The sequence below is a fragment of the Dufourea novaeangliae genome, unplaced genomic scaffold, assembly GCF_001272555.1.
Source record: "Dufourea novaeangliae isolate 0120121106 unplaced genomic scaffold, ASM127255v1 scaffold69, whole genome shotgun sequence".
Classification (NCBI taxonomy): Eukaryota; Metazoa; Arthropoda; class Insecta; order Hymenoptera; family Halictidae; genus Dufourea; species Dufourea novaeangliae.
This window is the reverse complement of record NW_015373949.1, coordinates 92,703-153,650: the sequence shown is the minus strand read 5'-3', so window position 1 is coordinate 153,650 and position 60,948 is coordinate 92,703. Positions and strand designations below refer to the sequence as shown.

The following is a 60,948-nucleotide window of genomic DNA, read 5'->3' as shown; positions in this document are numbered from 1 at the left end:
TGTGTATGTGTGTGTGTATATAAAAAATCAAACGCGAGTTTAATACAAAAATATATCCAACAAACCGATAGAACGCTCTTGTAAATATTCAGTTAAGACACGGAGAAATATACAGTGAATGGAATAAACATTTAATCATGTCTTTTTGATTTCTTTATACATTCTTATCCGTTGTACGAATCGCACGGATAATTCATGCCGCGTTGGTTGTAAGTCGGACATGTTCGAAGCGGCACGAATTATCCGTTGCGTAAAGGCCCGTTTACACGTTCAAATAATTTGCGCAGACTTCTGCATTCTCATGGACGCAAGTAAATTGATGCGTCTCAATGGAAGCTTACATGTTCAAATAATTTGCGTAAACTGACTTGTGCATTCACATTTGCATAAACAAATCGTTGCATTTAAATGAAAGCTAACGTCTCTGGCAAGTAATTACCATTACTTATTATTTAATTTGTAATAATTAATCCTAATTATAGTTTATTCTTTATATGTATAAAAAATCACTGTGCAAAGTAGTCTGAACGCAAGTAATGCAAAAGTCAGTTTGCGCAAATTATTTGAACGTGTGAACGAGCCTCCACGTATAAAAGCGTACAAAAAAAAACGGTAACTCAGAGGTGCATTTCTCTTCAGAGAAGCTCGCGAAAACGCACGAATCACATTCGCGCGGTCTTATAAATATAAAATTTACACCAGTGTTTGTACGTGTCTGACAACACTGAGATGAAAACTTAACGTGACCTGTACACAAAGATGCTCGCTCGAAAAGCCCTCGTTTCTTTACTTTATGCAATATATGCCTGCAAAACATACGAGTCGTTTAAAAATTCGATCGATCGAAGAAGAAAGAACATTCAGAATTTATTGTTTCAAAGCATCCAAGGTAAGTAAGTGTAAACAACTCATATATTGCACAGGAAGAAGATTTTGAGCACAAGTTGTTGATTTTTGTAGTTACTCTTTAACGAACGGTGACCAATAAGATTACACGGTGGTTACGTGCTCGAAGGCATAATACTGTCATAACGACGTTGAAAAGTTCCAAGTCCATTCGAGGAAGAAAAATAAACATACACACGGTGGAACGTTTTGAAATTCTGCATTTTTCATTTCGTACACACAAGATCGCGAAGGGACGACGATCGTTTCACCGTAAGAATTTCGAAGATGGCGGTAATGCATCGAACGGATATCCAAATCAATATTGCGATTCGACCTTACAAAAAAAGGAAAGGACATTCTTGCAGCGTTCTGCTCCAAAAAATACAGATATAAACGTACAAGAAGGACGATTGCGCCCTGCGTGTGTAAGTTACAGAAAGAAATCTAATTGTAGAAATCACTTATGTGCAAACAGCAGAGTATAAAATATAACAAAGGTAGTATTTACAAAGTTGTAAGATTAAACGTTAGCTTAGCGAATTTTGTAGTGTCATATGTTTATGTCACATTGCTATACATCTGCACGGTTTCAATTTCATTAAATTTTTGTAAACGAGACGTCTCACGTTTTCGTTCGCGTTCCGATCAGACGGAATAATTTTTCCTGCGATTTACCACCGTTACGTGCTTTTTACTGTAATCATTACATATTTATACAGGGTAATGCACCGAAACCTGCCGTTTGATTGATTGAAAAACATTGATTTTAAAAGGATTCATTCAACAGGAAGTAGTTGATTTTTTCATGTATCTTTCATTTTTTTAATCACACTGTAAATTTTAATGGTATATAACCTTGAAATGAATCATCTGAGTATTACGTAATACTTAAATTGTTACAATCCTAAGAACATACAAATGTACATGTTCACTAGTGATGTTCACCCTGTAACATGTTCTGTAAGATTTCAGAACTGAAACCACACGAAGTATCGTGCTGTTTCACTATTTCTTTAATATATATACGATCGTTACCAAAGACAGATTTATGTACACTACCCTGTGAATATATCAGTGCATTTAGTTTGGAAACGGTAATCTTACTGCAACACATGATTAATATGTTTTCTTTAATTAACGTGATATCATGGATACCATATATCTTTCGTCGATTTGTAATTATCAATAACGATTAACCGTGGAAATTGTTTCCACGCACATATTTCATTTTTCTCTTCATGAAACATACAAAAAATTATTAGCACGATGTCTAAGCTCGAACTTTTCATATCGCCGTGGATCACAAAACACATTTACAATTTTCACAATTCTTTGCTTCGACAGATTACAAGTGCTGGCGTGAGGGTGACACTAAACACAGACACTTGAAAACTTGCTGTTTGTACTACAATGATCATGACGAATTGGAAAGTCTGCCATTCACTTAACTAAACCGCCCTCAAACACGATGGGTTACACAAGGGTCATTTCATGTTCCTTAGTAGTATGATAGTATGTAAAAAAGTTTGGATTTTTATCAACGTCGAGTGATCACGAGGACGGAACAGTCGATATCAGAATCTTTCTTTTTTCGGCGCGTAAAGTGAGCACAGCTTGCATTAAGCTTTTTCCGAATACCGTACACGTCATTGGAACATCGTTAAGAAAGAAAAGTCCTACGTATATTCTCTCGACCGATTGAAGTTTGTGTAAAGATCCGCCTCGACCACGCTCGACATCGATGTCAATGACATAAAAACGAGTTAACGACAATTTTTTACAATGAATATGATGTGTACATGTATAAGAAGTATGCGCAGATAATCCCCTCCTTTCGTAATTTCATGATCCCTGCCTGTACATCGTTCTTTCCTCAAAATAAATACACAATTTACAATAACAATTCTCGGAAGGTCATCAAAGCTTATAAAATAGTACGAATATAGTTTTCATCATCAAGGATAAGTTCAATCTACTATAAATATTGGTTGCTCTAGAGGATTATAACGTGCATTGTAAGGAACGGTTCGAGGCCGTTCGTCGTCGTGTTTTTAAAACGGGGGTGGGGGAGAGGGGGGTTACGTGAGGGGGAGGGGGTGGCGGCTGCCCGTATATTAGTACATCATTTATAACCTACGTTATTAATCCTAAAATCATATCTACCGACACCAGCTGAAACCGGGGTCGGTACGCATGAAGCAAGAAAGATAAACCTCTTTTTAATGTATTTGGGAAATAGCACACGATTTGCAAGTGAGATGTACAATACGAATGAACGATGAACGAATAAAAGGAAATTAGGGAACGATGATTGCTTTAATCGGTAATTACCGATCACTGAAACGATTCGGAATTCTTATTTACAGAATCAGCCTTATTTATACTTGTACATAGGGGAAATGGAACTAATATATACATATACATATACATATACATATATACATATATATATATATATATATATATATAGATCTATTATTCGCAGCTGTTGGAAAATGCTAATGACTATGCGAAACAATGAGCTTACACACGTACGGGAAGTGCGGCCTACGACGTGGCATTCTGTGACCGTCATTTTTATTTAGGCAGCTGAGGTAGTGGTTTCTGAAGACAACACAGCGTCACATAACACAGAAGATTCGTGGGCGATTAATGAGCTGGTTCAAGAAGGCTACCAGGTAGCTAAACTTGACCCGATGATCGTGTACCGGAATAATAATTAGCTGTAATTATTATGCATACAATGGGGAAATTGGTACAGAAAACATATAAGACGCAGAAGTTGCTTTGGAAGAAGGGATATTCAACCTGTTTTCAATAGGAACTGAAGAGATCGTCTGGCATGGTCAACATTAATCCATAAGATCTCTCCACTTGGGAATCGACTATATAGAAATAGATTCAAGTACCAGTAAAACCAGAAATGTGTTTCCGGCCTGTCCTAAATTTTCAGCTTTAATAATATTATGTAAATTGCTAGTTGGTTGGAGCAACTATAAGTGTAAACATTGTTATCCTTTTTGGATACACGCCTCTATAGGCACACAAGAAAGTCAACTCAATTTGTAATATGGCTCTGATGATGACAGTTTGTGAGATTTAATGTGGATCGTTGCATCTGAACTCCGGATCCGAATTTCACATGAAATCCGACCTGTTGTTCAGAATAGCAATCATAACTATTTGTTCTTTTCAAATAAAATGTATTGAGTGCACCTAAGTGGATGGTACTGTATGATAGAATGTAAGCTGGGTCAATAACTGACCTGTAACGTCTACAAGTTCTGAATAGATGGGAGGGACACAATGGTCATGGTGACCAACCTGTCGTGTTATCTACTACAGAAGCTGAAATCAACCTATTTGATTTAATACAGAAAGTCCTAGAAAGGAAACTATGCAACCTGGGGTACTACGCAATTCTTGGATGTATAACGGCAGGTAGTATCGAATACTATTTGCTACATTTGGTACGAACAACGTAAGAAGATCCGAGGAACTTAAAGTAAAGTGGTCGACATCAAAATCGGTTGAAGCTATGCAATAAAATCATTTTTACCATGCCGAAAGCCGTAACAGATTATCAGCCGAGTCTGTAGACCGGCTAATGGCTATTGATCAAAACTCGAACGCAAAGTTGGACTTGGTGATGTTGTTTACCTTTCCCTGGGGGAGTGTTTTGTATCTGAAGAAAGAATGCTAATGATAATGCGAAACAATGACCTTATTCATAGATGTTATACAAATTTCTACTGAATACGCGTTTATAATTGTTTTGTGCGCAGCATTTCATCCTATATATTTTACTATTTTTTCTATTCGGAATCATAGATTCATTCGCTTGATTATGCTTATTCATGCTTTTGTCAACTCGTAGCTCGAAACGTGATCGACCTATGGGCTATTATATTTACCAACAATTGCGCATCGGGTAATCGCGGAAATTATTATGCTACTCCGATCAATAGACACTAAAGCTTAACTATAATTAAATAAAGTAAATATAAAGTAACATAATATTGGGTGGATAACGAGGCCAGTAAAGTCTAAAAATTTGCCATAACAGAACGATTATAAACGTGAAATATAACATTTATGCGCATGATTAAATCGATAATATCGATCTCACATAGTGAAGAAATTCGATAAATTTTGTTTATATTACTATTTCTTGAGAAAGTAAAAAATTTGTAAAAATAACAAATTGATTTGTATAATATGCTTGAAAGTGCATGTGTATGTTACAAACAGTGCATACATAGATACATATAGGGAAATTAACAATCCACACGATTAAGATTGAATTTCTTATTTTCAAGAGAAAGAAATTGATAATATACTTAAGGCTCGAGACATTTACAGGTTCATTGTTACCGTATTCGTGTAACAGCGATAGAAATCAGATACGATCACGTACCTAATATTTCTTTTTATATTATGTTTCTTTTTTCAAAGTATCTCTCTTTCGTTCAAGATAAATTTTGTACTGCCAATTTGCTCTTACTAGGAAGACACAAATTGAATTTTAATGGCGTTAGATTTTTCTCTCGCGGTAGTCAACATCCTAAATCAATAGGATGTTTCAACAGAACTGGTGCTGTATCCATCCGATATACATATTATATGCTTATATACCGTGGTTTATTTGACATGGGAATAGTTTACGTTTCTCACCATGCAACGGCCTAGTAAAACGGTCCTGAAATTTCAACGAATAGCGTGGCTATTTTTAAATCGACTCCACACTATTTACAAGTTAGCTATCATAAACTTTAAAAATTGCGCAACATTGGACCTCCGAATATTTTATTTTAATAATTCACGCAGCCGTCATTTACAATACGATTCGCGTCTGTAACTCATGTAAATAGTTACCGAAATAGAGTGTCTCAGGTATGCGCTTCAATATCTCAAGCGCTAGCAAGGAAGCTCAAACGAAACAGAAAATGTGCTTTGATACTGTGTCCGATTTGCTTTCATTTAGCAGACATAAAGACTTAGAGTTAGAATCTCCTTTCCACGCGAGGTTTAGCTGACGTATGTCGATGAGAGCAACGCATTCAAATAGATCGTTGGCCTAGACCAGGAGCGGCCAACTCGTTGCCCGTCGGGCAGCATTTTTCCTGCCTGTGAGCGACGAAAGTTGGGAGGCGCTACGCAAGGCCTTAGAGCCGTATGGCCATAGAGTGGGGAAACTGCTCGCGATGTCGCTCGTGGCTTTTCCCGTGAGCGATCGTGAGCGCTCTTGCTCACCACAGTCCAATTGGCCACCCCTGGCCTAAACATTTCAGCTGTTCAAGAAAGTGGTGTGTGCCTTGGGCCACCCTACAATCTCACAGGCACTACATCTGCAAATGTAGTGAACAGATAAGGTTACCGTCTTGTAGTAAACCATGTGTTTACTACATTTGGAACAGCTGATTACGATAGAGCACTTTGTGGCTCGTACTGTATCTATGTATGTAAACTCAGTTCATGTCTACAAACATCTTGGATTTATCAAGTTCTGTAGCAACAAAACTATAGGAGATACAACAAAATGTACCAAGACTATTTTGTTGTATTTTTGCTCACTGATAAATTTGTAAAATTACAGTATCTTATGATTATTAGTATAACATAAACAGATGAAAATGTTTCAAACCATTAAGGCTTTATTGCTGAAAAATTGTATCAAATCGGACATGGAAGTATATTTTTTTGTTCTATTTCAGCTATCATCCCTTAAAAGATTGAAACGAACATCTGTGACACCCTGTATATGATCGTTCGTTCCTTCGCTAAACATCGGGTTAGATAGAGCGTCTATAATTCGGTTTATAAAGAGTCAACGTATCTACAGCATAGACTTTACGTGCTGATTATTCCATATACTCTTTATTAACGGCACTGTTCCCCTTCCTTCAGCACGAAGAAATTGAAATTTCATTGATCGACGAAACGATTTTACTCTATTCGTCTTAGATAAACACTGTTATCTCTTCCTTAACGAGTAGCAAACTGATGCAAGTCGACACTGTTATACTGTTGCCGATTGTCAATGTGTAACTAACAGTCATTTCTTCATTTACCACGTTATCACTGGTATTTTAAAGAGGAATGAGTTACATTACACTTCACTGGAATATTCAGTTTCAGTTTTACTTCTGGTTCACTGATTTGCTGACTCGTACTTCACACGAAGCGGTTCTTGTAATATGCTTGACATGGATCTTGACGCTTGTTTGTAAGTCTCATACTTTACATATTTTTAAATATTTTTCTACACACCAATATTGTGCTTAATGTTAATCTGCATCTTGTAGTGATCTTGCTGTAGCGTTTCAAGTATTTTTTTTTGCATTTTATGTTCGGCCTGTAATATAATGTAATGTTATTTTATGTCTGTACAAGTGTAACTTGTTATCTTTCTTTGTATAACAAACAATGTGCATATTTACCTGTAACTGTGTTAAGCTACCCTTTTTCGATTGTAAAGCTGGGTTCTTCAGTGTTTGCGTTAGGACATTTAATTGTGATCCTTGCAGTGCTATACTGTCATTCAGCTGAAGGTGCTCCATCATTATTTTCTCATGGATTGCCTATTTTATATAACAGTATCAATAAATTGCACTATTATCAGGTCGCATTCAATATACTCGATGATATACACTTACATTATCTGCTAGTTGATGCTCATTTAAGGAACCTAAAAATATATGAAGACAATTAAAAATATAGTTCATAGACATTGCTGTGTATAACATATGACATGAATTGGATCCTGTGACGAGAAGAAAGCTCATTTAAAGTTTTTTTTTCTTTCCCATTTCTCCTTCTCCTCGATGCGCATCTAACAGTTTCATAATTTAAATATTTCATGGTATACGTCACGTGGAGTATTGTCATAACTTTTGAAAAAAGGAATTGTGACTGAGAAGGAGACAGTAAAAGTAAACTACCGTCCCATCATCAGATTAAATTCAGCGTCGTATTTTGTACGTCTATACTTACCATCAAACTGAATTTCACCTTTGAAGATCATCTTTACTATAAGATCTGGAACAATCCCAAATAAAGGACTTGTTAAAAAATAGACGACGTCAAGGCAATCGTACAAGCATTCGCTTCGGGAGATTTTCATTAAACAAGTACTAGAGTTTGGGCTATGTTTTAATGAACGATATTAGACAAATGGTTGAAAGAAAACGATAATTTAAGATTCATAATTTTATTGAATTTCGTTCCTCGAAATCAACGTTAAATAAAAAAAACCGTGAAATCTCCTTTTCTGTGTTAAGTAGTTATTAAAAAACAAAAACTACTCGAACAAGATATTTTAAATATTTTATAAATGAACATAAAATTTACTACTTTACAATCTACAACAACACGGTTTATTTCCTTATTCTTGAATGGATACCGAGTTATAATATTGAGCATAATACCTTGGTCGAGAAAGTGCTTTTTATTGCAGGATATCATTCCATGTTCCTCGTTGTGTTTCCTTTTTATCGGGTACTGACTTGATTTGAAATCGGTGATGACAGTATCGTCCAAAATACTATTCAGAATCGGTTCATCGACTACAGTTTCAGGATTCAAGAGATCTATACTTTCGGGAATGTCCAAATTAGACGTTCCAATAATGCTGTTGACATCTTCAAGTATCGTTTCTGCTTCCTCGATTTTGATCGGCAACATGTTTCCCGAAGACCCAGGACTATCCTGTTCTTCGTTTAGATGAGCCTGCTGTTTATTGTTACTCGTTTTCGGTTCCTCTTTCGGTGGTCTATCATTTTTGTCCGTCATATCCAAATAATAGTGTAGTTTCTCCACGCCAATTTGTTTGACTTGGGTAGCTGCCGGAGGTAAATGTTGCAAGGCTTCAGCAGCCTGCATGTATTGTTTGTCTAGTACTGGTGACGTAAGACAAATTTCTGAAACGGACGATGGTAAGGCGTCGACCAAGTGTTGGATCGCGTCTTCAAGGTCCCCCACTGGGCTTCCCGAACTCGATTCCAGAGAATTTGTACCCTATAAAGATAAACAATATGTTTCTAAAAATATCATATAAACACAAATTGTTAAATTCTTTACTCTCAAACTACTAGCAGTTCAATGTTTCAAGGAATTATAATTATTTGTGAACACTAGCATTTAAATATAATTTTACTCCATTCGAGTGACTTTGTTTCCACACTAATGTTATAGTAAATTATTAAGTAATAAAGCATAATGAAAGACCATTCGAGCTTGTGAAGCTTTATTCTTGGTTAAGGACATCATTTTGAACTACCCTCCAAAAAAAATTAAGCATCTATGGACATGTATATGTTACTGAAATAGGTTCTTTACTTCATGTGCCGACCTCGAGTATGAAACCAGGTTTCATATTTCATGAAAATGCTACATTACTTTAAAATCATTTAATGAAACATATGTAATTCAAATTCTACAGACGTTACCTCTTTATTTTGCAGCATCGCCAATGTAAGTTCGGATTCCATCGCAGAGTATTTTTCCTTCATTTCTTGCACTAGTTGCATACCCTCTTCCTCCCTAAAAGAACGATTTTTACTTACATTATGTATCGCCTCTATGGTCAGAAACATACATAATACAGTGCTGGTCACTTGAATAAGAGTGCACGAAGTGTTGTTCAGAATTCTACATACTTTAAACATTTCTCAATTTTCAATTGAATACTTTTCTACCCAGAAATCTATTAACCCCCCACACACCGACAGCAATGTCTGGATCTATTCTATATCCAAATTTGCAAGAGGTTCACCTAATTTCTGAACGTATGCTTACACTTCTTTATATGCAATGCGATAAGGAGACGTATCTTGTTCCAAAGTAGATCTAGCGACAGAGATGCTAAATGCACTTAATTTTTTTTAAACATATTATTTTCCGTTTAAATAAAAATGAACAAAGTAATAGTTGCACTGTTACTCGGTCAGGTTACATTGTTACCTTATCGATTCACAATTGTAACTCGTTACTGGCGATGAAAAATTGATCAATCAGGTTCCTAGCTATGTATGTATTACCACAGACGATATATAAGAATAGACCTAACATGCAATGTAGTTTTCTGTCCCATGTTTCGGGAGCATCAGAAGCCCCCGTACCATATCAGTATTACATTCCTTGCTAGCGAAACCGAAGCAATAATGTATGTATGTATTGCTATATGCAATCACGCACATAACTGCATATAGTCATACATACATACATTATTGCTCCGGTTTCCCTAGCAAGGAATGGAATACTGATATGGTACGGGGGTTTTTGAAGCCCCCGAAGCATGGCACAGAAAATTACATTGCATGATAGGTCTATTCTTTTATTTCGTCTGTGGTTAAATATGTAATGAACGCAATGCCCTTAAATTAAATAAAACGTCAAACGCCATTTCCTTTCATATGACCCACAATTCATTAAAACAACAGATTTCGTCTTCATGTGAACAGCATTGAATTGGTTACGTGGATACAGAGTAACAACGCTTTAAACGTTGCAAAAACTTACGACACTAGTGTGTTTATGCAGAAAAAGGATACGACGGTTTGTGTGTCCTTGTCTATCTCTAAGTACCCGTGACTGCGTAAATAAATAAATTCTCCTGTTTTCGAGAGTAGCCTGTAACAAGAGTAGCCGCACTGCGCGTGGACGTACACTGCGAAGGAAAGTAATCGGAATGATTATAGCACTGTCTTTTGGGGGATCAGTGAAACGAGTTGAAAAAAAAACGTAAATCAAGACAAACTTACTTTGATGAAGGGCGATCATCGCCCACCAGAGATCGTCTTTGTGCATGAACTTGAAGGCGCTCAAACCTGAGACCTCCTCCGCTAAGTAACCAGTAACCATGGACACCCTGTGGTCACAGTAAAGGATTCTGCCGTCCACCAAGTGTCGAGTGTAGTATTCGTCTTTATTTACGTCTATCATCGGTATACCCGTGATTGGTTGTTTCATTAGCAGCCGTGCTATACCCACGAAGATAATGTCGTTGCTGGTCGAACCGAGTTCTGCAATAAAAATCGGTAAGTAATATGTATCCTTCAGAATTCGAGTATCATAGGCTTCCTTTATTGTTCGATTTTCATTTAATATTGATTTAAAGCAAGGGTTGTAAGTAACGATCCAAAGAAGCCAAAGGTAACTAACCCATCAATTTTAAATGGCGACCAAAAGTCTTTTAATTCGAAGTGATCGAGTATAATCAGCGAATATGATTTATTATCGAAAGTAGTACCCGTTAAGTATTCATTTGCAGTTGTGTTGAAAATGGGGAACTTTTATCAAGCTGTAGTGATTTTTATGACTTATGTCATAGTCCTGAATTATTATCAGTTCGTTTCTTTCATTGTTTTAGTATTGATAAATGTTGTAAATACATAACGATCGCACCATAAATCAGTCTGATTACAACAGAAATTTATATAAGAAAAAAATATAATCTAGTCAAAGTAGTAATGGAATGTATGAAAATGTTTCGATTTTGATTAAAGAAAAATTTTTGTATTATCGCATGACAATGTCGTATTGGCATGGAACAACGAGCACATGTTTTCAAACTCTATTTCTATGAAATTGAAAAAATCGACATTAACGCTTGTGACTGCGCCTACACCTTCCACAGTCGGCGGGGACGGTCTAAATTTAAATCCGCGGCTAGGGTAAATATTTGCAATACCTCGGTTTAGAACCAACGTTACCGGTCCCGAGGTGTCGTGATAAAAGAGGAACATTGGCCCGAGGAATCTGAATCGCAAGCGATTCGGTCTCGTATCGTCCAATAAAATTAACCGTTATATACTAAAAAATTGTTCTTTTCTTAAAGTATACTTCTTCTATTTAATATCCTCTGCGATATTTTATGAGGAATCATCTCAATTTTTAACGACCTTTTTAGTTATTTTTAGTAAGCGATGTCATCTATCATTCAACTGTGCATATTGACAAACAATAAAATATAGGCACCTGTTAGATATGTCCTTATAGCGGACGGTGCCCACTGGCCCAGAATCAAAATTTAGCAGTTCATTCGCTTCTTAAGCCGACGCAATAAAAAATTTCGGAACTTATCATTTCATTTAACCCTTTAATGAAAACCTGAAACACACCGTCCAGTGTGATGTATACGTCACATCTAGAACATCATATTTCTGGAGGTTTTGTTGTGAAAATACAGTGGAGGTACACGTATTGGGACCATTTTTGAGTTAACTAATCGCGAGAAATAATTTTCTTCCCCGCAAGCGATATTTCGGCGTTACAGGATTAAAAATAAATAAAAAAATTTTAAAAGTAGATTGGTTTAATATCAATATTTTCGACTTCAAAATAACAAGATTCTACAACATCACTCTCGTAATTTTGGAATAACTCTTCAAAGGTCTGGTCATGAACGGGTTAAGTAGAAGTATACATATGAAAATTTTTGATCAATTTTAAGAATTCTTTTCGATGAAGTCATCATTCACTAACAATACTGTAGGAATAGAATGCTTTAGAAGTATCTATCCGTTTATTGCAGAGATAACGAAACGATAAAAACAATACAAAATCGAGACAAAAACATACATTCGCCCGCCGTAATACACAAAGAATCGTAAATCGTAATTGTAATCATGTTTGTAAACTGTTTGTCGTGACCGTCGTATCGTGGTTTTCGTAAAACTCTCCCAACGCGCCGCAGACACGTCCTTTTATCCGCGCGTCGGCCGAATGTTCTCGACGTTCCCTTTTTGTTTTGTACGTTGGAGTCAACGGATTTTCACGCCCGCTGCTCGTTTTTGCGGACGCTGATGTTTTCTTACTTGTCCGCGGTATATAATAACATTCCGACGATCATAATACCGTCGACGCTCACGCACGCATACACACACTCATTCGTACACGTCTATCGGCATGGAAAAATTTACGAATCTCGATCAGCTGTTTTCATACTTGTTTTGAATTTAACGTACTCGTGAATTCTCCTATCCAAATAGCACAAAAACATCCTATGGACGTACGTTTCGGACGTTCTGTACATTCGGAGGATGTCCCGAAAAGGTCCATATGTCCCCGTTAGGTCCTCGTTAAGATCTTTAAATGTCCTAGGAAGGTCCTATTTACAAAGTGGAACGGCTTGAGGACGTCCTGTGTCAACATTCTCAGAACGTTTCCCGAATGTGTAAAAGTAACATTCCCTGTACGTTTTGGGAACGTTTAAAGAGATTCTAAAAACGCTATGGTAATGTCTTAAAAGACGTATAAGAAACGTTTCCCAAATGTTTAAAATTGCGGTTAGGTTCCTGTGCAAGGTGATGGAGTTAGGTTAGGTTGGTTTGTGTTTAACAAATAAAAGATTAACTTTCCTACAATTCCCGCACTTAGTAGAAATTAAATCTAGTTAGTTCCTGTTAATAAATAAAAGGTTAAATTTCCTATAAGGAATTATAATGAAAATATAGGTGTGGGGATTATGATCTCCAAGTACATTGTGTTTATTTCTATTTTCACAGAAAAACTCTGATTCTGTGTTAGTTAGAGACAGTTTAAGAAAAAACATGTTTTTTCACCTTTCTTGAGGTTTTCGCAAAAAAACCACTAGTGTCGTTACACTTCTCTATTGATTCTTTAAAGACAGACACCTTGTTCATGGGGTTCCATCACCTTGCACGGAATGACATTGGCAAAAATACTAAACGAAACCATCCAAAATTTAAGTCTTGAGAACATCCGTAGGATTTTTGGGATGGACGTTTCTAGAACATCCGAAATTTAAATGTTGAGAACATCCGTAGGACTTTTGGGATGGACGTTTCTAGAACATCCAAAATTTAAGTCTTGACTACATCCGTAGGCTTATGAACGTCCTAGGGATGGCCAAAATGGACGTAGGACATTCGAATATAAACTGGACATGAAACGGACGTCCTTAGGATGTACGGTGCTATCTGGGTATTAACGCCAGCTTCCTACAGTATTCTCAACATTTTCATATAAGTATGCAGTTTTAGGGAATTTCTTGCTATGTTTCACTGAGACTGATGATGCGAAAAGTGCTGAGGAGGCCAATAAATGCGTGGAAAAAATCTTCCGCGGGTAATAATAAATTGATGTTAATTTCTTCTTGAAAAACAAAAGAAATTTATTTTTCACCATTCGACCTGCTGAATTTTCATTCTGGACTGTTGTGTGTTGGGCATATTTGAGTTAATATCTGTGTAGGGTGTTTGTGATCAAGGACGTCGCATATCGTATTCGCTACTGTTTCTATAGTCGGCTCGTCAGTCCAAACTCTTGGGACTACAGTGAGGTATAAAATGCACTCTTACCTCGATGCTGCGACCGGCTGGAGTGCGATTTAGAATTTTTGACAGTCTCCGCGAGGGTTAGCGTCCCGGATATCTCGACCCATTTGTATTGGATGTGTTCCCTTCTGGACGCGGTACGGTGAAGCATTCGCAGATCGAAATACCGTCTCTGCTCCCGGAACGGTTTCCTTTCGCTTCTAGCAGAGGACGAAGAGGTGTCCTGGGACGATGTGGAACTGTCGTTCGTCGCGTCCGTGATCTGCGGTAGCAACAGGGATGACGACACCGCTCCTGGCATATCATCTGGCGTGAGCTTTTCAGTGAGCTCATTACGGTCCTTGGGATGGATGAAATCGTACAGAGAATGGCCCAGCATCTCTGTCTGTAACCGTCATTGTAGTTAGTATGAAATAAGTTATTTTTTCTGTTATACAGTGACTCGCAAAAGGCCTAGCGGGTAAGCATAAGAAAACGACCCCACCACTAATTTTAGTATTTATGTTTACCAAATAATGCTCTTTGCTTTAAAAACAATTGTGAGTAAATTCAAATTTCTATCCCCTCTCGTAAGGGTGATATGGGGCTAACGACTTTAAACTTTACAATTGTTTTTCTCAACAACTAGTTAAGATATTTGAATGCTTCGAAATGTAGACGGTAGGTAGTTACTTTATAGCTCTAGATGATGTATATTTTTCGAAATTATAAATCAATTATTAAGGGTGAAAATAAGGGAATTCATTTTTTGAGGGTGGTTTTTGCAAACAACCCATTGAGTGACACCTACACAAAAATTAGGAATAACGCGTCACTACTTAGCTATTATCTGTATAAGCTGCAAGAGGGTCGGATTGGTGGAACATATTTAAAAGAATAATAATAAAACGGGTATAATATCTCTTCGGAGATTATAGTAAACGGGCCGCATGAATATAATGATAAATTTATTCCGAATAGAATGATACAGGTAAAGACAATGAGGATACATAAATGGGAATTGTTTAAAAATCGTTACAACTAATTATTGTTTCGAAATTATGTGAACGAATCTGTGAGTCACTGCATAGTGAATTTTCTTGTTTCGACATTTATTGTAATAGTAAATAAATTTCTAGCTTACTAAAAGTTAAAAAATATTTCATTTTTACGTATTTTTTGGCATACGCGGCGTTGTAAGACAATTACTGACAAACGGCTCGACACTCAACATATTAAACATTGTCACCGCGGAAAGCTACGTATTTGGGCTGACTTTCCGTACACGTATAATTTAACTAGTGACCGACGTGGCGTGAACGGAAAGTCCTGTGTGGAATCACACAGTGAATATGTCAACTACAGATCGATCGTCTTATGCCGCGTATCCATCTGAGCATGCGGGCCGCATGAGCACCGAACGTGCGCGCGACGTGCTCGGGCGATGCTCGGGGACGCACAGGCCGAAAACCCCGTACCTATCTGAGCATGCGGCCCGAATGAACAAGGGATAAGTGGAGGATGCATGCCATAGACATATACAGGGTGTAACAAAAATGTTGTCCGACCCGGAAATGGGGCACTCGGGGGGTGAATTGGAACAAGTTTTTCCTTAGCAACAATGTAATTTGAGGCTTGGTTACCCAGATATTAACGAAAAACCCCTACCAATCAGAGCGCCAGTTTGCCAGCCGAGTTCTCGCGGTAACACTGCCTACCAGTCGCAGCGCGTAGCCACCGCTACCGCGGGAACTCGGCTGGTAAACTCGCGCTCTGATTGGTCAGGGATTTTCGTTAATATCTCGGTAACGAAGCCTCAGATTACATTGTTGCTAAGGAAAAACTTGTTTCAATTCACCCCCCGAGTGCCCCTTTCCGGGTCGGACAATATTTTTGTTACACCCTGTGTAGACGGAGCATAAGCTACCACTTTGGGCGAGGAGACCGTAGGATTGGAGGAGAAAAGACAGCGGTCGTTAGATATACGTCGGGTAGCTTCGGATGCATTCGGCTCGATTCGGCTCGTTATTATATTCGGCTGGTGGGCTGTGTGCCGTACTATTATTTAATGCTTTATAATATTTATTAATTTTGTTAAATACATATATCTATGCAAACTACATGACATACGGAATTTTTAACGTATAATAAGTATATTCTTTTCATCTCTCATAGCATACATGTATGTAACGTGATTGTATACCCGAATAGCACCGAAAAGGAACGAAGTTACCCGATTTATAACTAACCATCCCCTTACCGCGAATCTAACTCCCCCGCTCAGTTCATGCTCCGTCTATATATGTCTATGAGGCACGCCGAAGAAGCGACTGTGCGGCGCTGAAGTGGATGGCGAAGCGAACAAAAACACCATTCGGCCGAGCTGTTCGCCCAATCCAGTCGTTGTCGGTACATCAAAGTGTACACAGAATGTGTTAGGTCTGTGAAGCTCGGGACTGACCGCGGTCATGGTGAGCGTTCCGTTGCCAACCCTACGCCCGAGGGTCACCGGGGGTTTTCAGTGGGTGAAACCCCACATTGGCCGTCACCACCCCCAGCGGAGGCGGTGCACCTTTTCAAGGTTTTCCCCCCGTAAAAAAAAAAGAAAAAAAAAACAGAAGTCATGGTTAGAGATATGTACTTACAAGGGAAGGATCCCAATTGTACCACTTCGATTTTATCAAAATTTTGTAGGCTGATAGAATAAGGTAAACCAACCAGTGAATGACCGAATTGTTGCATTTATGGACGTTTGAGATTAATACTTAAATGTATTTAGTTATAACAACAAAACAAGTGTTGAAATTGCAATTACATATATTTTTCTTGAAATTTTTATAAAAATAATTACTTACACTTAAAGTAATTTTTAAATAATTATTTATAAAGTGCAAAACGTGTGAAAGTCCAGTACATTACTGCTACGTTTCCAAAATATATTTAATAAGAATTGTACTTATTAATGTTTACTTAATACACTGAATTAAAAATATGGGATATTAAAGGTGGAACTACACTTCATTTATAAACATTTAATACTTTTTAAATTTATAGTTTACATTTCTTGTTTAATGGTCATTCACTGGTAAGCAGTCAATTTCTGGTTGCTTTACTCTACATATTTTTAACGATAGTTGTGATATATTAGTCGTAGTTACTTCATAGTTTTGAAAGTATAATTAATTCAAGTTACATACCTAGTTATATGTGTACTATGAGTATACATATATGTCTGTTTGTGAAAATCCGCGATGGTAAAGTGACTTGTTGCGTGAAAATTAATTACTACAGACAAATTAATTAACTTTTTACAATAATATCACAAACAGACACCTATATTCATAGTACATATATGTATAACTAAGTATGTGACTTTAATTAATTATATCTTCAAAACTATGAAATAACTACGGCTAATATTTCACACAATATCATTAGAAATATGTATTGTATCATCCTACAAAAGATCGATTAAATCAAAGTGGTAATTAGGGACCTTCCCTTGTTAGCTAATGATAGTGTATAGTATTACATACATTACTACAGAAGAAAAATAAGAGTGAGAAGCGTTGATGGATCAAGAAAAATGATAGAAAATACACCAACAGTAGTAGCACAAGTATTTCTAAAAACTTATTTTTTTGAATATTTCTTCCTACCGATATATGGAAAACTAACAACGACATAAGATTTGTCTAAACTTTTTTTTCGATATCTTTCGTAGTTTACGAGGTAATAGCAAATAAGTAAAAGGGACGTTTCGAACAAACGGGTGGTTTCTCCCTTATATTGGGATTTTGTTCAGTTTTTTAAGTCAAATACTTCACAGTTCGACATACGAAAATTCTCTTCCCGCTTAAGGGATGAATACTTCAATATTATATCAGGGACTGTTATACATATGTATAAACCAGGAAGTGTTTATAAATACATCCTCATTATATTTGAAACAGTACCACGTATAACATTTGATCATCTACCGATAACAATAGACTAAAGAGAATCGAAGGGAAGCGGTAAAGGAGTAACACTTCGACGCTGACAACGACGAGCAAAAAAATGTCCATCCTATCGATCTAAGTACTTGGTTTCGTAGGAACGGTGGCGCTCCAGATTCGAGCATAACGATAATTCGACACTCGAGCGTAACGAACCTGTTCGTCGGCCGAGTTTCCCGTCTTGGGGGTGTAAGGATACTTGGGGGGGGGGGCAACGATAGAGCAGAAATAAAGAGACCAAGAGAATGGAGGCGAAGGGTGGACAGTTGTTTGCGTGGGATCTCCAAGTTTTTTAAGGAGATACTCACAATCAGACTGTATTGTTCTCAAGGAGAAACTCCCCGCGGTGAAAACGAGCCCCGTCGCCGATGTGGTGCACCGTAGTCACGATTAAATCGCGAAGAGGGATCGCGATGCAGAAGGAAATCGCTAGAGGAACGTGGACATTTCTCATCTGGATGGAACGTGTGGACTTTTTTTAGGATCGATTATACAATTCGACCTGTCGAAAGACTGTGGGCGAAGTTTAGACTAGTTACAGGGTAGAAGGGTAAGATATCTGATACAATAAGTAATTCCAAATAATCGAATAAACAGAGAAAATCTGCTTAATATAACTTCTCCAGATATAATTCCATAAAATTTACTACGCATGGAACTTTGGCGGCATCTACAGTGATTCTCGTTGACAATTCGAGGAGAATACCCTGAACAAACAATTTTATTCATTTGTTTTCTAGTTATTTACACTAAAATATTTATACTAATAACAACTTAAACAATATTTTATACCACTTTAAAGCTTTTGACATTCGAGTTAATTTGATATTTGAGTTAACCCCTGCACAGCTTCCGAATGAAAAAGATTTAACGGTGACTCAGAGTCTGTTCATTTCTATAAAATAAGTACTATATTTGAGGGGGTTTTCTGGTTTGGAAGCGTATACAGGTTGTCCCACCTAATATGAGCACCTTCAATATCTCTATTCCAAAGATCATATTTTTCGATATTTCAAGATCATCGGTGTTTTTTTTTTAGCGGGACTACATATTTTTATCAGTGTAGCGTAATAGTTAAAATCAAGACCAATCCAATCACTTATAATAGTGTGACCTTCATGTGACCTTGAGTACAAAACATCCACGAATGTATGAGAGTATATTTGTGCAAAAATGTGACGAAGTTAATTGACATCACTTTGAGCATTTATTAAAATAAATTTTCTGCAAATGAAAAGCAAGTGAGATACTAAATGTGCGCACGTTAGGTGGGTCATCCTAGATATTAGGGGTATTGTAATAATTTTTTCTAAAAGAAACAAACTGTTTGCCATTCAAACGTACATACGTCATTAAAAGTTTGATAAATGTACTTAGTAACATATATACATTTTAATGACACACAATATATTTCATACAAAAAAAACTTATTAAAAGACCCTTAAAATATACGATCCCAAACCAGAAAACCCCCTTAAAACCTTAAGTAAGATCAAACGTGCGGTACGAAAGCACGTTACCGATCCGTCAAGATATCGTCGCTCTAGTTCTCAATTTTTTTATCTCCTCTAGTTTCTAAACTGAGAAAACTGAGTATAAAGTTTACGAAATTTAATATTATAAAAACAAGAAAGTAATGAAATAATCAAGCACTATAATATCATCTACTGACTAGCTATTTATTACAATATTTAACCAAATTTTATCTTATCATCAACATAAATTTTTAATTATTATTCGTACATATTTGGAGATACAACCATTAAGAAAAAAACGCTTACAAGTTCCGAAGTTAAGACTTACAAGAATATTTGTTGTTTTCTCGATTAAATTTTCTTTATATTATGGTGAATTTGTATTCTTTGGACCAATAAGACGCACGTACATGGATTAACTAAATTTCTTTGAAAAAGAAGACTTACAAGAATATTTGTTGTTCTCTAGATTGAATTTTCTTTATATGTATTATGGTGAATTTGTATTCTTCGAACCAATAAGACGCACGTAGATTGATTAGAAAATTTTTTTTTAAAAATAGAGTTAGAACAGTTAAAAACTCGGGTGACGATATTACGCAAGAAGAGAAACAGGTACATAAAAGCGTACCTTCAAATGTCTTTTGACAAATCGAATACACGTGGCGCAGTCGAACCCGTGAAAAATACATTCACCGTTTCCGCCAGGTTCTATGAGTGCACCGTATGCGCGAGTACTTTCCTTTTTTCCCCGCCGATGGCCGACAGTCGAACGATGGAAGCCCAAACAAGATTTAAATGCCCGCGTATCGGCGAGGCAACACTAATGCAACGATCAAACTGTTCTGTTTTTGCTCCTTTCTCGATGAAACTGTTACTAACGTATTGGTGAGATTTTTTCTGATTAGTACGACACCAAATACGACATAATTTCGATCATATTTATTTATATACAGGGTGCTAGAAAATGTAGTGTGACGGCTACCACAGCGTTATTCTACACGTCTGAGATCGGTGAAGATCTGCAAAGGAAAGTGGCCGCCAAATTCACCTTGACCTTGAAATTCAAGGTCAAAGTTTTTTATTACTGCATTGTATTCTACTTGTCATGTGGATAAAAAGTCTGAGAGGAACCATGGATCGCAACTCAACCGTTCTCTTGGAAAACTGTGTTAAAGTTGCATTAGCATGCGGACTCGCTTTATGTATTTGCAGTTTACTTACATATTTCAGTCATATGCAAGGTAAATAGCATCAATTGTCGCACGTAGACACCCCAAATACACAATTATACGTTTGTACCATATCTTCCGTTCTGTCTTTCTTCCTATAAAACGTTCACAATTCGTCGTCCCATGTACGTATCGGTCAGCGCACTCCCGACGACGCCAGCTGTCTCGTATAGTACAGTCACAGACGAGGTATAAGAATAGACCTAACATCTTATCGGACTTGGTGTCCCACGAAAATTACGCTGGTTCGAGTGCACCTCTACATAAAAGTTTCCGATTTCAGGAACTACATCCGACATCGTGATAACCATGGACTTAAAGGTCAGTGCCTTGTTCTGCGGGGGTGTACCGAAAGACACAAGGAGAATCGACCGTCAGCTATCTTGTGAGGCTAAATTTTTAGTGCACTCCGCAGGCGAGTTTAATTATTAATAATACTAGCATAGTTTGGCGTTACTTGGCGTGTTTTGGAGTACATTTGATTTATTTATAAATCTAATTATAAAAATGCCATCTTGCATTGTGAAATAACTGTATAATCATAGAATACATCTTAGAAAATGTATTATACAACAATATATGTTAACACTAAACGTACCGATACTTTACACATACCTATTCTTACCATAAGGGGTCATTTGACTGGTCATTGAAATTGTTTTCTGGCGCCCCCGAAGCATGGGACAGAAAATTACATTGCATGTTAGGTCTATTCTTATATCTCGTCTGTGGTAAAGCAAATGCTGCGTACGGCTGGCAAAAATGGCCATTGCCGACGGTACAGAGGCCAGATGAGTACGCCAATTCAGCCAATACTGAAAATGCGTGAGGCCCAACTTTGTGACTGCTTCAATGGTCCTGGGTTATTTAACAGCAACCAATGAAACCTGCATACCTTCCGTCCACCAACTTACCAGCCGCTATCAGTAATGTAACATGCCAGCGGCTTCCTTTACACGAGTCAACGGATGAAGGGGGAGCCCAAAGAAGACTAAACGTTCACGTATCGGTGAAACAACAGTAATGCAACGATGAAACTTATTTATATTTGATTCTTTGTTTACCTTTTGACTGCGGACGGCGTATATATGTATATGCTATCACAGTTCCATCAGTATATTCGAAAGGTGTATACATACGCTCTCACAGGTCCATCAGTATATACAGGGTGTGACAAAAATGTTGTGCGACCCGGAAATGGGGCACTTGAGGGGTGAATTGGTACAAGTTTTTTCTTAGCAACAATGTAATCTGAGGCTTCGTTACAGAGATATTAACGAAAAACGCCGACTAATCAGAGCGCGAGTTTGCCAGCCGAGTTCCCGCGCTAGCAGTGGCTACGCACTGCGATTTGCAGTACCCCCCGAGTGCCCCATTTCCGGGTCGGACAACATTTTTGTTACACCCTGTATTTATATCAGTATATCATTATATATATGTATTTTATTTCATTTATTTTATATTGTATTCCTAAAAGAGAGTATTTTGCGCGTTTATGCAAGCGACGTTTACGGTGCAGCAAGTGCGACGCACTGCGCGCGCAACTGACTCCCGTCCAGTAACGGCCGCGCAAACATAGCTCAGCATATTCTGATGACTTCGAGCTGGAACGCGTCGCAGTCAAAGGGTTAATGAAAATTGTATTAACATATTGGTGAGATTCTTCTGATTAGAATGAGACCAAACACGACGAAATTTGGATCATATTTACTCATCTACTGTTCATATCTCATCTCCTTTCATTATCATTTCCGATAAATTACAAAAACAACGTCTACGCTAATGCGATCGATTTGTCGCTCTATCTCATTCTGTTTCGATGCTTCTCTTTGGCGACTTCTGTCACGCAACAGACTTGTGGTTGTGACTGACTCAGCCAATGACGCTAGTAAGTGTGACTATGGTCTGTTTTTCGAAAGATGATGCCTGGGAGGTAGGCCCGAGTTTTCGCGGTGTTGCCGCGATCGCGAGACACCTACGGTACTTCTGTCTCTCTCGCTCCTCGCGTCTTGACCAATGACGTGCGACCGTCGACGTCAGTCCTCGCCTACGGTCGTCTGTCTCTTTCACTCTTCGCGTCTTGGCCAACGACGTCCGACCGCCGACGTGAGTCCTTGCCTACGGTCGTCTGTCTCCATCGCACGTATTACAAACCTCTCGAGAAGGACCTACCAACAATCTCAAGGAGTGGGGACTGCGTTCGGCACGTGGCCGTCAATCATCCATTGTCTGGAAATGGCGGAGAATGTTGACGAGACGCAGAACGTTTTCACACGTCAAAAGTTAAAATAGATGAATAAGAAAAAGTTTATTTCTTTTGAAAGAATGTATTGTACCCAAAGATTGAGCAACATATTAAAAGGAGATTAAATTAACATGTAGGTTATTAAACGCTACACGTGGAAATCACAGGGTAAAGAAGGAAGTTGGTTTACCGAGCGTCTGAGCGAGAGGCTCGCGTGCCGAAGTGCCGGAGGATGGAAAGAGACACAAAGTGGCATTGAGACCGTGCAACGTCGCACGAAATACGCAGCTCGCGTTGGATCTCCGCCAGGACACGCGCCGAGGCAGGCCTGCCTCCCAGGCATCATCCTTCGAAAAACAGACCATAGTGATGGGCACCATCGACTAAATTAAACTTATGAAATGTATTAGTTCATAGATAGAATTTTAAAAATATAAGTGGTAAACAAGTTTGTTTAAACAATTACTAATATTCGATTTTTTGTAAGCTATTTAATATTGGCACTTAAAAAATTAACTGCTCTAAATTTTTTATGAAAATCAATTAGGTTATAAGCAATCATTTGCACAGTTCTTGGTAATGCATAAAAAATATATGAACAAATTGCAATTGGTTTGCATCACGATGAAAATAATCAAGATCCAGTCAATAGCGATCAATAGCTCGATAGTTCGAGCGAGTCGCTAGAAGCGACTAAATTTAGTCGACCGAAGTAGTCGCTTCAAGCGGCTAAATTAGTCGACTGCACGTAGTTGTTGGTTACTACCGACTTAGTCGATAGTTTTTAGTCGATGGTGCCCATCACTAACTGTGACTCGCGGTGGTGCGGCGATTTGATTGGAGGGCAGCCACAAAGGTTTAAGCTAGGGATACATAAACGTCGAGATGACGACCGTGTTGCACTGATGTCATTTTGTACGGACGTCCGTGTATATTATTTTTCTTATTTTCATTCTTATAATCCTCATGTTACGTATCTCATTACCTCTTTTTTTACTTCGCTAATTAATAAATCAAAATTAACGATATTTGATATTTTTCTTTCTACTAACCCAAACTTGGTGGACGTATGGTGGTGGATGTATACTGTACGGTCACACGCACAGCCGCCCACGTTCTGATAACGACATTGTACATGCTATTTAGGCATCGAGATATGATTTTATAAAATTTTTGATGAAAGTGTTACATTTAATAGCGAAAATATGAATTTGTCTGAACGAAAAATTTACGCGACATGAGATGTGTTCACACTTATTAGACATTGTACATAAATAAATATGATCAAAATTATATCGTGTTTGGTGTCGTTTCAATCAGAAAAATCTCACCAATACATTGGTAAAAGTTTCATTAAAAAAGAAGCAAACGTAAAAAAGTTTTATCGTTGCATTAGCGTTGTCTTACCGATACGCCGCGTCATTTACACCTTCGTCGGTGACACAATCTTTCTCTCTCTTTTGCTCGCTGTCCTTTTCTGTTCCGGCGATATACCAAAGCTGTGAACACATTGGCACCGCATTGGTCATCAGACTGTTTCGTCAGACGTCAGCCGATTTGATTGGTTACTGAGGACCACGCAAAGAGCTTCCCAATACGTTGAAACGTTCAGCCGACGTCAGACGAAGCGTCCGATATCCGTGCCCCACAGCCCAACGTCAACTGCGGAGGCTCGGATTGATATTCACGAGTGGTGGGAATAGTGTCCCCTGTTGTTCCTGCACGCTAGCTGCTCGCATGGGGGTCCTAAGTTTCGAGCAATTAAAGGGTCTTTACTGTATTTGATACTGGTGCTACCAATGATAAACATATATCTATTTCTGTCAGATCGATAAACATAACAAACTTATGAAAATATTCAAATTTATAAATTAACTAATTTCTTAACATTCATATCACAATAAAAGTTGCGGAAGATCTGAGAAATGTTTTAGTCGTCGTTGTAAAAGTGAACTTACCAGTCATTTTGGCTGCTTTGGTAGTTTTAGTGTTAATAATGAAGATCGTGTTTTGTCTGCTGGTGGATAATGTTATTTTTGACTTCGACTATCCATCGAATAAGAATGTTTGGCGCAGCGCGATTATCACAGATTCGTCGCTAACTTTTTCTTTTTTCAAACTGTATTTTTCATATTAGAAAATTGATTTACGTTTGAACTATCATTTTTAGAACGATACCTAACGTTCGTAGAAAATTTCACAAAAACCAGCACAGAAGAGAATTATTGCTCCACGATTAAAAAGAATTTTGCTCCACAATTGAAGAATCAACCCTGTCCCCAATGCAGCTATACATTTGAAATAACGAGAAAGAAGGAGAAACACAAATCCTTACACATTTTACAAACCAAAGAACAATTTTCGAAGAGACGAGATTAAGACCGTTAAAGAAACGAAAATGTGATTGGGTCGAAATAGACCTGAAGACCGTGGCAAGGTTAAAAAACGATATAAGAGACTTATCAATCTTTGTTGAAGACGTATTTCCATTCTGTTTCATTTACTTGCATAAGTTATGAATACGTACAATACATTGCCCAGGATTTTAATATTCACAGGTAAAAATACATTTTCTCGAAGTCATACTGTAATCCTTAATCCATTAAGTCCCAAGCAGTGAAATAAAGCGATTTTTACACATATAATTATTTATTACTTACAAAAGTGTATAAGAAAGGATATTAACGCTATCAAACATTTTTTTTGATCGGTACGATTTATATAACAAAATGTTGCGATTACGCAATTTTGGGCAACTTTTTATTGATAAACGTAAATAACATGCATATTATTTTGCCGAAATGTAAAAAATGTATTATAATACTAGGCACCATATTATGGAAGCCCACTATATGAAAAAGATACACTAAAAAGTTTCCATAATTTAAGAAAAAACTGGTTTACCATAGTGCTATAAATAACTTCAATTTCTTCAAACTTCGAAACGTCAAGCAATAGTGACGACAAAAAATATATAAAGCAACTCTTTTAAATCCTCTTTCATAACTGCAACATGAAAAAGAAAATTCAATAACGTAAATTCAATGAAAAATAATTGCGAATGAAATGTTACGTTAACGTAACGTTGGGACCAAATGGGTTAATACACGTACACGAAACAAAGTTTAATTCGATTCTTAATTTCGTGAACTGGTCCATGGAACATGAATCCATGTGGACTTATGTAAACGTCCGTGATTTATTTACAACAAAATTGATTTCTTGCGAATTTATTCCCGTTTCGAAGTTGGTAGAATATTTCCCAAGCCACGTCTCCGAGACTTTCGCGGCTGCATGACAGTCGTTATGCCATCGAGAAAATTATAAATACCATCTCGATCGAGTGTTTACCACGAGGAAGCAGAAATACGAGCGAAGGTAACGTCTCGAGGATCTGGTAAATCAATCGATCTGCAACCCGGATAAATCACTGTCGGTGATCGCGAGAGGGAAAAAGAGAAACATAAAAAACCATGCTGCGGAGCGAACGCGTATTGAAATGTAAACGACAGGCGCAGAGTGCAAAATAAAGAGAAAAAAAAGGTCGAATAAAAAGTTTTGTAACTTCGCTGCTGCTATCGAGGGTTTTTCGCTTCTTGTACAAAACGAGCTGAACTGTTATCAGATAAAAGTGAAAAATATCTGTGGCAGAAAGGGTAGCAGCTTTCAATTGCAAATTTTATCGGGACTGGTAAGGTATGTATACTAAATCGTTTTGAGGCAGGAGAGAGAGAAATGGTTTTTCTTTTTCTTGAGATATTGTAAATGTCTTGAGATAGTGTAAACTTGGATTATTCTCTATTGGGTTTTTCTATTTGGTATTATATTTGGGTTATCTCTGATTTATGAAATTTTGTTTTTTAAATTTTAAGTTTTACGTCACATCTATTGCTAGGTCATTGGCGACGAATTTGGTTGGTGTTTCTTTCGTATTAAGGCAGTTACATATTGTAGTAGAGGTTAATGTCTTCTAGGTGGTTTAGGGTGTTCGTTTTCTGTTTCTGTAATGTCATAGCCTCAGTTTATATCTTTTGATTTTGCACTTGGAATTTTCTGTACTCGTATAATAAGATGGTTGATCGTTATTTTCTTATTACAGTGGTTGCAGTACGTTGGTTCTGATAAGTCTGATCATAATCGCCTTTTCTTTTTCTCTTCCTGGGATTTGAGTACTGATACTTGGGTACTGATTGATAGAAGGCTTGTATTATGTCGTCAGGTTTTTGTTTCTTTGGTCGTGGTCCATAATCTTATTCCATTTTTCTCATAACTCATTACAGATGTTTTTGCATAAACGCAACATTAAACTTTAATTTTTTTTTTAAATAGCGTAAAGGCAACTTTTCAAGTGAGAATGAAGTCGCTCAAGAAATGAGAAGAGACAATATTGGGCATATCATTGTGGAGCTGCCAGAAAAATCAAGAAAAAGATGCATAAAATGCAAAAGTCAAACAATTTATACATGTGACAAATCCAATGTCTATTTATATTCAGCATGTTTTAGGGCTTATCATAATGAATAATTATTTAATTTTGTAGAATATTTTAAGCCGTTGATATTTTATTTGTTACTGGAATTCCACATTCTTAATTTACTAAAATTTCATTTAAATGTCTTAATTATTGTATTTTAATTGAAAATAAATAATATACATAGTCCTACAATTTCTATTCTAATGCTTGGCCGGTAATGAGTTTAAGTTGACTTGTGATTGTATTCGTGAGTCCATGGTACAAGATTTGTTTTTTATTTCAATTGGTGGAAGAAATATTGCTTCCCTGTGCGATGGTGTCGGCTTTTTCGTTACTAGGTATGCCTTGGAAGGAGGGAACCCAGGTAAGGATTACGTATTTGACATTATCGATAAGATCTGTGCAGGTCTCTTGGATAGATTTTACCATTTCGTGTTTGTTTTTCCCTCTAGGATTCTTTATGGCGTTAGTTACGTTCATGGCGTCCGTAGTAGACAATACAGGGTTGGAACTTGGTTGTATCAGTTGTATGCGGTATAAGTGAGGGCCTTGTCGAAGTGTAGGATGCAGAAAATTGACATAAATTTTTGTGTGACAAGAACGAAACGTGACATAACTTTTGTGAAATTCATGAAGTTTTATTTAATGATTAATGAAACTGACAGGCTAATGAATCAAGATCCTGAATTAAGTAAACGCGATTCAATTTTGGGTAACTTTTTATACGTATATCGCGAAATGTATCGAGGGTGCATGGCCAGTTGTCATGACGACGTGTTTATGTTGCGTTCATTTGATCGATAACTCCGAAACTTCGTAGGACTTACACTACAAGCTGCAACCGTGGCGAGACATTATGGTAATATTTGATCAATTCTTTCGACTCGAGACACCAGACAGGTAGACGAATGCCCTTCAGAGAATGGAAGTTTTAAGATTACCAGGTTGGCGTGGAGAATCTTGTGGTGTTCCTGGTTGTGTAGATGGAGTTTCATTATCTTTTAAGTGCCAAATCAATTTCATAGAAGTCGATGGGCCAACAAATCTAATACGAAGCCAAAAACACACTCTTTACAAAGCTTCTGAAATTATGACGCCATTTCTCGTCGTACGTTAGAATCCGACCAAGAAATTCATTGTTTCTGTTGTACAGAGTGTTCTAAAAATGAATTCCAGATTTTGTTTAAGTAACTTCCAAAGAAATAGAAGAATGTTGATTTTCTTCTATATATTATGTATTGAAACTTGGGAGTCAAACCAAACGAGACATTATCCTATACATGCTACTTTTATAAAATACTAACATTTTTAGATTGTGTATGAATTTTTGAAACCCTACAACAACCGATTCTCGATTAGGGTAGGTTTTGTTTCTTAGAAAAAGCTCCCAATACTAAAAAAATGTTATCTTTTCGATGGTCATGCCTAACGGAAGATTTCACAATTTAATTCAGCTAACTTTGTCACAATATAATTTAAAATCATACTGCAAATGTGTCGGAGACTATGTCCTTTAATATGATATTGCTTACTTACGTGGAATAGTGAAACAATAACACTAAGAATTCAATAATTAAAAAAGATAGAGAAACACGGTAATGTTACGATTTCTGACTAGCGCAAGAAACAAAGCAGATCATATTTAATTCACTAACCATGGTTGATTATCAATTATTCGAATATCGGTAATTTGATGTGATACAACTTAATTCATACTATGTGGACAATCAGATTATAAACAATTAAATTGTCTTATAAACAATTAATTGTCATTTCAATTATCCCGCCAAAATGGCGGCCATCACGTGCATCTCCTTACAAGCAGTGACACCACTGATTGGACGAATTTAGTATAGAAGTCAATATGGCGTTAAACTAACCTGTAAAGTACGCTAAAAATGCTTGGCTTTACATACGCATAACTTTTGAACAGCTGGATTTCTAAACTTAACATTTGCATTTTCAGATTCTACTTGTTGAATACTACCAGGAGGTATAAAAAAAGATAGATAATTTTTGGTCCGGAAAAGTAAAGTTTAACCAAAAGGAACGTTTTCGGCATATTTTCCTGTTCTATTTCGAAAGAAGGTAATAATGTTTAATCGACAATAATCCTCGTTACACATCGCGGGAAATTGAACGAATTATCCAAGTATCGACATCAAGCGTGGAAAACCGTTTACATGAAATTGGCTATGTCAGCTTTTTTTTTAAAATGGCACGAACTTTTTGGCAAACTCAACCGTGGAATATCTTGTTACGTTTTTGTTACGACAAAGAAACAGAATATGTTTGTAATGTTTTACCTGAGTGTGGCCGAGGTGTTCCTGGACGTGCGGGCTGACGTGGACAATTTTCCCTGTTGTCGTGACCACGATACAGAAGCCGTTTTTGATTATGTTCTGTTACGGTTAACAAAAACGTATTTTAACGTGTTCAACATGTAACGATAACGGGGACTGTAGTGGATCGATCAACGAGTACTCACGCCGAAAATGTAATTCTCCAGGTCCGCTATGCCGAGATTCGGTGGTAGAAAGCCGATTTTTCCGCGTCCGAAAACTGTAATCAAACGAAGAAACGCGTGACGTTTAATCAGCGACAGAAGACGATCAGACTGATTATTCTCATTAAAAATCCATAGGATCTTATTCTTGCGGTTCTGCCTTCCAGCATTAGAATGGGGAAATAGGAGAAATTTTTGGTGATACGTCTACAATGCTGTTGGTAAATGAATATTGGAGACATTTTTGGTGATACATCTATAATGTGTTGAAAAATGAATATTAGAACTTACTGTAATGCGACCTGAGGAAAGCAGCAGTCAGCCTCAAGATGGAAATCTTGTCGACCTTTTTCGGACTCTCGGCGACAGCAGGTACGAGCTGGCCCATGGCCATGATGTTTGCATTGTGATTGTCGCGGCGATTTTTCTCCGCTCTGTTCCGTGCCGCTCTTGAATCACTGTAAACAGAAACAAGGGGAAATTTTACGTTAGTTTTAGCAATCGACAGATAAGAGGCATACAAAACATAGTACAGTGGGGTCACCCGTATTCGAACTAATTAAGGGTGAATAAGTGTTTTGTAAGGAATTTTCGGACAATAGGTTATTCCAAAACCATATCCTAAATCCACCAAAGGTAAATAAGCAACAGGCCGTTCGCCTTGGACAGTTTGGACTCTATTTGAAACACATTGACATTAACATGCGTTACCCACTTTTGTAAATTCACAGGCATGGGCGTAACCAGGTTATTAGTCGCGGGGGGGGGGGGCAAAAATATTAACATATCAACTGCCACAGTAAAAAAAACTGTGCGTAGCCAGATACACTTTATTTTATTTTTAAAGTCATACATCGTTGAAAATGTATGCGTTTTGTTAATAGAGGCTGTTGGCCGCGTTCATTGGTCTTTCTCAGAAAACTATCTCAATCCCGCAATATTTATAGTAAAAGCGAACGTATAACGTTTAATTGTTACCAACCAGTGTACACAAACATCTTTATTTTCTTCGAATTCAAGTTCAACCCGTTTTACAGTTACCAAAACAAACAGACATTTGCTTCAAGTATTTATTTCATCGAACCCAATTTCTCATATAACATATATATATATACGGTTTTCAATAGGTATGTATTAAAAAATGTACGAACATTAGTGCATTGCGTAATCGAATTCGAATTTCAGTTCTGATTTTGTATCTTTGGTAGGAAAGTAAACCAAAGACACAAGATAAAAAAGAAAAAGTAAAATATTTTTATTATATAATGATCAGATCATAAATATGTAATATACATTTATATTTGCGAAAATAATACTGAAAAAGTAGGAATCAAGTATTATAGAAATTTTCCTCCTAGGAGGATGAACATATTATAAAAATAGTGCATTAATAATTTACAAACCTAACCATTGTACAGAATTCATAGTGCAACGATGAATTTTCAGTTTAATTAACGTGTTAAGTTGATTAGTTTAACAATTGAACTACCGAACAAGTAAAAATGACTTGTCAATACACTCTTACAACGATTATTAAAATGCTACAACAATATATTTTCTCAGATCTTTTGGAACTTTTATTACGATATGAACGTGAAGGAATAAATTAATTTATACATTTATAAATGTTCAAAAGTTTGTCATGTTTATTGACCGATCAAAATAGATATGCGATTACTGTCTGTAGTTCTAGTGTTAAATAGAATTCAAATAACACATGCTGATGGAATAAACTTTATTATTAATTGGATATATTAAAAATTATTTGACTACCTCGTCCATGAAAAGAAAAAATAAAACCGACAACGCTTCACACCAACATGAATTACACTTCCTTGTATTTCTATATCACGGATGATTTATTCTTCAAATATATAACTTTAAAAAAACTGTTTTATTCGAACAACCCACGTCACGAACGACAAGTAATCTCATATGTTATTTGTTTATTATCCATTAGCAATGTGCAGAAACCGGAAATAGTATCGGAATATTTAAACGAACACGGAATAAGCAAATCAAGTTGATAATTACACGCGAAAAAGAGAGTTACACATGACAACTCCACAAATTTTGCACTTGTTTCGTGAATTGTATATAATGATACAAACTGGTATTCGCGAATGTTCACAATAAATTGTAACTGTTGTCGCGTGAGTAATTTGCTTATCGAATGAATAACATTTAAACGTACTGCCATGCGAGTTTTAGCTTGTTTTTCTTTGACGTCTTATGTATACGTTTTTCTGTATACAAGTTTTATGCTTTATATCGATTTAAATTTTATTTCACTATCTGTGCTGAATTAGAATAAATTGGAATTTTTAGTCGTTAAAAATTACTTTGCATCCCGATATCAGCTGATTTTTATTGTTAAGTAGACTGCAGCGATAATTAGAGAACTCTATTAACAACAACGACAGTAAATATTCCTTCTAGTTGGTTCGCCAATATATTATTCACGTTAACCGTTAAATTTCTATTCGACGAAATATAAGGATATCTGAACATTGTTAGATTAAATTTTGAGCAAGCATCAGAATAAAATATATAAAAAGAGGTGTACAATGTTACACAGACGGTTAAAAAAATGTACTGTTAGAAAACTATCACGCGGGCAAAAAAGATGAAGGCCATTCAATTCGTTACATATTTTTACCATAAAAAAGACCAGCATGTGTCCCTACGGCTGGGTTAATCCGATCGTCTGGCCAATAATATTTGCTTCTACTTCAAAGAATTGATTGTCATATGTCAGACAATATGTCCTCCCTTGACTAAAGGTAACGTTCAGACACCCGTTAATTCATAACATGCGTTACCAATGATATCGGTTTTGTAGGCGTTTAACGTCAGAAGCACCAAACTCGTTAAAAATCAATTTAGTATACATTCAACGCTGGTAGTTCTAGTGTTAGAATCCCGTAACTAAAACCTAACGATAACTTGACCCTGCTGTGACCTTGACTAATTTAACATTATTTCAATGACCCAGTATATATTTCTTAAGTAACCAGTATTTTCTCTGCTTTCGAAAGAAAAGTTTAATTCATCAGTTAAAGAGTTTCTAAAGTAAAACTGAAATAAAAGAACAGTTCATTTGCCAAAGTGATTAATTCCGTGAAATGTATATTTGAAATTTATTTTAAATATAAACAGTTAAGCACCAATCGAGTAATGTGGCACAAGAATTTGAAAAAATTCAGAAAGTGGAGTTAGTCACTTTGGTATATCAACGGCTCAAAGGTTACACTGTTTCCGTTGCAGTTGTTGGTTCATTATCTTGTATGTTTCATAAATTTATATACAGGGTGGTTCACCTAACGTTACCACTTCAATTACTCGTAAATTAAAACAATTATTACAAATATTGTAAACAAAAGTTGTATACGTAGTATCAAGGAGGACGTATAATGCAATAATATGTTTTTCACTACATTACATTTTTACCAAAATATAATGGTCACGTTCAGTTTTTTAAATGGATTGCACAATATCTCATCCCGAATTTCGAGAAAGTATCAAATACTGCACAAAAAAGTATTATATCATATGCAGTCTCAGGTGAAGAGTTTCTGAGATATCAGTAAATTATTTTAACATGTTGGTGAGTTTCTTCTGATTAAAATGATACCAAACATGACATAATTTGGACTACATTCCTTTAGTAATGTTAATATATGTAATATACCACAAATGCATAATAAAATCCAACATCTAGTTCTAGATAGATCTAGTACTATACACTCTCGGCGCCGTAAAAAAATTTAAAAAATTAAATTTTTTATTTTTAAAAAATGTAGAAAAAATGAGGATATAGTCCTGCATGTCCTCTCTATGGACTAATAAAAAAAATGTTTAATTTATAATTTGAAAAACACTGCCTATAGAAACTGACTAGCACGTTTATCCCGGATTGGTCTCGGATGATCCCTGGAAGATCCCCGGACCCGGATTGGACACGACCCGGTTGTGTATAAATGGGCCTTTAAAGGCTACGCGTCTACGGAACGATCGAAGGCAGGAAATGATGAAGCAGACGTTACATCGCTATGTTGTTTCGTATCTCCATCCAGAGATAGCCGTTATTACTTATATGCGTGCGTACTCGAGGTTTATAATAGTGACGAGGAATCTACGCCTAAGCTATTAATAGAATGAGTGACGTAGTGCAGTGTTGATTTGCAAGTATATACAGGGACGTTGTATGACGGAACAACAGAAAACCACGGTGATCTTCACTGGAGTAACGAATACAAATTGACACAATTTGTTACTGAGATGTACAAAAAAAAAATATAAACCACGCAGTTGAAAAAATGAAAACAGGATACTGGGATATGTAAACTTGATTGTCTATTAGGCTTATTGGCCTAAGGTGTATAGCTATGGAGTTGTTTTTGACTGGTAGAGACATCGGGATTTTTTTTTAGCTTACAGATAAAATATTAACCCCACATTGATTTAAGGAAGACGAGAAAAGAAGAGAACACGTGTATAATAGTCATATATTTGTTGAATAAATATTAATTATATTAACAAAGAGTGTGTTGTAAATCGTCATTCTCGTCGAGATCCACAATATGTAGCCTCTCTTTATCAAACTTTCACTTTCACTGTTACTACAGTAAATTCTCCCGCATTCAAACTAATAGAGGGATATACATAAGTGTTCAGATAAAGCAATCTTCGGATAATAGAGCATATAAATAATTTAGCATATAAAGAATCAGTATCATGGACAATTTTACCGTATTATTTAGTCGGGGAATAAATGAGTTTCTTTCTTATACTTATATCTTGTTTATTAGTATTTGTAAGAATGTAATTATTGTCGAATACTGAACCTTCATCTGTTTCGTAAGCTGATAAGACGATTGTGAAGAGTTTCCGTCCGATATCTCGTAGATCGTTTATTTGCATTTCCTAACACTTGTTGGAATACTCCACGGTGGTAACGTTAAAATCACCCGTCTTAAATCTTCTAAAGCAATTTTGATGCACTGTTTCAAATAAAATATCTTCTCTGCACACGTTAAAAATAATTCTGGTTGATTCTCTTTGGCAGAACAAAACACAATATTGAAATATTATAAGCGTAACCCATTGAACTTCATTTGCAGATGAATCAAATGATTGTTTCAGTAATCAAAAAAGGTTCCATTCACTTGATTATATTATTTACAACTCCTAAAGGATGAACATATCTTCTATGTCCAATTATACAAATCAGACTTTGGTTCGTCAAATCCAGTCAATTGAAATTATAATACTGTCAGTGAGATTTCACGCCCATTAAATTCCTGTCTGTTCTATTTCCCTCATTCGAATTACGTTCTCTCGAATAGAAGAAACAGGGTCAAAACAAAATGGTGACGCAAAGAGAAATATTGTTTTGTCAATGCCTGTATTAGTAATGTCCTGTAGCGACTATTCTAGTGGAAAAATGGCAGAAAGATTCTTAAAACAATTATTTTATTCAATTTCAAAAGCGACAGAGACTTTCTATTATAAATTTTAAGAGCTAAAAGTGGAAGTACACTACGATATAATGAAAAATGGGCTTGTTTCTATTATGTGCGATGAGTTCTGCATTTCATTAAACCTTAATTGTTTCATTCGACCCCAGGTTCTACTAATTACCATTACGTAAATACATCTATGTATATACACTACAATTATTAGACTGCGGATTTTATGCAATTATTAGAAACGTGAATATAGAAAACACAAAACAGTACAAATTTTCGTAAAGGTTAGTATAAAATTCATTTTACTTCCGCCCTGATAAAACCCTCGATGAAGGAAACATATCTCTGGCATAATTTCAATTCAGTAAATTAACCTATAAACATCTAAATTTGCATGAACACCTGCAGTCTAATAATTACGACTGTAATACATACATTTCTGCATACATTTTCTCGACCGAATAAATTATTCCGATTCTCATCATTTCTATCAACTTTCGCTGAAAATCAGCGAAACAATTAACAAAAAACAATCTACTTTACTTACATTTTAGATCTTCTGCAGCGCAACCAAAATTACACATGCAGCGACCTATGATATTTTCAATTACAAGGAATGAAGAGAAAAAAACAAGTGACACATTAGTCTCTGATGGGTCTCGCGGGCTAGACAGTGCAGAGGCGAAGCCCCGACGGTTTTAAAAATCAGCGACGCGTCGAGGGTTATCCGGCCGTTACACAATACCAAAATGACTCTGGCCAATTATCCCGGTGGCGGCCTTGAGACGCTTTATCGGCCGCGATAACGCCAGCTGAAACTCCGCTTTAATGTTTTGATACAGTTACAGCCGGAGTCCATGGGGAAGTGACCTCGAGATGCTTGACAAAACAGGATAAGAGGTCGGTGATAATCCAATATACGACGGTGTACAACCCGTCTAACCGTATCGTTTTCCTCTTTTTTCTTCTAAATTATATTAAATTAATCGATCGATTCGTACACAAATCTCAGGCAGTGCATCGAGGAACAAAAATCAAAAATGGAAATATTTGTTGAACCTTTAACTCCCAGTACTGCACTGATGCAACACTTATTTTAATCTTTATAGTACCTTATAAGTTATCCGAATACCTTTTAAAAATACCTTCAAAAATATGTATACAATTTTGGAGGTATCTATTAAAACCAACATATTTCTCTTAAAAATAAATATGTTTTCACGTTTTCTTTTTACATTTATTATTCCCGTCCAAGGAATGTAAATTCTACTTATACACTTATTTTATAAAAATAAAGGGTCATCACGTGTGTTTAAATTATATTAAAAATGGAAAGCCGATATATCGACTGAAGGTATGTTCTGAAAAACCCACGAGCGGACATATCGGCTCTAAGGTACTAAAAGGATTAAAGTAACGTCAAATTCTGTCGCTGGTTAACTCTCGAATGGTAAGGAGGATTTTAAGGACGTAGTTGGCAAGTTGTGGTCGGATCCGACTCGAGCACCTTTTTTTCAGATGGGTAAAAGAGAAGTTATTTTCTTGAACTTATATTTTTGTTAATTTATGTAATAAGGAATAATAATGTATTTATATAACACATAATATAATGCAAGTATTAAACGTTTACAAAATACTAAAAAATATTTTAAAACGAGAATAATAAAAAACGTGGGGACAGCACAAGAGGAAGAAGAACTTAGGTCGCATATGAACCGAACCTTATCAGTGTAAGGTTAATATCCAACCTTTGTCAGCAAGAATTCGCAGTGTAACTGATGTGAAGTAGATCTCAACGTTTTCGGTTAAGAAATTGGAGCATTTTTCCCTCTCCCTCTCCCCCGCCCCCCTCTCTCTCTCAATTAAGCTAATAAATAAATAGGTCTGTTTAATATTGATATTTTTGACTTCAAAAGAACAAGATACATACATATATATGTATAAACAAAAAAAAACTAGTTCCGCTTCTTCCTGGATAGTTAACGACATTTTCGCTAGGATAATTTGTTATTCCAATGTTAAAGATCGCAGCACACTTATAATGTACTAATAATACGCTTACAACACCCTAATAATATGTACACTAATAATGAAGAATACAAACTATAAGATGCTATACCCTAAAGTAAGAACACTAACAGTAGAAAATACGGAATAGGCACTACGTTTATAAGCTGAAAATATTGCTCTCGAAGAATTGACTTACTGATGACACATGCTAAACTGACTGCTTGAAACCAAGGGATAAAATGCTAGACGCATAACGGTTGGTTTACACTATACGGCACAGACCGTTGCGTAGCGTATCCAGCACGGACCGTTTCAGGCACGACACCCTACGCTCGCATCTACACTGTTCCGTCACGACACGGACCGTCAGTGGCACGACGTTCCGCTTAGCAGCCTCTTCACAAAAAAATACCGCGAGGCGCTACGCATTCCGTGAAGTAGGTAAGCGTCCAGATAAACTAAAATCTGTTCACACGGGCCATTCCACGCCAAATTTATCACTTTCTGGCAGTATGTCTGTCGATTTTTATGAAACTGTAATATGTTGTAATTTGTGTTAAATAATGAGAAGTTTATGTCATCATTTTACTGGCTTCAAAGTTATTAACATGTTATAACATGTTGAAAATCGCGAAAAAGCGTGTTCTTAGCCAAACATGGTTGTGTAAACAAATTCGTGAACAGAAACATTATGATATAAATTCCACCTAATTTCACGTAGACTACAACATATTTCATTTTGAACAAAATCTTTTCAGGGTCATATTTTTCGAAATGTCGAAGTCATCGATGTTTTTTTAAATGGGATAGCATATTTTGATCATCATGGCGTAATAGTTCAGATCAAGACTAATGCAATTACCTATAGTAGTGTGACTTTCATGTTAGCCCGAAAACGAAAAATCCACAAATTGATGGGAGTAAGTCTAAATAATAAAACAAGTACAATAGAGGGATTAATGCAAAAATGAATCGAAACTGATGGACATCACTTTAAGAATTTGTTACAATAAATTTTCTGCAAATCAAAAATAAGTGAAATATTTAAGGTGTGTACGTTAGGTGGGACACCGTGTACATATGTGTCGAAAGCAGATGGCCTGTCGCTTATTGAGCGTTGGAGAATTTATGATAGGATTTCTAGAATGCGTACAGTCTTGCAAGAGGATACATAATAGCGGAAGACCACTTTGGGTCTTTCAGGAATCGGGGACGTCGAGAGTTGTTTATGTGAAACAGATTAGTGAAAGTTTAGAGATGGCAAACAAATGTTGACCGCGCTGCGTATCGGGGCAGCACTCGGATGTCTTCTTTGAAGCTCCACCCTCAGTACAATTATGAAATGATACTAATGAAATTTGGTTTGCTTATTCAGAAAGATTCAAAGAAGAACATATATTTTTTCAGATTTTTAAACACGTGAACAGAGAGAAATTAAAAATGTATTTATAATTTTCATATTGAAAAAGGGTGCGTACAATGAAATTAAAAATAAACCTAGAAAGTTCTACTTTTTGCGATGCGAATGAAATAACATTTTCTCTTTAAGTATAATAGTTTACGAAATATAAATTTGTTTATACAGTTATGTATGACTAAAAACCCGCAACTTGTTAATAACTTTGAAGCCAGCAAAATGATGATACAAACTCATCATTATTTCACATAAACTACAACATATTGCAGTTTCATTAAAATCGAAAAACATACTGCCGAAAGTAATCGATTTGGCGTGGAATGGCCGGCTTACAACTGTTTATTAATTCACAGCGACAGACCAGCGCCGACCGGCACCGTCACGTACCGGCAAAACATTTTTCGTGAGAATGCCAGCAGCGTCGCTACGCGCCGTACACGGAACGTTGCGGATCGGTGCCGTACAATGTAGATAGCCACATTTGAAACGCGTGTTTTAATGTTTGTTTGCCCGAAACGGTCCGTGTCGGTTACGCTACGCGACGGCTGTGCCGTATAGTGTGTGTTGACCTAATCCGGCGCCGGCGATAGGTGCCGTTGACGGAACGTTACCGGTCGGTGCTGGACTATGTAGACAGTCCCACTGAAAACCCATGTTTCAATATCTTGTCGTGCCCGAAACGGTCCGTGTCTGATACGTTACGCGACGGTCTGTGTCGTATAATGTAAACTAACCTTTAAGCGAAAACGAGAGTATATGGATTGGCTTACATCATCCTCGCCTTTTTTTCCCATGAGTATCTGGCGGCCAGACGACCAGGGAACAAAGATACTCGAGCAAGAAATAGGCCCATCACAAAGAAATCTATTATGAGCTTGTGCCACGCTTTAAAGACGCTCGGCGAGACTTTCTGCTTTTTGCCACTGGAACTGACTTAACTAGCTCAAAGTACATTATCGAGGAACAAAGGGGAGTTTCTAAGAATTGAACAAGTGACAGAGTTACTCTCTATTTTTAACTCAGATTTTTGTAAATTCTGCAACTCTTTTGGAAATAAAATAATAATTAACTTGAAGGTTAAGAAGTAAAACGCGGTTTTAATTGTAGATTTCCCATTTAGTGTTACGAAAAGAATAGATCTACATCGTCGATTGTCAAAGTGTTAAGATAATAGAAAATCTTTAAGCACAGAATAGTTTAATTATTATTCGGTGATGGATAAAATATTAAATGAAACATTAAAGGCTAATTCCACGTTTTGAATTTTTTCAAATTTTAGCGTTAAAGCACTTGATTGGTGCTTTTTATATTTTATATGTTTATGAAGTTAATTATGGCAAATGAACGGCCCAATTCTTAGTTAAAAATTGGATGTGTCCAAAATACTAATTCCAATTCGAATTTCGACACTCCTAGTTTTTTGTTTCATCCGATAAAAGGCAGAATAATTGGATAGTCATGTGACAATGACACCCCGATGCAAAGTGTAATAGGATTTGAGAATAATCTCTGTACAAACAGCGTACGCCAGGTACCCAAATTCGTTGGTCATCGGTTTGCATTGTCGAGGGTATCAACTATCAAATATTTTCAGTTCAACTCGAAACCTTTTGACTCGATCGCTTAAAAACAAGTTTTATCTCTACTACGATATTATTCTGAACGCGAGTAACTAAAGAAGATACGATCATTTTTACCCTTCAATATTCTGTACAAACTTGCAACTCGGCCGGCGGACTCGCGCTGTGATTGGTCGGGGTTTTTCATTAATATCTCGTTAACAAAGCCTCGGATAACATTTTGGCTAAGGAAAAACTTGTTTTAAATCACCTCTCGAGTCTCCCATTTTTGGGTTCTCCATCATGTTTGTTACACCCTGTATCTTCTCGAGTAAAATTTTAAAAGCCCTTGACAGATCAAATGCGTATATTTAAAAAAAAACAATAGAATGAATAATAAAAATATTGGCAATTTACCTCTACATCGATCGAATATCTTGTCATAAATCTTAATTATACTGAAACTCGTAAAAAGGGGCTGATATTGGACGGCCCAGGGTAAATGGTACACTTACTTATTTATTATATGGGATATTCTGCCATTACTCTAAGCCAGTAGGGAACGACTGCACGTATCAAACTAAATCGAGTTTGTGGGTTCATTGAATACGCGTGCCCTTGTATAAAGCTAGATAACGTGTCCGTCTATCGCAGACTATTTCTACTTGAAACAAACAATGATGACGATACACGATGTTATCACTTTTCCATACATAATTTGATACAGTTAGATATCATGATGGATTATTCTAATTACTGATATGACTTGAGTAATATCGGTATGATTACACCTACTCTCTACGTTTATGAAGATTATATTAAGTAGAAATAACCAATTGTGGACAGACCTCTCGTTAGCAAAAAAAAACTCCGTAACCCAACAATTTCTTAATTTCCTCGTTTACCCGGTAGATCTTACAAGTGTTATTTAACTATTCTGTTAGGCAATCTTCAATTCTTAAAGACGAAATAGTCCTTAAATATCCATAAACGTATGAAAAAAGCACGAAAATATTTCGATTTTCAAATTTGCTTTTTTTTTTTAAATTTAACTATCTGAAGAAAAACACTTCACTTGTTTCCCATTCACTTTTACACTCGCAATCACCCCATTACTTGTTGTCTTATCAATTATGTTTGAGGACAACATTCGTCGCATAAGCACTAATAAATACCTACTGTATGCATAATTTTGCACACTGGATTTAATAGGATTAAAAAGGGATAGCTATTGAAAAATTATTTTGAAATGAATACAGAATTTCACCGTAATATAGTGGGACTACTCTTTTGGTAGACCTAGGCAGGAGGTAATACCATAAGAAAAAATAAGTTGAAAAGAAAGAATAAAATTTTTTCGGATAATGCTTCGTTTTTAAGATAATCGAACTTGAAAATGTATTGGATACACGGGAAATAGAATAGGACTAGGCTAATAGGTCTGTTCATCACATTCAGTTTCTATTATTGCACTATTCTGTATAATGCACGCGTTTTCGATGGATGTTCAAATCCAATCTTCTCGAAAACGAAACCTCGAACGAACAAAAGGTATACTTTTTTTTTTACTTATTTTTTCTTATAGAAAGATCCACTGTCCAGTTATGCTATCCGATCTGATACACTATGTATATCATAAGTTTCACCGAAGCGTCCCATGTCTCTTCGTCTGTGTCCGCTGGATCCACCATCCATATAGGCGGCGGGGAGAACACAATCGTTTGTAATCGCACCAGCAGAACACACGTGACAGGATGCGGTAGAGTGCACACGTGTATACAGACACACCCAAAAAGAGAAAGAGAAAGAGAAGAAGGAGAAGAAGGAGAAGAAGAAGGAGAAGAAGGAGAAGAAGGAGAAGGAGAAGGAGAAGGAGAAGAAGAGAAAGGGAGAGAGATGGGGAGAGAGAGATGGGGAGAGAGAGAGAGAGGGTGGGGGGCGTACGCAGTCGACGGCGCGTGAGAGAGCTCGAGTTATACGTTGGCATAGGTCGGGACCAGGCGTGACGAATGAATCGATGCACGTGGACTGGGCGACCCCGGTTTTATAGGGGTGAACCCTTTTCATCCCACTCAGGTCCGGGTTTTGTCCTTTAATACGTTAACTGCCGTCTGCATCTCGTGTGTCTTGCCCACGCACCGCCAGTGTTTTAACCCTTTATGTCCCGATGCTATTTTGTAATACCACTTACATTCCACTGAAATGCTGCTGTGTACTAATATGCTTGTGTAAGTATTTACTAGTTCTTTCAAGTCCCCTAGGATGCTACAAACTGGTATTAGCACTCGGAGACACTAAATTTAGCAATTTGTAATAAGAAAAATAAGGAAAAACATATTTAAATAATTTACAAGTATCTGGAATACAAATTGCGGTAAAAATATAACGATATCGAAATGCAGGGCTTAAAGGGTTAAAAACCGCCGTCTGATCGCAAACATTGGTATTTCGTCTTGACAGTGTACAGATCATTGAGGACAAGTAGGATTATTAAGGCATACCACTTTCTAAAATTATTTTCCTTGTAAAATCAGAATATTCAAAACGAAAATAGAATTATTTAAGTGGGAAAACAAAGATCCGGTTTTTCCATCGTGCCGTAATAAAAGGAAACCACGGATTGATTAACGATACACCTAACCAGAGATCTGATAAGAGGCAGGCACGGTTGGGGAAATCTCTTTTGGGACGGTACTATGTGGAAGTTATAGTACACATACAGTATTACAAATACGGCCTCGGTGTTCAAGATATTTTGGTTCAAAGCATTGCATGTGTCAAGTAGTCTAGTTACAATAAAACATTTCACTAAGAAAGTGCTATGGATACGGCGGTAGAATACCTGCTTACTAAGCTGCGGACTCGAGTTCGAATCCAAGAGATGTATAACATATTGTTCTTTTTTTCCACTGTTATCTTTTTTTCTTTCTGTTTTCTTGTTTCAGTATTAGATATTATATACTAAATATTATATACTATCTTACACAAACTTCAAGATTGAAAATGCATTTATAACAGTGTTGTCATATTTATGTCAAATTATGTCAAATTTCACAGACAATCGCACAAATTACGAATGAAATGTACAGTCGTATAGTTACCCTAACTATTATCTCGATTCTGCTTGACAATCGGAGGCGTTGAAACTTTCGGCAAGAAGAATTCACATGCAAAAACGTTTTGGTAGTACGTGAATGTGGAAACTCTCTTATAAATGCATTTTCAATATTGAAATTGAAAAGACAGTACATAATATTTAGTATATAATATCTAATACTAAAATAAGAAAAACGAAAGAAAAGGACACAACAAAGAGAAAAAAAGGAAAGAAAAAATTCTGCAGCGTGGTAAGTAGGTATTCTATCGTCGTAGCCATGACACTTTCTTGGTGACACGTTTTATGTAACAAGACTACTTGACATATGCAAAACTTTAAATCAAAATATCTTGAAAACCAAGGCCCATTCCGAAAAACCCCATGAGGGTTTTTTAACACTATATGTGTACTATAACTTCCACATACTACCGTTCCAAAAGCGATTTCCACAATCGTACCTTCTCCTTGTGAAGCTTATGACTGATTTATGAAATTTTAGAGACATTATGATAATGTCCGAACAGTTGATTTTATGAGAATTGTTTTTAACTTTTATGACAATATTGAAAGGAAGAAATTAATTGGTTTACAAATAAGGGGTGAATCTTTCCACTGTCTGCTACAATTTAAGTGGCTATTAAATTGAACTACTGCTATTTAATTTTTAGTTAACTGTTTCAATAGTAGGAATTGAATGATTATGTGAAACCTACGCGATTGTAGCATTCCCGGATATGTACTGTTTCTGAGGAACGTGAGTACTTCACTGAGCTGATTAATTATTGGGGGAAGGATGATTGCCACTGAAGGATGATTGACACACCGGGTGAAGGATGATTGCCGCTTAATTTCAAACTAATCGATCATTCAAACATTTCACACACTATTTCTAGCCATTATTTCTGTCATGCTGTAGAACCAGCTAGAGAAATTGTACTCACTTTAGGAACAGTGGTAATCCTAACGTGTTTTAGCAGCTACTTCTGTCCAAACAACCTATGTAATTATGAAAATTTACGACTAAATCGTTTAATGTTATATTTTTTTTCTTGATCAAGCACTAATCTACTCTGAACCGTCTGAAACTACCTAGATTCAAAAGAATTGTTTATCTTTTTTTGTGAACTAGCTTTAATCTACTCTGAACCATTTGCAGCTACTAGATTGAATATCTTAGATAATATTCGTATGATTTTCTAGATTACATTTTCAACGATTATGTTTTCAATGAATATCTACATCTTTTATAGCTCTGTGGACACGATAATACGGAAACTTGCAATTTCTTTGAAGAGTACTTTCCACCCCAAGATTCTGTTCAGTACCTCAACAAACATACAGCGCGTATGATGATACCATCAGCTCTAACCGATCTTCGTTTCCGCAAATCATCCGTGTTTTCTCGATATTCGGCTTATCAAATATTCCTCTTACAATTTCCCACTATAGAATTGCAAACAAACCAAATATAACAAATTCTCATCTAAAAATAATCCTAAACACTAGACTAAAGCGTCAGTTACGATAATTTTATTTTCCTTCCATCGCTGTATCGATCTTCTCAAAGTCGAAGTCTGGTTCCCTGGCAGGTAATAAATTACTAAACCGGTTTTGTATTAAATCATATAATTAATAAATTACGAAGATAGGCAGTTTTCGATCGACAGGCGGAACACGGCCACGGCCACTATGTTAATCCTTTAACAGTCACATTCATCTATATCCTACATATAAAATTTTAACTGAAATCGTAAACAAACGCAGAATTAAGACTAATAATCAATGATTTATCGCTAATTATTTGGAATAGTACAAATATTACTTTGCATATGAAATATAATTTGTCATTCAAGCTGCTATATTTTGATTCTGGATCCACTGCGCGCCGCGTCGCTCTGCCCGAGTCTCATTCGGGATAAAATGTAGATGGGTTACATTGTAGTGATGGAACTGATACGATACATACATATATTGATAATACACAAATAACTCGATACCTAAATACTCCACGGGAAGTGTCGAAAGGCAACGAAGTCTGAGATATTCGGTATCAACATTCAATACTGATGCTTCTTGGACCGATATCAATTAAGGGGTCATGCTCAGTCAGGAGGCCAAAAAAAGAGTGTTTTTTGGGAATTTTTTTCTGGAAAACTATAAACCTTTTTTTAAAAAATGTGTTTATGTTTCAAAGATTGTACTTTCTAGATTATAAGGTAATTTTTTTATTTAAAAATATTGATTAGTAAATAAATGGTGAGCAATCTCCCGAATGTCTCTTCACAAAAAGTGGTCTGCCGTGATCACTGTAACTTCGTAACGGTTCATTTGAAATTAAACATTCAGTAAGATTTATGTAATGGAAGAACGAATCTTGTCCTTGAACGTGGGGTTTTTTGAAATATTGATTAGCAACAAAATAGCGGACGTTTTCCTGAAAAAGTGCGATTTTCACCTAAAAAATCACTCGTTTTTGGTCAATTAAAAAAAAAGTATGTAACGAACAAAAGAATCCTTCGTACAAGGACAAGTTTTTCTGCTTTGAAATAAGGCGCAAAAGGCTTCATGTAAATCGATACAGTAGTTTTCGAGAAATATTGATCACCGATTTGAAAAATGTAGTTTCGAGAAAAACGCGTTTAAAGTTTCAAGTCAAGCTTACACTTATATAAAATGTTCATTTGTTAACGCCTGTAACTCTGTCATTTTTAATTGGATTACCTTGAAACTTGCACAGAATATTCTCGAGATGTTGTACTTAAAGAAAATGTAGAAAGTGAAAATCGATTTTTCGAATATTTCTGACTGAGCATGACCCCTTAATATCAATTGTATAACAACCCTGTAGATATCGGTACTACGAGCAACAGCATCGAATTTTTCAGGTAGATACCTCATGAATACGTGCAGGAATTCCTAATTCGTGTATATGGTACTAGTATCGATACTTTCATGAAGTATATATCAAACATACGTTCATACGTTCGTAGAAATATCAAATAAATCCATACCGATATTTGCGAAGAAGTATCAAACAGTATCGATACTTTCGCATAAATAAGTATCGAAGGGATATCGATTATTTCTTATACCTACATAGGTCATTGAGATTACTCGATACCAGATCAAAATTTACGGTCAGGTATCGACAGCATCGAGCGGTACCCATACATTCGTAGAAATATCAAACAAGTATCGATACTTCCGTATAAGTATCAAGAGGGTATCAATACTTTCTGATACCTACATATGTCTTTGACATTATTCGATACCAAATCAAAATTTACGGTCGAGTATCAATAGCATCGAGGCGGTATCAGTCCCAACACTATAATATCGTCTGCAGTCGAAGGACGGAACCAGATTCTACAGGTAAACAAGCAAATCGAGGTATGCATAGACATGACTTTTGGGGGCCTCTGGGTGGCCAATATCCTCAAGGTCGAGAATATTCCGTTGTTATCTAAAAAACGCCGCGCGGTCACGTCACCGTCTGCACACGATACGACGCCCGTTTATAGCGATGATGTTTCGGGTGACGAGCGCGAAAACAATGTGCAGAGGAGAGAACGAAAGCTGTTCTCAAATCGCGGGTCCTTTTCTTTTCTTTCATCCGTCGACGATCCATCGGGGCTCGACGACAACGGATCCCGTATTTTAGACCCGATCGTGAATACGGTTTTATAACTCGAAAACCACCGGGGGGACTGTGTGGCTCTCCGAGCATAAAAGGTTGATTCATCCTCGATAAAATGACTGTGTATTTCTGTGAGTGCGGGGAAGCCAAGCAATCAAGGGAAAGCTTGTCGGTGGAGGGCATTCTTTTCGTTCGAAAAAGATGGAAAACTTATGACCTGTGATTATTATTTCCTCAGTCACGTGGAACGTAGCGAAATTTGTTATTAGGCTGGTGGGAAATAAATGGCCGATCGACATTCGTGTCTGTTGTGGCATAAACTGCTGCTCATTACGATTGAATTTGATACTGCAAATTCCGATCTTCGTTACTCTGAAAGAAATTAACGAATTGCATATAATATAGTAAACGACATAATCCTTCTAACTTCACAGAGAAACTCAAGTCACTTGGTCCAATTTTGAAAGAGTTGTTTTCTTTTAAAGGGTGTACGAATACTTTTTTTACCCACTGTATATAACATGCAAAATACATGTTGCTTTTCTAATGTTTACATTACGTAGATGCTGTTATACTGTCGCGCGATCTTGAAGATTCGCGCAGCGTTGTGCAATAATTCACCCGACAGTAGTTCACTCCGTAGTCGTGCTGTCGTACATACATATGTGTTTTTGAAAATGGCTTATGTGCCAATTGATGAGTACATGTTTACATAACTCATTGGAGCTGCAACTGACGAAAATGATACATTCCAACTTATAGAATAAGGTTTCGTTGAAAAATTAAATTTTTCTATTTAATTTCGTATTTTTCATTTAAACAAAATATATAAAAAATTCTAAATTTAAATAAGTAATTGTATATAATTAAACAAACAAAAAAGATTACTTTTTTACGATTTTACTCCACTTATGGAAAAAGGGCACATAAAACAATTTTTTTAAAATCGTAATAAAAAACAAATATTCAAACTGTGACCTTTGTTTTCAAAACGTTTGAATGACACTGTTGCTACACCTTAATGCAAAAAAATTTGTTTTAATTGCATTACTTTTCATTAACTTTTTCAATGTTTATGCCAAGTACACTCGTCATGAAAAGATGGTATTTTTTTGTTTAACCATAAGTATACTCACCCTTAAGCAACAAAAATTTACATTTGTTATTTAAAGTCAAGTTTAGGTAAAAAAAAAGTATTCGTAATTTTAACACATTTTAGAATATTTTAGGACTTAAAACGAAAACATACAAAGAAAAAAATCACTTCAAATAAAAAAGAAATATGCAGTACATAGTACGAGGGCTGTTTGATAAAGCAGTGACTTTTCTTTGACAATACATATAGTAGACATTCGTTTCCCGCGCCACCGTTATCTGCACGGAAGCCACGCCCCTTGCTCACACGTATTTCTCATAGCGTGCGCGTACCCTACTCTGTCGCCCAGCACGCCCAGGCCGAAACACATACGATGTCGCGTTTAACTCGCATATCACATCACGGAAAGCGCAGTGTATATAAAATACTGTTTTAATAATGTTCTTATTGGTGCAATGAATATTGGTGGCAATTTGATTGCTTCTTGTCTCGCGGATCACACGTAATGGGTAACAGATGCTAACCAAGCTAGACATTTACCACTAAAATATGTCACGAATTATTACCTTTTTAACATAATACCGTAATACTTTATTACGCAAAATGTTTGGAAGAATCGATTTATGTAATAAAAGTATTTTATTCCATAATATTTCAATATCATTAATAAAAATAACATAATTAACTTTGAAAACTTAGAAGATACTCTACCTACGAAAAGCTAGTTACTGCTAAGTAATAGCCCTCTTCATATTGAACAACTTCTGTCAATAAACTTTTCTGATATCTCTAAAAATAACGGAGATAATTAATGTAATCGTAAAGTGCGCATATTCAGCCCACCCTATATGTAGCTGCGTCACACGACTGATTGGCCGAGTGGTGGGGACAGTGCTCGGGTAACTGGTGTCCGATTCCTGCACGGTTCCTGGAATTCTGGTCCTCTACAGCCCCGACTAGCGCGGGAAACGAATGTCTACTGTAGATGGCATTCCAGTCGCAAGAGTAATTTTGTCATTTTATTAGAATTTATTTCAAATTTACAGCAAATTCATTTACATACTCTGCTTTTGTCGAGTATATTCGTCACAACGTAAAAATAATTAAGCACACAAGAGCACGTTTTCAAAATGAAAGAAAATACTTAAAGGGTTAAGTGATACTCTAGTGAAAACTTTCAAGTCGATTTTATTGAAATAGCGTTTTAACGTATGTGCCACTGTTCCAAACATCCTTCTGATATATACCATGGATTTTTTCAACGATATCCGTCGTTGCGAACTCAACTGGGCGTCCAGAGCGCGTTTCATCTTCAGTGGATCTTCAACCATCTTTAAACTCATTTATCCAGAAATAAATGTTTAAAAAAAATTTTTAATTTAAATTTTCTTGTTAATTTTTTAGAAAAAATTGGAAAGTTTATCGAACAAACTGAAAGAAACCAAACAACGTTGACGCTCATAGCAGACATGCGTAGAAGATATATGTATACTACCAAACGCATTGAAACCTAAGTTAGCACACTTTGATCTTAATTTTTATTTCGTTTGATCATTGACATATATTTTTTTTCTGTGCCATCATAATCTCCCTAAAAAGTTTATAATCACTTAATTTTTTATAAAAATATCATTTTTGTAAAACTTCTCAGTATCAACTACAGTTCCATAAGGCTTGTGTTAAAAAAAAAAATGTTTGGGTAAATATTTATAAACGGGGTCAAGGTCAACATTCTGAACAACTTTTCCTTATATAATACATATACCCGACGATCCGGCTTAGATTTTTAGATACATATTCGCAAAAAACTTTTGTGAAACTTAGATTACTATAGTATACTTCATGAATTTAAAATATTCGATATTCATGAATTAAATTGTCAGGAAAGAGTATTCGGAGTTGGTTGTGGGTAAGTACCTTTGGCGGGGAGAGCAGCTGCCCCTCCCCCAAAACAATAGACGAATTTTGTGAATTTTGTGAAAACCTCCCATTTGAATAAACTAAACGAAATTAAGTGATCATAACAGTTCACAGGTACAGAAAGTAAGAAGTAAACATGAAATTATGTAAACATATATCTAGGAAACGTATTCGTTCTGGGTTTTTGATAGCATCGATTGTCGGAGTCGATTAGACTTACGTAAGAGAGTGGCCGCTGTTACTGCCGGCTCTATATTAATCTTTTTAAATTTTTATTAGAAATTCTTAATTATACAGAAATTCGTCTATTGTTTGGGGGAAGGACGGCAGCCCTTCCTCAAGTGGTTCAGAATATTGACCTTGACAACATATGTCAAGGTCACGGTCATCGGAGCTGGGTCCCGCATTGTGCATAATTACCTTTTTAAGAATGTTCTGTTAAATTTTCAATAAAATTTATCATTATAATAATTTGCAATAAGCCACCTTAAGAACTAGAACGACGAATTTCAAAGACTCAAGATTCACCAAATAATCCGGCAACACCCTATGTATATCCGTCTGTCCGGCTGATCTTCATGATCCCTATTTGACTTTCACTTTCTCTGATTCGTCCTGCCGTTTCACAGAGAGAAAGAGACAGTGGATCCATGACCCGCACCGTTCTCAACCCCCTGTCATCGTCCAGTAGTTTCGACCTGGAACGCCCTCCCGCTTTCGTCAAGGACTCGAGACTTCAGACCCGCCGCGCGCGACTGGGCTGTAGAAGGGGTGTTGGTAGCGCACTGCGTGGCTGCGAGTGGGAAAGGTACTTTCTCGTGGTGGTGTTCACCGGATCGATACTCCCGCCGGTCTCTACCCGTTCGGTGGATGACGAGAAGGGTATACCCTCCTGCGACTTTACCCCCAAGGTCGCGCCGATGAAACAAAGTTACGCGAATATTGCACACGCGCACGGTTCCACGCTCCCTCCCGCGAGCCCCCGCCCACGCCCCCTATCTTTTCTCTATCTGGGTCGCTCGTACTCTCTCCCCATTCGCGGACAGATCCGATGGTACGGAGGAGTCGAGAATAGTCGTTGCTAAGCAAGCTCCACCGTGAACCCCGGGGGCTGTGTTCGGGTATTTCAGAGAGGCTGGGTTTACACTGCGGAAACAGGGGCGTTTCGCAAATGTATGAATAGAGCTTTATGAATCAATTGACTAATTACCGGTTTATATGCGCGGTCGACGGAATACTGCGGGTTTTGTTAAAGTAAACCCCGCCGGGACAGGGGCGGTTTGCTCCGTGGTACAGTTTCTAACCTCCAATCGCCCACTCGGAGACGCACGTTAAAGTGGCTCACGGAAATTTTTGTTGAAAATTTAACGGAATATTCTGAAAAGCTTTCGATTGCTACCAACAAATCTCAAGGTTAATGATAAAATTATTGGAAAAGAAGCGTTATAAAAATTTCTTTTTAACGCTAGCCTTATGGAACTCTGTAGCTGATACTGAGAAGTTGATTTCTTATTTAGTTACAAAAAATTATATTTTCATAAAAAATTAGGTGGTTATTAACTTTTTTTAGAGAGATTATAACGATCAAATGAAATTAAAAATTAGGATGAAGGTATGCAAACTTAGGTTTCAATGCGTTTGGTAGTATGTATCTCCTACGGATGTGTGCTATGAGCTTCAACGTCTAAAATTCTTAAAAATTAAAAAGAAAAAAAACAAATTTTTTAAAAGGAGAAAAATTTTGTTTCTTCCACGTATTTGTAAATTTTGTTTCCATTGGTACTTTGAAGTAGTTTAAAATATTATTCATTCAAATTAAATTGGTAAAATTGATAAAAAGTATAAAACGCCATATGGAGCCCCAGGTAGATACAACACCAAACGCGTAAGCTACTTTAAATTTTAAATCAACGACATATGTATGATTCGTTGATCTTTGGCGATGCGTTCTCGAAATTTACGATCGCCTTTTTGATATTTTTATTGTAATGTATGTCGTATTTGATGCAATGAATTTTGTATTTTATCTTTAACCCAGTCAGATTATAGCTAAGGGGAGAAAGAAATGGCTACGGTTCCGAAATGGTCCATCTTTCAATTTTGATGAAACTTGGTAAAATTGCGACAAAAGTATTATTATTATGTATAGATTAATTTTCATATGTATAAAGTAAAACTTTTATATGTACTCATTTGGGAGTATTTGAAAAAATTTTACCAAATTCCGTTAAAATCGAAAGGTGGGCATTTTCAGAACTAGATTCAAAGAAATTCCTACTTTCATTCTTATCTTTATAAATTACTTTATGAAATGTCATTTTACATAAAAATTCGCAGTCTAGTGCTAATAAACTGTATACATATTCATCGGAAACTTCACAAGATGGACGCGAGAAGATGGAGCCGGGTCATTTCTGACTCGTATCGAAATTTCGTTTTAAGGGTTTATCAAAGGTTTTAGCCTGTGTCTTAGCACAAGATGAACACCCTAACTTGTAATATCGAATCAAAACTCATCGTGAAGATTTCACTCTGACATCAATAAACATCAATATTATTCGTTTCCTTTAAGTTGGAGTTAATCACAATTTTGTTGATTTTAATATTTCACTTTTCGAGTAAGTATATGTGCACTTACGATAAAAATAGGATCGCTTTTCTTCTGAAGAAGTATTACATAATAATAAAGTAATAACCATCTACAAAATCATCAAAGAAACCATAAGACGAGGAGTTAAAGTCTGGGTTTTGAGTGACCCACCTTCGTCATACGAAGGATGAAGATCATGTTATATTGACAGTATCGAAACCATCGTGGTGGCTTCGAATTGAACAAGCCAACTAGAAAATGCTCACAAAAACTGTATACATAGTCTGTGATTATTACTTATTGAACTTCGTGAAACGTAATCGAATTTATTGCATTGTAACGTTTATTTCTGTCGAAAATCAATTGACAATTTTTGCTCAGTGCACAGATTTCATTATGAAATTTGACAATTATTATTGGTAAAACTGGGATGTTTTATTAGTTTCAGTTATGTATAGTAAAATCGCAGACATAACTTCCATCAAATTTAATAAGGCGATTCCTAAGAGACGAAAGGAATTAATTTTTTTTATTCCTGTCTACAAATTACTTATAAATTGCTATTTTGCATAAAGATTCGCAGTCTATTCTCATCATATTTTTGCCATCTACGGTGAAAGTTATTTATGATACAATTCAATGCAACATTCAAATATGTACTACAAAATTTAAGAAAGTATCATACACTGGAAGATTGTCATTGATTTACGAATGTTCTTACTATTTCTATTTATAGACGATCATCGATAAATAAATCGTCTTATACAACGTTAAAGTTATCATTGTAATAAAAATATTAATAAACTACTTCGGATCTGATCTCAACAATGCTATGACAGGCTGTATAAGCAAGGTTACACGCACAATATTGGGAACACGTTACACACCAAAAAAGCAACATTTTGTGAGAGTGATTTCGTTGATACACAGACGTTCACAGTACACATTTAAATGTTTGAAGTGTTTGCATTGTTTTAAATAGGGAAGTGAAATAGTTCAGCAAAATACGCAGCGGCGACAATGGTACTCAATGACGGCGGTCGCCTCCAGCGTTCTGCCGCTTAGCGTAACGGAAGCGCTAGGCGCGCATGCTGAACCATTTCGCTTCCCTATTTAAAACAAAAGAGATTTTGTAACTTTCCTTGACACTTTCCTGATGAGAAAGATCTGCTCTACCGCGTCCTATGGTTAGATTTTCTCCTAGACCTTTAGTTTTTGAAATAGATTAAAGAATATCAGCTAAAAGTGGTGCATTTTTGGTGTGCTTTTCACTTTGAACATTATTTAAACATATTTAGATGTCTATAATCTAATAACAATTTACATCATTTTGTTCGCAAGAGTCCAGAGAATTAATTTGTGTAAAAAGAAACTGAATAACTATTACTGTAAAAGCACAACACAGCTCGAAAGTTGACAATTTGCAATTTTTTTCAATTTCATTTTTCAAAAACTGTACCTGATGGAAACAAACGGTTTGCAGATTGGTATTTAGCCCATAAAGATCTATTAGAAACGCTTATTGATAATTGCAAAAAAATTTAGGTATTAAACAGTGTAATCGATGTTCTACTGTAATCCACAAGTGAATATACCAGTGGCGATCATCGGTGATATGAGTCCATTGTCAAATTCGTTCGAGGTGTATTTAAATGGAAATAACTGAACAGCAGTTTCTTTTTTAAACTTCTTATACATTGTGCAATTCTAAATATAGCCCGGTGAGAACCATGACGTTTTTATCAGATTTTATGAAACTCGACAAGAATTTGTATAAATGGAATGTTAAAAACACGGCCTTTGGATGGAAAGTTGGGCAAAAAAATTCAATACATATTCATAATAAATAATATGAAACATTTATAGTGCGGCTGATCCTTGACATTCGAGCGACTGTATTCAACATATTCAAGGGAAGTTAAAATATTAGTTACTAGATTATGAATTCTAATAACTATGATTTCTAATAAAAAGGTCGACAGTGTATTTGCGTGTCTGTTTAATTTATTTTTTTAATAAATGATTGTATAAAAATATTAAATTTGAATTAAAATCTGTAGTGTATTAATCACCAATCAATGGAACTATTCTTAAATAATTACTGCAAGTATTTCTAACTTAATTCCGATCGTTAATTCGTTAATCGTCATCGCATCCATACTTGAAAATTTTCATATCTGATAAACGTTGTGCCATGCTACGAAGAATAACGCTGTACACGGATATTTCTTCATCGCTGAAATCATCTAAAAAGTTTCGTTTCATTTATGTTAAAGCAAAGTAATCTATACTGAAATATTCCACCTTTGAGGTTATCTCTGTACGTGGAAATTCGTTCTAACAGGTTAATGATTATTGATTTGGTTAATGGAAATACGTGCATATTTTGTGGTTCGTGTAATCGGAATCGTATTAGCAGACATTCAATTACGAACCTCCTACGTAATCGATTATTAACCGATTAATCGGTCACTTAGTAAATACAACGTACTAAAATTAATTAAGATTTTCTGTTAACGTTGAACGTGGCTCTTTACTTTATCATTTTATTGACTTCACTAAGAATAATTTATTCAGAACACCACAATCAGGTTTCAAGAAATATTTCTATTATGAATACATATACACATTATTTCATTTTTATAATTATCTTAGACTATTGGCATCCACGACGTTGATATTATAAAGTAGTCGTTCAAAAATTTAAAATAATCAGTTCTATATTTAGACATGTGCTTAGAATATTCATCAAAATAAAGAATATAATGTCAGTTAAAATGTATCGAAATAAATGTTTTCCATGTTACGTAGCATAACATATTTACATGATTTGAAACAGCGAAAACATGTCAATTTCGAGTCACTTTTTATTAAGGGTCACAGAATAGCGAAAATAATTAACCTGAAATATCAAACAAACATCTATATGTACATGTATATACAAGAATGATTTTTTGCTGTAATTGCATGTAACACGAGGTACACTTGTGAAATCGTGATTTCAATATAATCTATAACCGTCCAATATTCAATATTTATGTTCCCAAATTCAACATTTGCAAAACTATTCACCACTTTTATCTGATTAAACGTCAAAAATCAAATTTTTATAGTAAAATAATATTACTTCTTGAATGACTAGACACGCCTAGCAAACAATTATTTAATCTCATTAACTGTTTAAAGGTCAGGATGACGATATTAAATATACGTGTTTGTCACTATGTATTATTCGAATAAAATGTAAATTATGTAATTAAGAAAACAGGAACTTCCCACTGCCACCTATGTCAAAACAAAACATTAACGACCGACCACATAAGTACTATACAAGCGCAGAAGAAGCAAAACTACATAGACAGAAATACCGCATAAAACCAGACACAGCTCTAACAGCACAGGGCCACACATGGACCCCAAAGTCACAGTGTATTGATGTTCACTTTTTTCAAAAAAATGACATTTTAAATGTATCCCGTATCAAATTTTTCACACTTTTCTATGGTAAAAATTATTTTGTTCTAAATCGTTTAGTTTGTAATATAATAATGTTAAATGTATATTAAGTCCATGTGTTGTTCCGAGCATTGTAATGTCCATCACATGGGGGACTTAATGCAATGTTCGCCATTTCTACATATCGAGACATGATTTAAGTCCATTCAAATACTTAGCGATTGTTTCTCGTCGAATTCGTATCTAACAGTCCAGGAGTTATAAGGTTTTTGCACCTTTGATTTGCTCTTCTCTAAAATTTGGAAAGTGTGCCTTAATACACTACGACTTTGGGGTGAAGCCCAAAACTACTGGCCAGAAGTATGGGACCAGATCTGATAGTTAAGAAAAGGGAAACAAATATTATTCTACAAAGATATGATAGAAGTAATATGCTAAAACTGATTAGAAATGATTTATATGAATATATAGGGTGTCGCATTTGTATCAACCCACTCGAATATCTCTGAAACTATTGACGATATTAAATAATGTTAAAATTAAATAGGATCAGGGGCACATTTTGTGATGTGAAAGACTTTTTTCTATGTCGCCGCGTAGAGGTCATATGAAGGTCAACTTAGCTTTTTTTAAATGGAATTGTGATACGATCAATGTATGCCGATAGCATTAGTGTAAGGTCTTTGTATGTGTATATGAGCGAAATGTATATTACTGCGCACTCTGCTCTGCTTTCCTTCTTCCGGTTGAGACTGTGTATGGATTGTCGCACGTGGTTGAAACCTCTAAGAAGTAAATTGTAACCAGGTTACTTCATCATAACGTTACTTTTAACTCTTAACGTTATAAAGGTTACTAAATCATAAACAAGTTATTTCAAATTGTATATTTTTTAATGCACTATTTGAAGCTACTCGTTATTTCTTAGACAAAGTGTTAAGTCACTGATGGCGAATTAGTGCATTAAAAAATGTACGATTCTATTTAAAAAAAAAAGCAAAGTTGGCCTTCATATGACCTCTACGCGACGACATAGAAAAAAGTCTTTCACGCCAAAAAATGTGCCCCGTGATACCATTTAACTTTTGTCTGAAACATTTCTTAATATCGTCAACAGTATATACTGATTCCAGAACTTTTATTATATCGTACCAGAATAATGGGTTATTTTTCCATCAATCATGAACTCTGATCCCGTACTTTTGGCACTAATGACCTTGTAGTCGATGCGATGTAAAACACCCAAGAAGAAAAAAATTGTGCCCAACTCCGGTAGACTACCTTAAAAATTTCACCGTGTTAAATCTCAGACAATCGTGTACACGATAAGTCCATAAAATCCCCAGTCTCTAATGACGAGAAAGAAACCCAAAAAAAAGTCTCATGATCTGTCTTTCGTGCGTTAAAGAGCAGACCGAGGGCACCGTATTATTCGAGGTGGGTAGTAGCTGTTTTTGTCGTCCTCGCCAACATCGTTTATAAAGCGTCGCGATCCGGGTCCTGCCTCACTGCGAGCCTGCGTGAGCCTTTCCAATTCGTCGAGCCCCGGTCAACAGCTCCGAATTCTCCACTTCCGTCGCCCCCCTCGTTCTTCCCGACAACCCCGCCAGACATCCAATGTCTGCACCCGTTCCCTCTGCTGGTTCTCTCCTGGCCCCTCCAACGATACGACGAAACCGAATCCCTTTTACCCGCTGGTCTTCGTTCCCTTCTTTCCTCTTGTAGCTACTTCTTCGCTGCCAACACACACGCAACTCCATCTGGCCTCCAATCTTCCTCTCGATCAACCCGTTTCCCTCTGTCTAGAGCGTCCCTCTCTTCTTAGCTAACAGAGAGAATCGTAAATCATCACACCCTCTCCATCCTCCGTGATACACACACATGCACCACCACGTCCAATCGACCAGACTTTGTCCTGTATACATAGTCCCTATGTCTCATCTCGTCCCACTGGTATTCTCTCTATCTATATATCAGACACGTTCCTCCATCGCCGCCCGGTACTGTCATTTTGTTTCATTATTTCTTAATCGAGCGACTCGATTGCTCTTTTTTCTTCCCCCGTAGGAATACCATGGTACACCAACGACATATATCCCAGACGTATGACTCGACCTCCCATCCCTCTATCCTGTGAAGCTCGAAGGATCTTCGTTCACACCCTCACTTTTGGGCGTGGTTCTACAGTTATTCTACAGTGGTTCTACACTGAAAGTAGCCAAGAACCAGGTGTAACTTTTGGCTTTAATGAGGATGGTTCGCTTGGGTTTAAAAATAACGCTTTTGGTCGTGACGTGGATTGGCCGGATTCCGCTTGAATTGGTAGCAGAGAAGGAGACGAACGGGCTTCGCTGGCTATTTGGGGCCGCGATTTTATAGGTGCAATGGTAATTTTCCGATGTTTTCTCACCTTCGCGAAACAACTGTCTCGGTAAACAGACTTGGAATTATTTCAGAGGTTTGACTTGCTCGATTGAAATGTGTTTGTGAATGTTTTATGAACTTTTCTGGTTAAAACTAATCTTGATTTCTGTTTTGACACTAGATTATTAAACTATCTTGTGACTTATGTTATTACTAAACATTCTTAGAAATTACAACTGAAAATAACACGTATTATTTTATAAAAATATTTTTTTTTATTGTGATAGAAACGTACGTTATAAGTGTTCTTGATAGCCCGAGTTAAAAATAATGGAAAATTAAGACAGTAATTATTTAGCACAACGTGCAAACACATTGACAACATAGACAGCAACGTGACGATTTCGAAAAATTGCGAATTCGACGTCTTAATTTTTACGATAGTTTAGCAATCTAGGGTTAATATACATAAAATTGACTAATTATGGAAATAGTATTTACGTATGATGCAGACAGGATATTACAAAATATATCATAGACTACTAGAATACGTAGTTTTTGCGATAAAAACGAATGTTGAGGTAGTCTCAATATGCGGCCGCAGAAGGTTAAACACGTGGAGAATATAATTAATTGGTGTAGAGTGACGGATATGACTTATGAGAGTTTTCAATTTTATAAACATTTGTGAAGCTTCATAAGTATATTAATTTTCCATTAGATGAAAAAAAGGCGTTCATTTCGAATACATTGTGTGTACAAATGTTGGGTCTGTGCAGAAGTTTAGATAGGTTTCGCTCTAAAAGTGTAATCTAATAATAAATTTAATAACAACTTAATGGAATACGCAATGATTCTTTTATAACACATGTATTTGCAATAGAAAAGTTTTATTTTAATAAACAAACTTTTGTGATATTATTATTCAATGAATTTGTACAATTAAATTCAAATTATTAAATTTCACAGTTTATCACGAAGGTATTGATATAACAAAGCTTCTGCAAATAGATCACAAATATTTTTTGCGGCATTTCTAACCTTTATACCTTTTAGTCTTTGATCTCTTTTCAGGGGCTCAATTGTATTTTTATTTAAAACAATAAAACAACACATTTAATAGCGTGAATTATTGTTCTAAATAATGTAAGGAATCTACGCGTTCTGCGTCGGACCGACGGTCATAGGAACCGCGCGTATCGCAATCGGATCAGGTGTCACCGAAGAGCGAATTGGCGCGTGACTTTGTCGAGTTGCCAGCTTCGACGAATCTTGCGTTTCAGCGTCGATTAACCCTCCGAGCACGGTCCCTGGGTCACGCGTCGCGAGAGCGACATGCACACAGTGACATAGTCAGGAGTGGGGACACGCGGCTCGAGAGCGACACGCACACAGTGACAGAGTCAGGAGTGGGGACACACGATCTCGACAGCGACACGCACGCAGTGACGGAGCTGTCGCGTAAATCGCATAGCGACCGATGTTTGTTTAGATGCGAACGACCAGGCCAAGACGCTGCAGAAGTATTGACTAATAAATATAATTTGTTTTATAATTCATGAGATTTTTATTCTAGTTAGTGTAATAAGAACCACGAAAATCCAAATGTAATGTGGAACCAGCTAATCATTACATTGTATACATGGTGACAGTGGCTCGAGCTCGAGCTCGAGCAACCGCCACTGCGTAGTAATATCGGTGAGGGTCTCGAGCTCGAGCCATACTGGCACTGTGTTAGTACAGTGACGGGGAAGACCTCGAGCTCGAGCCTTGCCCCGTAGCTGTGTACTAGTAGAATAACGGTGTGGGGTCAGAAATGACATAGGGACCGGTGACCATGTTTTTCGTGCTCGGAGGGTTAAAGACCGATGCCGCCCTAGACGCAATAGCCGATAGTCACCAGGCGAATTCGGCGGCAGCATGTATGCGTGTATGTGTATGTGTGTGCTGTGAGAGCATGGATATAAAAAATGAATGCGAGGACACGCGGCAGTCAGTCTCGATCCGTCGAACACAAGAGAATAAACGATTTCAATATTTGAGACGTATCCGATTCTTTTCCCTGCTCGACATCCTACAATAACAATTCACTGTGTCACATTGACATCGACACATAATTCTTTACTGTTTCCACAGAGAAAATACACTAAACATTTTGCAGTGACCCAATACTATTTATGTAAAACCTCTGAAGATCAGCTGAAAAATGTATGATGCAGTTCTCGAAATTGAATGG

General features: G+C 36.4%; 1 protein-coding gene across 1 annotated transcript; it reads right to left on the bottom strand.

The window, feature by feature from the left end:
* Nucleotides 1-6,599: 6,599 nt before the first annotated feature.
* On the bottom strand, nucleotides 6,600-49,713 carry LOC107186121 (hypoxia-inducible factor 3-alpha-like). The gene is made up of 14 exons (XM_015573930.1): nucleotides 49,630-49,713; nucleotides 49,098-49,171; nucleotides 30,387-30,553; nucleotides 30,078-30,151; nucleotides 29,896-29,991; nucleotides 14,211-14,571; nucleotides 10,650-10,910; nucleotides 10,408-10,555; nucleotides 9,336-9,429; nucleotides 8,316-8,904; nucleotides 7,882-7,926; nucleotides 7,545-7,576; nucleotides 7,329-7,469; nucleotides 6,600-7,243 (listed from the first exon to the last, which is right to left on the bottom strand). Exons 1-14 carry the CDS (start codon nucleotides 49,711-49,713, stop codon nucleotides 7,151-7,153), a joined length of 2,259 nt encoding a protein of 752 aa, XP_015429416.1. The 3' UTR covers nucleotides 6,600-7,150.
* Between the last annotated feature and the right edge of the window lie 11,235 nt (nucleotides 49,714-60,948).

Excerpts from the sequence above, each read along its gene's own strand:
- LOC107186121 (XM_015573930.1), bottom strand. The coding sequence starts at position 49,713 with ATGGTTGAAGATCCACTGAAGATGAAACGCGCTCTGGACGCCCAGTTG. Across the intron at positions 49,172-49,629 it reads TATCGTTGAAAAAATCCATG|AGATATCAGAAAAGTTTATT; the intron begins GTATATATCAGA and ends CGTTATTTTTAG. Across the intron at positions 14,572-29,895 it reads AACACCTCGGCCACACTCAG|ACAGAGATGCTGGGCCATTC; the intron begins GTAAAACATTAC and ends TGACGGTTACAG.